General features: G+C 37.5%; 3 protein-coding genes across 4 annotated transcripts; 1 reads left to right on the forward strand and 2 right to left on the reverse strand.

Moving 5' to 3' along the window:
• Positions 1–20,142: 20,142 nt before the first annotated feature.
• LOC133865458 (uncharacterized) lies at positions 20,143–27,624 on the forward strand. Of its 2 annotated transcripts, XM_062301870.1 has the most exons (7): positions 20,143–20,463; positions 21,393–21,811; positions 23,777–23,896; positions 24,023–24,076; positions 25,134–25,297; positions 26,914–27,090; positions 27,180–27,624. In XM_062301870.1, exons 2-7 carry the CDS (start codon positions 21,428–21,430, stop codon positions 27,388–27,390), a joined length of 1,110 nt encoding a protein of 369 aa, XP_062157854.1. In that variant the 5' UTR covers positions 20,143–20,463; positions 21,393–21,427; the 3' UTR covers positions 27,391–27,624. The 2 variants fall into 2 exon arrangements, with proteins under 2 accessions (XP_062157854.1, XP_062157855.1); XM_062301871.1 differs by lacking the exon at positions 20,143–20,463 and having other exon boundaries at positions 21,589–21,811; positions 23,821–23,896.
• Positions 27,625–35,578: 7,954 nt separating this feature from the next.
• On the reverse strand, positions 35,579–36,832 carry LOC133867068 (probable aquaporin TIP3-2). The gene is made up of 3 exons (XM_062303746.1): positions 36,641–36,832; positions 36,290–36,540; positions 35,579–36,094 (listed from the first exon to the last, which is right to left on the reverse strand). Exons 1-3 carry the CDS (start codon positions 36,768–36,770, stop codon positions 35,708–35,710), a joined length of 768 nt encoding a protein of 255 aa, XP_062159730.1. The 5' UTR covers positions 36,771–36,832; the 3' UTR covers positions 35,579–35,707.
• A 31,149-nt stretch (positions 36,833–67,981) lies between these two features.
• LOC133867157 (probable leucine-rich repeat receptor-like protein kinase At1g68400) lies at positions 67,982–70,826 on the reverse strand. The gene is made up of 3 exons (XM_062303854.1): positions 69,768–70,826; positions 68,959–69,348; positions 67,982–68,844 (listed from the first exon to the last, which is right to left on the reverse strand). Exons 1-3 carry the CDS (start codon positions 70,582–70,584, stop codon positions 68,246–68,248), a joined length of 1,806 nt encoding a protein of 601 aa, XP_062159838.1. The 5' UTR covers positions 70,585–70,826; the 3' UTR covers positions 67,982–68,245.
• Between the last annotated feature and the right edge of the window lie 1,263 nt (positions 70,827–72,089).

Here is a 72,089-nt window from a genome sequence, read left to right on the forward strand (position 1 = left end):
GTCCAAAAACTAACATATACTCCCCATTTTTGTCTCAAAGGGACAAAGGGTAAACAGAGTATAGAAAGACCACAGTATTAAAATACTCCCCCTTGATATCTCAACAGAACAAGGGTAAACAGAGTATATAAAATCCATAAACAAAAACGTTCTAAAATCCAAAATAATAGGAAACTAGAGAAGAGTCTGCAAGTGGCCCAAAAGAAAGGAACAAAAATCCTCCAAGTACGAAATCTTGCTGATCCAATGAAATCAAGTAACGGAGAGAAAACCGTATAAAAAGCTGGATTTAAACTACTTTGGCTTCTAGCTCCTGAAACCGGGAAACCATAGACTGAAAAGTTTCAGTCACTTGAGTCTTTTTGCCTGAAACTAATCATCCGCAGAAAGAAATCCTCTAGACAAGTGGTCAGCAAGATGATAAAGAAGATTCACCCCTGAATCTCTAGCTGGTGCAGGTCTAGAGGAAAAGGTTACGGAAGACTCTGTATGAGCAGGGGGAATGAGCTCATCTAAAATTTGAGATCTCTGAAACATATGATTTCAACACTGGTATGTGTTCCAAAGAGCCCTCTGTCTAACACTATGCTGGAAGCCGCTGGACAACATATTCCTGAAAATATTTAAACATAAATCTATCCAAAAATAACGCCACAATGAAATATTAGATCATGTTAGTTTCAAAAATAATGTGGTATTATGATGGCTATCAATTGGATGCATAAAGAAATACAAAAGTAGATATAGCAATCCAAAAGACACAGATTAGAAAGAAAGAAAAAGATATTCATGCACAATCTCTCAAATCATAATCAATTTAAGATTTCAATATTCTCAAAAGAATCAAAGCTTAAAAGAATAAGGAAGGTCAAAGGAAATACCTGGGGATGAGAAAAGATGTGCAGAGAATGCCAAAATCTCAGGATCAGTCCAAGAAAAAACACACACAACACAACATGATAGAACAGACAAAAAGTAGTGTGTGTGTGTGTGTGTGTGTGTGTGTGTGTGTGTGTGTGTGTGTGTGTGTGTGTTTGGCAGAGAAAGCAAAAAGCTCGCGTCCGGACGTGATACATACTCGTCCGGACGGCATGCTGTTAGATAAATACAAGGTATTAGGCCGGGGTAACGCAACTTCAAAATTCTCTTCAACTCACCTTAGTACTCAATCGTCGACGTGTCATGCTCACCTTTTACTGCAACACCACAATTCTGGGTAGTAGGAGTCTGTGCACATTCTTTCATTTGGTACCTAACCCCATTCACAATGCAACTTATATACGATCTAACCTGCTGATCAGGCTCGTATGCAAGATGATATAATTGTTTTGAGACATTCTCTGCATTACACCTACAATTGTATAAATGCTTATGAAACCAACGTTCAAAGTTTGCCTCATGCTTTTTTCTAATGTCAGGGCCGCCTTCTCTTTCGATCATTTGATAATGTTCACTACATAAAAAAATTAATAAAATAAATGTATTGGTAATTATCCACACTATGAATAGGACATAACATAGAGGTAAAAAAAGAAGCTCAAAACTAAACTTACTTTATGTATGAAGCCGTATCATTATAGTTGCTAAGTACATACCATCGTGCCTTAGCAAACTCATTATGAACTAGTATTACAGTTGATGCTGCTCCAAATGGCCAAACTCGTTGAGAGAACACATCCAAGCGTTGTTCTGTTCCTTCGACCCCACTGTCAACATTTCTCTCTTCACGGTTCCATCTTGTCTCAATCCCCCTAAGATACATAGAGCAAAAGTTTGAGCACTCATCAGCTACGTAACCCTCTACAATGCACCCCTCCGGATGCGCTTTGTTCCTCACATACTTCTTATATTTTTCAAGTGTCCTTTCGATCGGATACATCCAACGAAATTGAACTGGACCAGCAAGCTCAGCCTCCCAAGGTAAATGAATTGCTAGATGGATCATAACATCAAAAAATGATGGCAGAAATATCTTTTCCAACTTGCATAGAATCATAATAATGTCTTCTTTCTCTTGTTTCAACACATCTACTTTCAATGTTCGTGCGCACAACTAGTTAAAAAAAGTACTCAACTCTGTCAAAGTTGTCTGTATTTCAAGTATTAAAAATTTTTGGATTGCAACAAGAAGTAAGCGTTGTAAGAAGACATGATAATCGTGACTTTTCATACCGAAAATTTTATCAGGCACCTTGTTCACACATCGACTGATGTTAGATGCATACCCATCGAGAAACTTAACAACTTTGACCCATTCACATAAACTTTTCCTCTCGTCTCTTGTCAAGGTGTACTTCGCAATTGGCATCAAATAAGTTGTACATTTTTTCTGCAAGTGCAATTCTTTACATATACCCATAAGCATTAAGTCTTTTCGTGTATTGGTTGTGTCCTTGGTCTTCCCATCAATATTTATCAGAGTACCTAAGACACTTTCACAAATATTCTTCTCAATATGCATGACATCTAAATTATATCGAAGTTTCAGTTTTGACCAGTAGGGCAACCCGAAAAAAAAACTCTTCTTCCTCCAATTCAACGGAATATCTGAGTCAGTTTCTTGTTCAAACTGCACTCTTGTAAAATCCATAACTTGTTGCAACAACTGATCTCCAGATAGTTCTTCAGGTTCTAATCTATGCTCCTCAGTACCGTCGAACAATTCTTTTCTTATGCGCCATACATGCCCCTGAGAAAGCCATCGACGATGACCCATGTAACACATCTTATGCCCATGCTTAAATCTCCTAAAATCTGCATCATTGTTACAGATTGGACACGCAAGCTTTCCCTTGGTAGACCACCCAGATAAGTTTGCATACGTAGGAAAATCGTTTATAGTCCATAGTAATGCCGCACGTAATTAAAATATCTCATTCGTCAATGCATCGTACGTGCTTACACCTTAATTCCACAATTCTTTCAAATCATCAACCAATAGCTACAAATACACATCAATCATGTTTCCGGGTGACGTAGGCCCAGGGATAAGTAGGGACAACAACAAATTTGGAGACTTCATACACTTCCATGGAGGTAAATTGTATACTGTTAATATTACTGGCTATATGCTGTATGTTGTACTCATATTACCAAATGGGTTGAAACCATCACTTTTTAAACCAAGTCGCACATTACGGGTCACTAGCAAACCGGTAATATCTTTTATCAAAATCTTTCCACACAATAGAATCTATTGGGTGTGTTAAAGTGTTGCCATCATCTTTTCGTTTATCTTTATGCCATCGCATTTCTTCGGCTATCTCTTTCATCATAAAAAACCGTTGTAGCTGTGGTTTTATTGGGAAGTATAGTAAGACTTTTTGAGGTATTTTCTTTTCTCCGCCTTTGGCACTACGCCATCTAGAAGTTTTGCATTTTGGGCATTCCACTGTATTTGCATGTTCCTTCCAAAAAAGCACACATTCATTCTTGCAAGCATGTATATTTTCGTAATTAAAGCCCAAGTCTCGCCTTAATCACATTGTCTATTTGTACGAGGTTGGCAATGTCTCTCCATCTAGGAGGGCCTTCTTTATCAAGTCAATCATCATATCAAACGCCTTGTTACTTATATTGTAGATCGCCTTTATATGAAACATCTTTAGTATGAAAGCAATTTTTGTGAATTTCTTACAGCCTGGATAAAGTTCACGAAGCCCATCTTCCAAACTTCGATAAAAGGAGTTGATATCTTCATTAGCGCCGGTTGTGGGACCTTGTGAAGTAGAGGATTCTCCTTTGTTAGCATCTAGAAATGTCCCCATACAAACATCGCCATACAATTCTTCAACCGCATCAAACTCCTCTATCATTTCACTTGCATCAGAGTGCACATTTGTATAAGTATTTACCCTAAACTAATCTTCACCGTGAAAAATCGATTGAGTGTATGTCGGATTAAATCCGTACATAAGCAAGTGACCCTTCACCAAGTTAATAGGACAATAGTATCGATTTGCACAATCTTTGCATGGACATAATATCATACCATATACATTAACACATTTAACTGTCATTCTCATGAATTCATGAACACCTTCTTGAAATCACTTTGAAAAATGGGTAGTATCCCGCATCCAACTCCTATCCATCTCAACTACTATCTCTTCATCATGTTAACAATACACAAGTTGTTAGTAAATGCATTTAATCAGGGTGAATTTTATATGGTTGACATTATATGTCTAGTCCCCATAATATTTACTAGATATTGATGTGGCAAGATGAGAGTGAGTCAGCTAATCATGATGTAAATTACGGTACTAAGTTCAGTTCTTGATATTACACTCTTTTTCCCTATAAAAAAAATTTAAAATATCCGTGTTTTATATAAGATGTTAATAATGACGGGACAAACTGTAACTTGAACTTGATTAAAAATTGAACAAATTCGAATGCTACAACCAAGGAAGTGATGCAATCATGTGTAATAGACTAATTATACTATATATATATATATATAAGAGTAGTCTACCAGAAATCTGATTCAAAATAATTCTATCAAAACCCATCTCAATATATATATATATATATATATATATATATATATATATATATATATATATATATATATATATATATATATATATATATATATAATAAGTGACTTGGCTTCTTATTGAGCATAGAAAACCGTAGAAATGTCCATATTTCAAATGTAATCTACATAGATATAATAAGTTGAAAAAAAAATTGTAGGAAGCTACACTTTTCCTTGGGGGTATCTGCAAAACAGCAAAAACAATCTTTCGAATAAGCTCAACATAAAAAGTAGTTTGAAAGTCATCCAAAAAAATAAATTAAATAGAAGTGGCAAATTAGTGGATGTAGCAATCTCATAACTGAATACGTAAAATCTTTTCCTAAGTAACTTAACACCCACAATCCTGTGTGATTCATGGAATTACTTAACCTACATTAATCTAGCAAAAAAATAATCAAATATAACTAAAAGCTTAAATGAATGCCACACGTATCAAATTATTTTCAAAATCCATTGTTAGATCCACATTTGAGAGGATGATATGCACATAAGAATGACAAACATTTCTATCAGAAAAATGATAACATGTTAACTACTAAGATTGAACTTCTTTATTCATGCTCTGAGGTGTAAACCTCAAAAGAATTTGAGCACATTTTGGCTCTTTCAAGAAAAAACCCATATTATAAAAACAAGAGCAACCTGTAAAATTAAGTCAATTTTTCTCCTCCCATTATCTTTTCCAACCAATCTGATTGTATCCAACCGATCTCATGTCTACGATTTCCACATATACTATGTTAAATCCTTCTTTATTTTCTTTTTGTCCCAAAAATCAATTTATTTTTTATTTTTAAAAAAACATACATATGTATGTGATGTTCTTTCTTGTGCAGTTTTTACTTGTAAATTGTAATAATCAAGAAATTAGAAAATTCGATTAAATAACATGTTGAAATGACATTTCTATAAGTGATGTAGGTCTATGTTGTCAGGGCTCTACTGCAATAATGATCAGATTATAATCTCAGAGTGACTTACCAGACAAGAAAAAGAAAAAAAACCAGCAGAAGAAGTTGAAATAAAAACTTGGGACCTTTTAAGGACATGATTTGTGATGTATTCATATATGATATAACCCTTATTTTGTTTAAGTTCTATCCAGAATCCAGTAGGTTGTTCAAGCTTTTAAGAGGCTTTACATGCTAATTAACACTTGAATGGACATAATTACTGTCACATTACATATTTTAGTAAATTGGTTGTTTTCATTTACCTATTTACAAAGTATTGTTCAAAGAGATGTTCTTTTACTCCTATTACATTTTCCCCCATTTGGTATATGTGCATGCGCAAACACTATTTTGCCCATATACATACTTAATATGTCCACATATATACATATATTGCATAATACTGAAGGTGGGCTCGTTTGATTAAGTTCTTTGGTGGTACTTTTTGCTTTTTAGTTGGATAAAATATTCTGATGTGACATAAAATAAAAATATTTTGAAATGTTTTGTGAGTATTTTATGTTTGAATTTGTTTGTTAATGTTTTTTGCTTTTTTATTATAAAGCAAAATGGCAAACCTAAAGAGCATTATCAAACTAAACAAATATAGTCTTGGAGATCGGGGGCAGTTTGCCTTCTTTAGGACCATAGCTGTATTGCACACTCAACATTCGATGCAAAGTCTAACAATAGATATCCAATCTTGAAAAGTGATGTAACTAGACCTTCCTATCCTGATTGTTGCATTCTACCCAAGTTGTAATCCTTATCTTCGTAGTATATATATATATATATATAAAATTGCTTCCCCTCTTGCTTCTTTTCATTTTTTATGCTTTTAGAATTGTAGAATTCCTATCATCATAACACAAAAAAAAAAAAAAAAAAAAAAAAAAAAAAAAAAAAAAAATCCTCCCAATTCTTAGTGTTGTAACTGAAACTTAGGGATTTTATTTTTGAGTTTTTATTTAAAAACTTAGGAAAACAAAGAAAAGATGTGGTTGTTTCACAACCACTACACCATTTCATCTTATCTTTGACCACGACACCACGTCTATACATTTTGTTTGAAATGAAACAACCCACTATCAAAAAATTCAAGCTCTTCACAGGATCGAAAACAAAGTGAAAAGATGTTAAAAAAAATAAATAAATAAAAAAATAAAAACTAGAGCTCAAACGGTGTTCAATACCTCACTTTAACTGGGTACGAGATTGCCAAATGGAGCAGTGGTCCTACGTCTCCTAGCTCCTACTTCTTGGTTGCCGGAGGAAATTTTTGGTAATTTGCTGACAGAGATTGTTTCGTATTTTTTTTTTCCAAAACAAATAAAAAGTCATATTTTCTTCTTCTATTGATTTTTCTATACGGGAGTTTTATAGTCTCAACTAGAGGGATAATGCAATGTTTTATTTTTATTTTTGCTTTTTTTTTTTTTTTTACAAAATTTTTGTGTTACTAGGCATTTGATGAAAAACTACACACAAACACAGACAGATAGAGACAATCAAATCAAACACCCAGCTAACCGAATCACCTCAAAGCCCACTCTGTCGCCTGCAGGACAAGTGGTCAACGAAGCTGGAAACGGCACCGGAGATCTGTGGTGAGGGGTAGTACAGCTGTTGAGGGGAAAAGAGAGAGCATAAGAGAGAGAGAGAGAGAGAGAGAGAGAGAGAGAGAGAGAGAGAGAGACATGAGAGAGAGCAACTTACCTGGGTTGCTGAACTGGCGCCGGAGACGAGTCGACACAGAGAGAGGGGGAGAGAGAGATAGTCGAGTGCGAGAATAAAGTAAGAGAAGTGAAGGGGGGGGGGGGAGAGAGAGAGAGAGAGAGAGATAGACCAGTGAGAGAACTAAGAGAAGTCTGACAAAATTTTAGTGAAAAATAAAGTAACGCCAATATTAATGGATCCCGCCTAAATATTTGGCAAAATGGAATGTTTTATCATTTATGTATTAGTTGATGTAAACTTATCAGCATCAACACATAAAAGTTGATGCTGATACTTGTACTATCAGTGTCAACAAGTACAAGTCGATGCTAATATTAATTTTTATATTTTTTAACTTATGTAATTTAATAATTGCTTAAACCTATTAATTTTTCTAAAAAAAAATAATAATACATATTTAAAAATAGAATTTTATTAACATTTTAGAAAATAAAACCTATAAAAAAAATCATATTTAATTAAAGAAATTAATCATATTTAATTGAAAATTATATTTAATTAATATTTCGATCGAACTCTATAGATCTTGCACTATCCTTGTGAACTAGTTTGATCGATCGAAAAATGCATTAGGATCAATCAAATGTTTAATCAAACCTTCAATTATGTCAAGTTTGATCGATCTATTGATCTTATCACGATCGATCAGATTAATGCATTAAAATCAATGAGATGTTCGAACAAATATTGAATTGTATAAAGTTATATCAATCATTGATTGTATTACAGTCAATCGGACTAATACACTAGGACAGTACAAATTCTTTAGAATTCAACCGGTCATACTAATACATTATGGTTGATAAGACATTTGATCAAACCTTCAACTGTATCAATTAAATCACATGTCTATAAAAGTGTATTTTGAGAAGCCATCGATTAGTCAGTGACTTGGGTAATTTGAGTATTGAGCACCTCTGTTGATGGATTATCATAAACCATATAGTTTAATCAAACTTGATATAATTCAAGATTCGATCGAACGTCTGATCGATCTTAGTGCATTAGTCTGATCGATCAAACTCTTTGGATTTTGTATTATCATTATGCATTAGTATGATTGATCATAATAATGTACTAGGATCGATCGGACGTTCGATCGAATCTTGAATTATGTCAAGTTCGATCGATGCTAAATAAGATCATAGTTTATTCGATCTTACAAGGATCGGATTAATGAATTAGTATCGATTGGATGTTCAATCAAACCTTTAATCGGGTCAAGTTTGATTGATCATTCAATTGGATCACGATCAATCAAATTCATCTTATAATGATTAATTGGACTAATACACAATGATAAATAATACAAAGTCCATAAAATTCGATCGATCAAATTAATGCACTATGATAGATAGGATGTTCGATCAAACTTTCAATTGTGTCAAGTTCGATCCATCAAACTGATGCATGAGAATCGATCGGATTGATCTTATCATTATTGATTGTACTAATACACAAGGATAAATTTTAACAAAAAAAAAAAAAAAAAGAAACAAATAGAAAATATTAATTCATAAGATTAGAAAATAGAAAAAAAAAATAAAACATAAACAAAAAAAACATAAAACTTTACTCATAATGTGAAAATCAAAATTAATTTTTTGTAGATTTTTTTTCCACCCCTTACTTATTTTTTAATTCCTTTGTGTGTGTGTATGTATATATATATATATATATATATATATATATATATATATATATATTTCTTTTTTCTTTTTTTCATTTTTCATTTTTATGTTTTTTTATGAGACATATGACCACGTTGTAGGTTTTGATTGGTTTGACATAAATTCTATTCATGATACAAAATAAAATCTAACAATTAAAAAAAAAAAAAGTTGTTAAAAACCTAGAGATTAAAATGACATTTAACACAAAAATTAAAAATTAAAAAAATAGAAAAACTTTAGTGAAAATATAAAAAGAAGAATTTTTTTCTATAGGTTTCAATTTTTTTTTGTTATACAGGCTCATTAATGTCCACATAGAGTGGATGCTGATAATAGGTTATCAGCGTCCACTCCTGCATGTCAACGCTGATAACCTATTATCAGCGTCAACTATAGTTCGACGTTGATACATTTTTTTTTTTTTTTAAAAAATAATTTTATTTTTTTTATACATGGGTCATTATCGTCAACCCCAGAGTCGACGCTGATAACCCATTATCAGCGTCGACATTTTGTGTCGACACTGATGTGGTTCTTAAGTTACCACACTGTTGACGCTGATAGTTATTTATTAGCATCAACTAAAGTGGACGCTAATACAAAAATGTCGTTGCTATTTCTCCACCCGCGCGAGGCAAAATTTCCCGCCACATTATTAGCAACGACACATTAGCGTCAACAACAACATCGACGCTAATAGTGCATTTTGTTGGACAATTAGCGTCGACTATGTTGTCGACGCTAATAGTTTCAAATGCCGACACTGATAGTCGACTTTGAAAGCCAACGCTGAAAGTCTACTATTAGCATCGACTTTTTGTCGACGCTAATAGTGTCTCCCCTGATGGGTGAATTTCTTGTAGTGATAAAAACATAGGTGAACAGAGTAGTAGGGTGCAAAGTGCAAAGGTCTCAAAATGTGAAAGACTCCTCTAAATCTTGTTAAATTTTGATTCAACTTTCTGCAAGGCTTTGCATGAACTAATTAGTCATAGATACATGTGTTTCAAATGTTGTATCTTGCCTAAACATTCCGACATAGCTATGTATATGTGTGTATGCTTCAAGGAAAATGTGCAAGTATACTTTCTCATTGATTCTATGAAGAAGCATGGATTTTTTATGTGCATTGTCAAGCAGAAACTTTCTTGTAGTGATTTAACTGTTAATGTCACATCTTAAACATTAATCCTGAAATTTCTTGAGTGGAAGAAAAGTGACCAATATAGCTAACCCCTAGTTGGGATCAAGGGCTGTGTTGAGTTGTGTAGGGAACTCTTTTTCTGGTAAAGAGTTGAGTCTTTGCTATGGTGTTGCAAGCATAAAATTTCCGGGAGTAGAGAAGGAAAGTAAGCAAAAGAAAGTAATGACAAAGCTGTATTTGGAAAGTAAGCAAAAGAAAGTAGAGAAGGTTTGAGATTTCAAAAGAATATTAACGACAAAGCTGGGCGTGTATGGAGGATGTCTCTGGGTTTTTATAATGCTTTCAACCCTGGTCTCCTCTTAAATTTCTTTCCTTCAAAGCTCTGCTCTGCCGTCCCCTTTTTCTTTCTTCTTTCTTCTTTCTTCTTTAAGTATTAATTAATGAGGACTATATATGATTGTGTTAATGCAATAGAGACATCCTCCAGAGATGCTGAAAGTGAGAGAGGTTAAAAGGGTGGAAGATGATAGGAGTAATAAAGAAGCAGTGAGAGGTGCATGGCAAATGTGGCATCTAAACGGGATACGGAGCAAAGAGGAACGCATTCGGAGACGGATCACCAGGTGCCTCCAGAGTCGGTGAGTATGGAGGCGTTCACGGGGAGGATGTAGGCTATGGTGAGGAGTGTGGTGGTGCCGGTTGAGAGCTTGGTTGTGAAGGTGGTGTTGCGCTCACCACTTTCGAAGTCCCTCTTTACGAATGACAGATTTGTAAATAAGGATTCATTTGGTCCCACCTTTTACTCAATACACGTGTATTTTTAACCAAGGGCATTGTCGGAATTTCAAACACAAGGAGATGGGCATTTCCAGGCTTTTGGGCTAAAAGAGTCACATGCTGTGCATGTGACTCGGTTTCCGTCCACTTAGATGGCACAATGTGACGGATGGGGCCAAAAAATAAGCAATTGGTAGTTTGGGGGCGGGACTGCAAGCACTGGTAGTTCGGGGGGCCATCCAGAGAACGGGTGGTGGTTTGGGAGGCTTTTTTGTATTTAACCCTATATATATATATATATATATATATTCAAAACAAAGGAAAAAAAATAGAAAAAGAAAGAGGTTGGTTGCCACCTATGGGAGGGGTGGTACGTAAGTGGCAACTCCAGACCCGTGGGAATGGTGGTGAGCCACCCCAGAGGTGGCCAGTGTCACCTCTAATGGTGACTTGTACGCCACCCCCTCCCCTAAGGGTGGCAGACACCCCATTTCTTTTCTTTTCTTTTTTTTAAAAAAATAATAATAATTTTTAGGTTTTATCTATTTATTTTTTTTAATATATTAATATATTTTTTTAATAACAGTGACATGTGTCATCATTCTATTGATCATGACATGGCACATTAACAAAATCCATCAAGTGTTTTGATGAAATTTGACTGAAGGGACTAAATTGTTATTTTGGTCTACTCTAAGAACCTTTGAATTATTTTTTATACCGTACAGAGCGATTTATAATTCAGGCCAACCATAGTAACTAATTTTGCATTTATCCCTAGTTTTATACCGTAACGAATGATCTGAAATTCAGGTCAACCACATAGATTGATTTTGCATGTATCAATCGATTTTTATTTTTATTTTTTGAAAAAAAGATTATTTTTTCTTTCATTTTTTTTTTTAAAAAAATAAAATAGTTTTTTATGGTAATTAATAAATACAAAGGGTAATTTTAGTTTTCAATTGTCAAAATAAAAAGGTATTTTTGGAATATTTTGGCCAAATTTGATTTTCCATCCAATATAACGGTCAACACTGACGGATGTGGCTAAATAATAACATATTGACATTTTGAAGGGCTACATCATGACACTTGTTAGTTCGTAGTACTTTATAAAAAATTACTGTTAGTTTAGAGAGCTAAATAATATTTAACCCTTAAATCAATTCAAAACATAAAATTTAAAAATTTAAAACAGTAAGGATTGGTAAGGACATACCAATAAAAGGTCACGGATTCACCCGTTGACTTAACCATGCTTTTAGCAAGCCCATACAACAAAGAAAAATCTAAAAACTAAGAAGAAAGCTTAAAAACTATTCTAGTACCATTGCTAAGATATGAAAATTTGGCCTAATGAAATCCTTAAATAGGTTTAGAAGCCGTAGTCCTCGTCAAACATGTGCTACATTACCACCTCATTCAACAAGTTTGCTCGAGCAATGATAGAATACTTTGTAGATGAGAGAACCTGTAACACTTCGGTCCCATATTGAGAAATGATGAATAGCTCGCATAAAGTGACTGGTTTATAAAGATACTCATTGGTGTTAAGTCCCACATTGCCTAGTTACTAGGTGAAACTATGATTTATAAGGGATTCTAGAAAAGTTCTAAATTGACTAGTCCTTTAGGGTGATAGCGAAGATGTGGCTTGTTGGTACAATTTTCGGTATGGTGACGTGTCAGCTCCTAATTGGTCGACCGAGCAGGGACTTGGAAAACAACTAAGGCGCGCTGGGGATTGGCTGATGGAGCCTCCTCCAATGGTTAAGTCGATGAGAGCTCTTTTCTGAATGAATAAGAGTGCAATCAGATCTCTCTCCTTTACCTACTCCTTTACCACACATATATATACCTCTCTTTGGATTTGCTGACGTATGAGGGGTTCTCCATTTTTCGGTATTGCCCATCATTCGGTACAAGATGTGCAGTGATTCAGTATAGCGCGAACAGTGACTGATCCTATCGCCCAGACTACCGGTATGGCATACAAAACTTGAATTAGGCGCACTATGCTGACGTCCAACCTACTCTTTGGCCAAGTCTAACCCTGTTGAGTACTTGGGTTAATAAATGCTAGAGATTCTATTCATTAAATCTCCACGACGGATGATGATATTCTTGGTCCGACCGCCAACCCTCAGCTACCAAGAATGCATTCCCGGTAGGATGATTGGTAGACCTCCCCAGATATAGAGTCTTGTATCCAAGCTATTATCCATCCGACGCCAAAGCGGGTCTAACCAGATTCAACTTGACCATAGCCCACTTAATTCCCCAACAGTTACCCCCCAATTCTCTTAGATTAGGTTTTGAGATGAAGAGAATTAAGTGCCAGATCCTTCTGAGGATTAATCTCTCGGCTGCAATTGTTTCTGAAACATTTGAAGCTGATGACGATCCGATTTTCGAATCGCTAGGCTCGAGGGCCCGTATTGATGTTGTGCACTTTTTTCGGCTACGCAAAGTGTGACGGCTGAAATACTGATAGGCACCCTTTTGATTCTTGTGCTCGCGTGATTGCTTGGCGTATCAATTGCTTCGTAATCCGCAAATGCATAAATGACTCTTCCATTATAAATACCCTTCCCTCCCGTCAGTTTTGTCAAACTCTTTCATAACAAGTTTCCTCTTAATATACTGCAAGTGGAGTATTCTACAACTTTTTCCTACCCAAGTCTCCTAATGCTTGGTACCCCATGCACGGAGACTTGGGTAGTAAAAGTTATTGTAAAATGCTCTTGCGTGCAATCGCAAGCCCGAATCGATTACTGAGAACAACTAAGTCTCCTACTCGATTTTTTTTCTTCTTCCCAAGTCTGGGTGTTCGATGATATGGCTTACCTTTCTACCGATGGATTCCATGCCGTTAATGGCTTGGTGAGGTCTCTGTGGTGCGGGGTCCATTGGTAGAGGCAAGACATATCTTGTGGACTAAGGCTTGGGAAAGCAAAAGTCGTGCATTAGACTATCTTCGCATCTTCGTAAGCCTGGACTTCCTACAACGGGGGTCGTCAAAAGTATTCGCCTCTCTTGTAATGTATTGTAGTTTTAATCCTGTTCATTATTGCCTTCTCAAGAATATCTGTGAAGAAGGGTACTCCGAATTCCAGGCGCTATCTTCATAGCAACCGGTCGCCTGCTTTTTTGAATGTCTTTGGTTGGAGTGAAAGTATTTCGTGCCCTTATTGTAATGCCGAGCTAACGTCATTCTTATCTTCCAAGTACGACCTCAACACCACATCCAAAGGAGTTGGTGAAGTTGTGGTCGCTGATTCTGGGTGCACCCACTAAAGATGGGACATCTTAGACTTTTGCTCTTTGTTTGCCTCGTAGAATCCTGTTTTGTACACTTTGCTGTTCTAAATTCCTTGTAATGAAAGTTACAATTTCATATAATGAAATAATGAAATTTTCTTTTGAATGAACCGTTGCCTTCTTTGTGTTTGGTGGGTGTGATGATACCGACCTACCCTTCAATAGCCAAATCCGGTTTCCAGGCTACCCCTCTGCTCCGAGGGAGGGTAGCTAAATCTGACTGTTCATGCAGACTTTCACAAGTTCCACGAGTTTGGTGTCTATGAATTTATTGATGAGGGACGTCGGTAATACCAAGCTACCCCTTAGTGATTTAGGAAACAAGAGTTTGCCTAGCTTACTTCCGAGGGAGGGTAGCTACTTCAATTGCTCATCTACCCGGATAGTCCTTGTTTGGTTTTCCGAGCACCCTCCTTATCCGAATGAGGGTATTCGATCAACCAATTCCTCATGACAAGATTCTCGAAACAAAGCAAAGTTTGTTGAGTTGTCATAATAAAATTTGTAAGCTACCATTATAACTTAGGCAAATTTTAATAAATTCATCATAATTATACTTGGGAGAGTGTTTGTCAGGGTTGCCCCCCTATCCGAGGGAGGGTAACCGCTTTTGATCCTCAAGCTGGGCCTTTTCCAATTTTGAGAAGTTGGTCCACGGGAAGCAGCTGCTTTGTCCGCCTTCTATCCGAGGAGGACCCCCATGTTGAGTGGGCGAGGGAGGAATTTTAGAGAAGTTGGTTTGTGGGAACAGCCGCTTTATCCACCTCTTATTCAAGGAGGACCCCCCCATTGAGTGAGTGAGGGAGAAATTTTACTACCCCCCATCCAACTTAGAGAAGTTGGTTCGCCGGAAGCAGCCGCTTTATCCACCTCCTATTCGAGAAGGACCCCCCTATTGAGTTAGGGGTGTAATTTCAGACCGGTGATAACCGGCCGGAAAACCGGCTCTGGCTAACCAAAAAATTGGGTACCCGAACTCAAAGCCGGGTATTAATTTTCTAGACACCCGGTTATAATCGAGTAATCGGCTCCAAGTGTATATATATTATATATTATTCTTGAATGGGCCTATAATATATATATTGTACATGAACTTTTTCTTTGGGCTAGGCAAAGGACCACACGGTTATTCAATTCTTTGGGCTTTTTATAGTTTACCATACCAATATCTGAAAGATTTAAGAAAACTTCATTTACTTGGTTTTTCTTCTTTGGGCTTTTTACAGTTTACCACACCAATATGGCAATATCTAGAAGATTCAAGAAAACTTCATTTACGGTTTTTCTTAAAGCTCTGATATTTGATATTCTATTCATCAAACCAACAAAAGAGTAAAAGACGGAGAGTCGAGACAGAGGGAGAAAGAGAAACACAAAGGAAGCCATAGACGATAGCTGCGCGGTGTGCGCGAAGTCCCTAGAATGGGCGGCCTACGGCGCCTGCAGCCACCAAGAGGTCTGCTCCATCGGCGTTGCTCGCTTCCGCTAAATATACGAAGATAGCAGTTGCTGCATCTACAAGACCCAGTCCGACATTGTTTTTGTCACCAAGGTTTCAACTTCCGCTCTTCCTTCATATTCTAATCTCATAATTTCTGCGATTTTTAGATTTTCAGATCATGGATTCTAGGGTTTTTTTTTTTTTTTTTTTCATTTTCTTTTCTTTTCTTTCTATAGATCCAAACATATGTTTGCATGTGTTGTTTAATTTGATCTGATTATATTTTTTTCTTTTTGTTTTCATTTGGTTCATTGGAAAATTCTCGATGATTTTTTTTTTTTTTTAATTCACTACTCGGTTCGGATAACCGGTTTCACCCGGGGTAACCAGGTAACCCCTGGTTCTGGAGCAGGTTATTGAATTTCGATAATCGGGGACCCCGGAGCCGATTTTCAGTTATTGGCCAAAAATCAGGAACTGGCTTCGGGTTTACACCCTATGTTGAGTGAGTGAGGGAAGAATTTTTCGACTACCCCCTATTCAACTTAGATAAGTTTGTCCGCGGGAAGCGGCTACTTTATCCACCTCCTATCCGAGGAGGACCCCCTTGTTGAGTGAGTGAGGGAGGAATTTTACGACTACCCCCCATCCAACGTAGAGAAGTTGGTCCACGGGAAGCAGTTACTTTATCCATCTTCTATCCGAGGAGGACACCCTGTTGAGTGAGTGAGTGAGGGAGGAATTTTACCACTAGCCCCCATCCAACTTAGAGAAGTTGGTCCGCGGGAAGCAGCCTCTTTATCTAGGCCTCCTTCCGAGCCACAAAATGTGGCGTTCTTGAGAATATCTTTAGAAGTTATCATCCAGGGGGGTGTGCATTGCAACAATCGATCAGCGAAAAAGTGGACCTACACTTTTATTCAAAACGCCTGCTCAAGTTAAAAGTACATAAGGATTACATGAAGTACTTCCTCAAGTGTTCTGCACTCCGTGCTCTAGGCATTGGCCTCCCGTTGGCAGATCCCACCAACCTGCTCCGTTTCTAGCTTCAAGGCGATCTCAGACCTTGCTTGAGATGGGACCTTCAACTTTGTAGCGCTAGTTCCTTGGACCACTCTGAATCCCGGTCGGGGGGCCAACACATCAGTCTTTTCTAGACTCGTGGAACCTCTATAGGTCTTTCTAGGGTCCTTAAGCTATTATGCAGATCCCTGGAGGTCTTCCCGACTTGCATGTCGTGTTTGACTTACAACTTCTTTCTTGCTTGTCTTGAGAGGACCTTTGATCCCCATGAACTTCCAGGTGCCTCGGGATTCGGTTGTGCTCTTCTCTATCTCGTAATTCCAAGTTGGTTCTTGCCATCCAAAAGGGTTTGCATGGAATCAATTCCTGGCCGGTGGAACCCCAAGTATTCCTCAAGGCTCCTCGCACAGCAACCTTGTCTTGGCCACTGAAAAGACCTCTTCAATTGGAGCCCTGTGGGTGATCCAATTACGATCTTGAAATTTGTTCTCCAATGGGTGCTCTGTACCACCCAGCTCTCATTGCAGATTATTCTTCTTCTTTACCTCGGAACCCGATGCTTGAGTTGGATCGGAACCTAAAAATGCTCGGAGCGTCTCCTCTTGATTCATGAACTCCTCGGCTCTTTCTATAAACTCATAAAGACTATAGGGTGGTTTCCGAGCCAGATCTGCCATCAACGCCCTGTCCCTCCTGATTCCCTAGAATAGGGCACAGTAAGCAAACTCCTTCATAGCGTCCTCGGTAGCTAGCCTCTCTTGGTTGAAGCGCATGAGAAAGCTCTTTAGTGACTACTCGGGGCTCTGTTGTAAAGACATCAAGGACCCTATAGGGTTCTTCCGCACTAATCCAGCCATAAACTGAGTCAGGAACATCTTTCCAAAGTCATCGAAGTTACTGATGGACTTCGGCGGAAGGTTCCTGAACCATTCTCGGGCGCTCCCTGATAATGTGAGAGGGAAGGCCCGACATGCCACCTCATCTGGTGCCTCGAGCAGGTCGAGGTGAGCTCGGAACTCATCCAAATGCTCAATTGGATCTCTGAGTCAGGTGTAAATCGGGACTCCCGAGACTTTGAATTTCTCTGGAAGGCGGTAGGCGGCTACCTCATCAGTAAACGGCGAGGCCGTTTTCTAGAATAGGCTATCTACTAGGGAAGCCTTCCCTTTATGTCGTTGTTGAACTGTGTCAGCCAAGAGATCATAGCGTTGCTCTAGTTTTGCGATCATTTCTTTTCGATTCTTTTTTTCTTGCCTCTTCTCCTTTTCGGAGGTTAGTGATTTACGGACCCTCTTCTTCATGCTCATTCCTTTCTCCAGTTCCTCCGTAATCATCCTGGTTCTCTTTTTCCTTGCATTGCCCACTAGCTTGGCTGTTGCATGCTCCTCCGTCATCTGGTATCGTTCGCACTACGTCCTCTTGCCTTTGCAAGGCAGCATTTCTATCTGCCAAATCCTTCTCCATTTGTGCGATCTTCTTATTTAGGAGGTCTATGGTGGCTTGGAGATTATTCAAGGTCCCTGCGTCATCGTGAGGGTTCTGGTTCATCCCATGGTTTGCTATATGTGTTCTTACCATCATGGATTTTTCTTTTTTGCAGAAAACGTTGAAAAGCTTCCCACAGACGGCGCTAAACTGTTGGTGTAGTTTCTAGTATGGTGACGAGTCAACTCTTGATTGGTCGACCGAACAGGGACTTGCAAAACAGCCGAGGAGCGCCGGGGGTTGGCCCGCTCCGATGGTTAAGTCAATGATAGCTCTTTTTCTGAATGAATAAGAGTACAATCAAATCTCTCTCCTTTACCTGCTCCTTTACCACGCATATATATACCTCTCTTTGGATTTGCTAACGTATGAGGGGTTCCCCATTTCCCGGGATTGCCCATCATTCAGTATGGGATGTGCAGTGATTCGATATATCGCGAACAATGACTAATCATGTTGCCCAGACTACCGGTATGGCGTACAAAGCTTGAATTAGGCGCACTGTGCTGACGTCCAACTTACTCTCTGGCTAAGTTTGACGCTGTTGAGTACTTGAGTTAATAAATGCTGGAGATTTTAATAAATGCTAGAGATTCTATCCATTAAATCTCCACATCCATCGGGGCATATGGCATTCCTGGTCCAACCGCTAACCCTTGGCTATCGAGAATGCATTCCCGGTAGGATGATTGGTAGACCTCCCCGGATAGAGAGTCTTGTATCTGAGCTATTATCCATCCGACCGCTCTGCTACGGCCAAAGCGGGTCTAACCGGATTCAACTCGACCATAGCCCACTTGGTTTGGGGAATAATAATTCCCGAACATGGCTAGCGTTTTTTTCTGGGTCGTTATAGAACCGATTTGTGCAAAGGAGATTACATCAAGGCTTATTACGCACTAGGTGCGTAAATTATCACATGACCCTAAACCATGATTATCATATCATGAATGCTTTTTAATCTATTTTTGTGACCCCTAATTTTCTAAGAATGATGATATGACTTTTACCTGTCCGGATTCTGCACTCACTAATGGTCATGACCTTAGCCAGATTTTGCCCCTGAAATCATGAGTGCAATGGTTATCCTCAATGCTAACATCCCGATATTCTTTTAATGCTTCTTTTGTTTCAGCGTAAAATGATTTCTAGAAAATGATTTCGGCATTTTTCGGTGTTTGGTTGGGGCGAAAATAACAGTCAACGAAAATCATTTTCGGTTTGACCGTAAAAGCTTCTTTAATTTTTGGAAAACGATTTACGATTTTTAAAACCGTAAATCGTTTTCCGAAATTAAGCTCTTCGTCCTTACACGCATGTTTGATATCCGATTGTTAAAATTTAGCAATTGTTGATCATCGGGATCCAGTCGGCGCCGGAGTCCCACAACATCCAGTCGCCGGAAACCTGCTGGCGCCGGAATCAGGCCACCGAAATTCTGCCGGTGCAGGAATCAGGCGGCCGGAATTCTGCCGGTATCGGAATCCGGCACTGGCAGACCAAATTCCGGCCGGGATATCGCCGGATTCCGGCCAAGCCGGTCGGATCTGGCCAAAACGGCCCGATCCAGCCGGATCTGGACGGATCCGGGTATTGATCCGGCCGATCTGGCCAAAACGGCCGAGATCCGGCCGGATCTTGACGGATCCGGCTATTGATCCAGCCGGATCTGGCCAAAACGGCCGGGATCCGGCCGGATCCGGAAGATTCCGGCCTGAATCCGGCCATTTTGGCTGGATCCGGTCAAACTTTCTTGCCGGAATCCGGCAACGGCGACTGGACGTTGCCGGATTCCGGCAACAATTACTAAACTCTTATTTTTGTATTTCGTAATTTTTTCGTGCGAACCAAACACCGAAAAATATTTTCGAGAAAATCATTTTTTCTGAAAATGATTTCATCGAAATTATTTTACGTCGAAACAAACGGAGCATAAGTAACTATTACACTCACGAAACAGGCCGAACTATTTATTTATTTTTGTAATTTAGTTTTATTGTCTATTCTCTGTTGTGTTCTCTTACGCTGACCTTTGTGGTCCGGTCGGGAGTTGCTGTATGAGGCCTATTATCCTGGCCGGAATTGTAGGCTCCCAGGTCCACTTACTTGGATTGACCGGGTGTGTATAGGGCCCATCAGCCACCTAATCAAACGATTTCTCCTTTCTTTTCGGAGCTACGAGATCTCTTCTTGAAACTCCTATCGGCATCCGTTTTGCCGTGTACAATCTCCACGTATATGAAGGCCCATAGAAAATTAAAGAAAAACTCTGTTGATGCTCATGCAAAAAACCAAAACAGCTCTTCAACGCTGCATCTTGTGAAGAGGGTCCAAAAGATTGGGAGATATACTCTCCAAAGGTACTGATTTTTCACTCTCCTTTATTACTCATAGTTACGTTCAAGTTTAGAGTTCTTTAATTTTGATTATATATTTTCTGATTGCAAATCGGTTCGGTGGGTAATTGCCCTAAGCTGTCAAGTGTTAGATATCAGTCGTTGTAGGTTTATGTTTGGTCTTGCAAGTTTTTTCCTTCAAGTTTCGGTTCAAATTTATAGGAAACAAAATGGGTATAATTACATTGATCCAAATTCACAGGCACAGATAATACCCACCAAAAGTTTGTCATTGGCTCAGTTCTGAAGCACAATGGCCTCAAGCTTCTGATAAGTAGTAGTCGATTACCTTAATCCAGATATAATTGAAGTTACTTAGTTTCAAACAAGAAAGAATTTAAGCCGAGGAAAAAATATGTGTGGAAAACAAAAGTATATCAAATTAAAATTATCTGAATTATCCATGAACCTGTTTGTGATTTGTATATATCATGTAATTGGTGACAAAAACCCCTACTTTCTTCTCCCAATAGAAAAACTAGGACATATATGAGCTAGTTGGGATATACATGCATACATACGTATATGTATGGACACAAATGTAGGCCCATACATACATATACATAGGTACATATGTACACACATTTATGTATATACTTGCTGCATATGTACTTATGTATAGGTAGCGGTATAAACTTAGCTAGCACAAAACCTAATGGTCAACCAACTAGTTTAATTCATTCACTACTGCTTTTTCTTCTTTACTTTCTGTTTTTCTCTCTTTAAGCCTTTTTTTTTTCTTTCTTTTTTCTTTTTCTTTTTTTAATTTATAAAAGTAACTAACTTAATTTTTAGTCCTATTCATGCATTGTTTGGAAAGCTGATGATTAGTTATTTGTTTGTCAGTTGGTGCCTTTGAATATAATATATATATGTACAATTGCATATTGTAGATCGAAGGCATTTGGTCGGTTCTCACACTTCACACATGTTAGTGGGGTTCATCCCTTCTTGCCTGAGTGTATCTCAGAAACCCCTGCGTTTGAACTCTCTCTCCAATCACAAATACGAAAGAGGAATAAGGTGTTGCATCAAACGTCCTCAAATACTACCTTCTACTTCTGGAGATGCTGTTGGCTTGCGTGTCTTTGTGCTCTCTGACTTGCACACAGACTATGCAGAGAACATGAAATGGGTGAAGTCCATATCAACCGTGAGACACAAGAAAGATGTTCTTCTCGTTGCAGGTGATGTTGCAGAAACATACGAGAACTTTGTTTTGACTATGTCTCTCCTGAAGGATGGATTTGAGCATGTTTTCTACGTACCAGGAAACCATGATCTTTGGTGTCGTCGGGATGGAGAAGATAATGTAAGAAACATAATTTCTTTGCTAGGACTTTGCGTCCTCTATACTTTGCCAGATCTGTTATATTTTATGTATTTGATAGCTGAGAATGTACTAGGTTTATATATTTCGTCCTTTGTGTGTGTCTCTATGCATGTACACATGAATACTTCTTAGCAATTTCTCTGGTTATCAATGTTTGTATTATTTATTAACCTTATTTTGAATGAGTTACCGAGCTGAGCCAAATGGGGTCAAATGTTGGGATACTCTAGCTCAGTTTGGTTGACATTGAATCCAGTTGCTTGAATTAAGCTTTATAAACCCTGTTGAAGTCTGGTGGAGTTTGACAATGTTTAAGCTTGATTATCAGTGTGTAATGGTGTAGCTTAGTGTTTCATTTATATGTTATTATTTGATAGCTGTGCCATCATTGACTAATTTTTATTTATTTATTTTTTATTTTAATCTTGACTAAAATTTAAAGGGATACTTTATTTGTTATAAATTATTTCAAATTCTTGTGAATCCCATATTGAAAGGAGAGAAACAAGGAGGTGCAATAGCTCCTATGTAAGGGTGGTAATGCCATATTAGTAGGAAGAGAGTATTGAACTATCGTTGGAGTTCTATCTATAGGTATTGGTACTGAAGGTTTGGTGGCTTTGATGCAGAGTTCCAGTGGAAGTGGAGACTTTGGCCCAAGTGGTGGGGGTAAGGGGTTTGGGCCCAAGTTGGTCCTCCTATATAGGGAGTATTTTGGTGGATTTTCAGTTTGAAATTCCTCTGCGTGTATGAGTAGTGTGGTGGCTTTTGGGATTGAAATGTCATGTGATTGAGAGTTTGTTCATTGTTTGTGTGAGAGCACTGCTGGGTCTATTGAGGTTTTGAGTTTGTGAGAGTTAGTCAAGTGTTTTTAATCAGTAAAAATAATTGATTTTAGTTGGCATTTCCCATAGATGTAGGTTTGGAGTTGACAAAATCACATTAAATCTTATTGTCTTGTGTGGACGTTTCTTTTTAATTGTTTATGTGATGTGCTTCCGTTAGTCCCATATTCCAACAATTGGTATAAAGCTTCTGCTACCACACACACACACGCACGCGCACACACAAAAAAAAAAAAAAAAAAAAAACTTGTATCATATCTAGGTTGTTGTTCAACAATATTGATGAAGCTATTTCAACTGTGTATCGTATGTAATTAGCTCTAAACTACTTGTCAACTTTCTGCTGCAAAGTGTCTCATCTCATATGTATTTTCGTCTTGAGAAGTAACATTACTATACCATCCTTTTCTCGTCTATTCTGTCAGCCTCGTGCTGCTCTAGCTTGGCTTGTCAACTGATTGAAATAGACACTAAAAGCTTGAGTTTTGCTTCTTTAGGCTTGTGAAATACAGAGAGAGCTTAGTAACTATCCTAGCTTGAGCAAAATGCTTTTGTTTTACATTCTTATTACTAAAAGCTCTAATTTCTCCAATGTGTATCTTACTTGGTGGAGCGCCTAAGAAAGCTAACACTCATGCAGTTAAGGTTCAGTTCGATCTAAAAATCAGCTCTTTCAAAACTTACTCCCATTCCTTAATTATTAATTAACTCTGGAGGAGAATCTTAACAATCTGGACCCGATGCTTTAGACAAGCTGCTTGTTTTGTTTAGAAGCCTTGATTTATTTATAAACATCCCACATACACCCCTCTCCCTCTTTCTGTTAGTTTTCTCGTTGAACCTTATATATAAGCCTTTTGGCTCAGATTATGTGGTGTCATCTGATGTGTATTTCTGTAATGAGATAGTGAAAATTGATCTCTTTAGTGCTGGGATTTTCTTGTATTTAGCTTTGAATGCTTAGTAATGACATTAACCACATCTGTTTCACAATGTGGTTCCTGTTTATACTCACTCTTCAATTTCTTTTTATGATACTTCACTGCTTACTTTCTACTTATGCAAAAAATTGTCTCAGCATGTAGAGTTGTGTTTTCAGGATGATTCTCTTGAAAAGCTAAATAAATTGCTTGATGCATGTAGAGGACTTGGAGTTGAGACCAATCCCGTGGTTATAGATGGCTTGGGAATTATTCCATTATTCTCCTGGTACCATGAGGTGATTGGTTTACTGGTGTTCATTATGCATCATTTTTATCAGTTTTTAGCTACTACAGCATTCATGACGCATTCCGTCGGTGCTTAATTATGCATTTATTTGTGGACACACCCTCTTGTATTGCAGAGCTTTGATCGAGAGAAGGATATAACTGGCTTTTACATTCCGTCTTTGGAGATGGTGATTCACTTTCTTTCTTACTAGTAAGGGTTTTCATGTGCATTTTGCATCCTTTTTGCAGTTTTAGCTCCTATATCATTGATGTTTAATAGGATAAACGGCAGACCTAATTTTTTCATTGAAAAGAATAATCATCTACTGCATAATAATTAAACAGAACAAGCAATGTGCCAAACATTTTGATGATGCCTAACTAGTTGCTTTGGAATGAAGGTTCCATTCCTAGATTATTTGGGTTCTCAAAGAAAATCTTTTTGCATCCAACAAGCTCCATAGTGACTTACCAAAAAATAAAAAAATGGTGTCATTGCACCCTTTCTTTTTCGTTTTTATTAATAATAAAGGATGAGTTGGACATCGAACAAATTGTTTAGTTCGCACATTTGGAAAAAATTAGACTTGTGTTTGTTTATGGTGAATGTCATCATTCTAAGTGCGTTATAGGTATTCTTCTTGTTTGATTCTGTTTTATTTGTTGATTTACTTGCCATATAGGCTGTGATTTGTACGACACTTAATCCCATTTGAAATTGGTGTGCTGGACACTTGAGTACACGACAACTATGTCAGACCCCTGTTTGGAGAGTAGTTAAAAAAAGGTTTACCTTAATTAACCAAAACTTGACTTATATGAGTGTTTTGCACTTTTGTTGATAAATTTATATATTTTTGACGTTTTCCTAAAATTTTATGTTTCTTCTCTATGCCAGCACCCAAACATCCATAAACATAAATGTTATATCATTTATTCATGATGCAATATAGCAGCATCCCATATAGAAATCTTGGACCTGCTGCATCCAGCACCCATTTCTGTGTCAAAAGATGGCCCTCATGTCCATCTCCACAAACCATTGCATATAAGCTGGATATAGATAATGTTGTTTGAATTTATTTTTGTGGGCTGTTTTCACTTTCTGTATCGGTCTATTTATCTATTATATTTGTTGGTTACTTGGTTAACATCATTGCGGTTTTCATTTTGACTGCTTTATAACAGTAGGTCCTCTGATCATGAAATGGCTATCTGCCTATATTTTTTATTTTTTCTGTGTAGGCATGTAAGGACTTTCATGCATGTAAGTGGCCTGGGGAAATTTCAAATGGCGATACCTCCCTTGCTTTGTACTTTGATGCAATTAACGAAAAAAATATGAATGAGATCAAGGAAATCCAGAGGACTTGTAGCCGAATAATTACATTTTCTCACTTCGTTCCTAGGTCAGTAAATCACTCTTCTGAACATCTAATTTTCTTTGACTAGGTTCCTTCTCATTTAAAATTGGATAGTTGGATAATTTGCTGATTGTAGTTATGGTCAGGTTCTAAGAATCTTATATTATTAGCTGTTTAGCAAAATTATCAGAATCGATGTTTATGATCTTAGTCATTTTGGATTCAGTACTCCCCACTAATCACTCTTTTGTACTGGAAAAGACCCTCTTCATGGCCTTATTTTGATTGCCCAAAACTAGAGTTTTAAGGTGTGTGATTGAAAGTAAGCAAGAAAATGGCGGCACTGAAATGTGCAATGGCTTTCCCGCTAGGGTGATCGGCCATTGCTTGTTCTGCAGCTTGTTCCCTTTCTTGGTTACATGTAGGGGAGTAGGTCCATATTCATTGTGAGACGTGTTAAAATTCTAGCTATTACAATCCGTTTTTCGGTTTGGTATTTCTTTAGTTGTGTTGTATTGCTGAAATAGGATTTGATATTGAGGCCCCTCTTTTTCATTTTAGGGCACAACAAATTTTAAGCCTTCATGTCAGTCTATTACTCTACAACATTTCAGTTATGGCTAATTTTTAGGTTTGGAGGCATTTGTGGTTCCATATGAATTGCTGGACCATGCTTGTGTATGCTTTGCTCAATGTATGGTCTTATTCATGTTTATTAGATTTTCCATGACCACTTAATGATATAAATTTTTAAACCTTGGGCCTTGGCTTAGGTACTAAAGAGGTTAAGTGGGGGTGGGGTAGGTTTTAGGTTCAAATTTTATCAATTTAATACATATGTATTTAGGTTTTTCGATATATATATATATCGGTTTATTTATTTATTTATTAATTATGTTATTAATAGTTTAAATTTTGGAAGGTTTGTTTAAACTATACCATGAAAAAAATGTCCAACTTGCCACTGGTTGGCTGAAAATTCAGAACTCTTGCTTTAAAAGGGACCCCCATTGTCCCAGAGTTGAAAATTCTGAGAGGATCTGATGAAGGATGGATATGCATTTCCAGTGAAAGCAATGCAGGATGTTTGTAGGTTTAATTAGTGGTAAAGTTTGGGGAAAAGATTGTATCTTTTCAAGTTCCAAGGTATGGGAAAGGGGATTTGGGTTTAAAAATGGCTCAAAAGGATTCAACCTTGATGGCATTTTAATTGCTACAAACCAAATTGAAGTTGCAGGATTATTGTAATCGGTGAATCTGAGTATAGCAGTTTTGGGGTGTTATGGCGGTTATCTTTCAGGTTGAGTTAGAGAGAAAGAGATAAATATATGTGGTCCATATGGATTTTAGGTTGGTTTATGATGTCTCAGCAAGAATGAAAATTAATGGAAAGAAGAAAAGACAAGAAGATAAACCTATCAAGCACACTTTCTTATAGCTTCAAAAGCTACTGGAAAACCTCTCTAATCTTTGTCCCAATTGACAGAATATGTATGTGATATCCTGTCTTGTAAAAGTTAAGTCTCACGTAGGTGGTCTATTAAGGCCTGCATGTGCCAAGTTTTCCATTCGATCACTTATTTTGTTTTGTGAGTAGAGTGTCCTATTAGTCTCTATGGTAGGCATAGATCTCATAACTGATTACTACCATGTTTCAAAAGGCAAGAGCTATGTCCAGAGAAGAGGATGCTATTCTATCCCAAGCTCCCAAAAATTATCGGCTCTGATTATCTCGAGGTTCGCATAAGGTCTATACATGGAATCCAGGGGAGTGCATATGCATGTCATGTGTTTGGTCATACCCATTTTTGCTGGGATGCTGTGGTTGATGGTATCAGGTATTGTTTGTCACCCACTTTCATCTCCACCATGTCATTTGTTTGGTCATGTATACCCGATTCATGTGTTTTTGCTTGATGAAATGCAGGTATGTGCAGGCACCATTGGCTTACCCAAGGGAACGGAAGAGAAGAATGAATGGGGGTGAAAATTGGCTACCATTTTGCCTCTATATTGATGGGAAATTTTCTGATACACTCTCTCCCTGTTATTGGTCCGACTATTACTCTGCCAACCAAAGAACACCTAACAACACCGAACTTGCTCCTTGGGTTGCCAGATTCTATAACCAAACATAACACAGTACTAATAGTGTATACCCCGTTCGTTTATCTTAGGAATCCTAAGATTTTTATTTCCTTAACAAGCTGTATCTGCATATTTTGATTCTATTTCCTTATTAGGCCATTTCCCTAGCAAGCTAAACCCAAAAATTTCTTACCTAAATAAGTCTTGATTTATTCTATAAGTTCAGTGTAGATGCCGTATGGCAATTCAATCACAATAAAAACATCAATTGCTTTTTGCAAGAATTGGAGGATCGATCCTCTCGAAGTGATCAATTGGAGGTTCGATTTCTAGAACTAGTCGATTTACCTTTTTAGTTCTAAATTTTCTTATTTTCAATCGTAGAAACTCTGGGTTCTTATCATTTGGTATCAGTTCGATTTTTCTGTTTTTCCGTTTAGCCCATTTTTTCTTTTTCTTTTTTAAAAAAACCTCAACCAAATTTGATCATGTTAGAACGTGGGGGGGTAGTTGTGTGTCGTGTGTAGTGTAAGGACGAACCAGCGTGGTCATGTGGTGGTTCGCGTAAGGTGATGGACCACTCGTGTTGATTGTGGTCGTCGTGTGAGGTGGGTGAGTGGCGTTGTTCCGGTGGTTGAAGGTGGATTTGCGTGCACGCCTAGAGTAGTGTTTGGGGTCCATTTGTGAGAGTTTAACCACGGTGGTGAGAGGGTTGGCCGATATGTGGCATCCATGATTATGAGTGCTAGGTGGGTTGATGGTGACCAAGTGTAGATGGTGGTATGGTGGTGGTTGTACACTTGTACGAAGAGGTGGACTTTGCGGCGGTTGTGCAAAGTATTGATGCTTTGTGGTGGTGGTTGTGCAAAGGTGACTGACGCGGTGGAAGGCTGTGGGAGGCAGTATGTTGTGCATGAAGGTGCTGGAAATTGGGAAAGGAGTTGGGAGATGGGAGTGTTTGGCTTCACATTTAAGTTCATCCAGGTTTGAGTTTTATTCTTATTCCAATTCAAGGGTAGACATATTCCAGTTTATAGTTTAGGAGTATATTATACTAGTGTGGGTGTTAGAGCTAGAACTGTTTGTCTGTGGGATTTGAACAGCCCTCATCCCAGCTTTACTGCAATTTGAGAATATCCCATTCCTTGTATGTGCAGCAAAAAAAAAAAAAAAATGGCTTCATCCGAGTGACGATTTAGCTCTAAATTTATTGAGCAACTAAAGGAATTGATTGATGACTCTATCACACAAGCCATTGACCCATGCATCCTTAGACCGTTGAGGGATGTGAGAATCAGACATCAAGTTTTACAGAGATTCACGTGTAAAAGTGAAGTTCACTTGTTGGGATGGTGGAGATTCTCCTGGCTGGGTACTACGAGCAAAATATTATTTTCAATTTCATCGGACACCAGAAAATATTAAAGGTGGAGATAGTATCTGATAATTTCGAAAGGAAGGCATTACATTGGTTTGATTTGTTGGTAGTATACTGTGGAGAGCCAACTTCCAAGGAATTTTTGGAAGGACTCCTAGCTCGATTTGGTTCTTCAGCATACGAAAATATAGATGGGGAGCAAGCAAACATCAACAGTTGATGAATGCATATACTGTTTTGAGCAGTTATCTTATCAAACTTATACTTGGTCCGAAGTACTGTTAGTGGAGACATTTATTGAAGGACTCTGGTCGGAAATCCGACGAGAAGTCAAGGCTCGACGACCCCAAACCATAATAACTGTAATTTCGCTTGCAAGGAGAACCCAAGTGGTAGATAAACCGACCGGCAAAGGTAGTTCATCTTCTGCCCTAACTTGCAAAACTTCTACCATGCAAGAGGAGTCAATTGAGACAAAGTCAATATCTATGGATTTGGAATTCATTTGATTAGAATTTTTAGATTTTCTGGTATTGATAATTGTTCTAATATTGAGGAGAACATGAATCTCGTGATGGATGAGGAGGATAAATTGTTGTCCTCAGTGAATGCGGGTGCACATGGATAAAAAACTAGTTGAGATACCATCTCTACAATTTTTTTTGGGGGGGATAAGCTTGTGAAGAAGCGAGCTTACCCTCGCCCCGACCGGCAACTGCTGGTTCTCCCCATCTCTCCTAAACTTTCCCCGGTCTTTGACTCGAGCTGTATGTGGCAGAAACTCATCTCATATACGGCTCGGAGGCCAAGCCCCACCCTAGCAATAATGGTGCGGCTTAGGTCAACTAACACAAAGAAGATACAGATCACTCAACAATAGCCTTTGAGTTCCGAACTCCATATGGGGAAGGAGCATTGTTATTTGTGAGGTCTCGATCATTTACATGGACCCAATTTTCATTCCATTTGTGGCAATTTGATGATCTATAAACCGTCCCTAACGAACAATCGGCTCATATTTGAGCATGACGAATCACTTCTTGCCGATCTGTTGCTAGATAAATTGTTATCCTCAGTGAATGCTGGTGCACATAGATAAAAAAAATAGTTGAGATACCATCTCTACAATCTGATGTAGAAGCATGTTATATGATCAGATTTGGCAAGGCTTTATTGGAGAGAAATTGATACAACAAAGTCCAATAAGTACAAAGAAGTTCTTGCTCCAAATTGTGAGCACTACATGTCTCAAAAGAGTGATGTTAATTGATTCAAAAAATTTCTAGTGATGTTGATTCAAAATTTTGCTGCGGTTATCCTAGTCAAATGAGCCAAAAAAAAAAAAAAACAAAAAAAAAAAATCCTTTTGTTCCCCTTCTATCGTGCATCATTCATGAGACACTACAATATTTAATGAAGACATGGTGGCCGCCATAGGGTCCATGACGGGATTGGAGACATGTTTCATTAATAATGTCAGGAACCCTAGATTTTTATTTTCTTAATAAGTTGTATCAACATATTTTTATTCTATTTCCCTAGTAAGTAAGCTAAACCTATGTTTTCATATTTAAGTAAATCCTGCTTTATTCTACAAATTTAGTGTAGATGTTGTATGGCAATTCAATCATATGGAAACATCAATTTCTTTTTGCAAGAATTAGAGGTTGATTCCCTCAAAGTGATCAATTTGAGGTTCGATCCTCTAATACTCGTTGATTTATCCCTTTAGTTATATATTTTCTTATTTTTAATGAACCCAAGTTTCCTTCTATTATAAAGCATTCTCACATCCCTTTAGTCGTGAAATGAAGTAATTTGCTCACCCTTTTTTATAAAGCCTCTACATCTGTGGTGGCAACCACCTATGCTCAAGTACAATGGAGGACTTTTAGCTGGATAATGATTTGAGCCAATGCTTCGCCGCATAAGAGCTATTAATTAGATTGTAAGTCATGTATTTGGTTAACATGTATCTCATTTTATCATTCAAATTGACTTGAATTTCGCCTTGTGACTCTTTCTTTTTATGTTATTTGTGTCCCGGGACTACTGCAAATGTCAGGTTTAACATTTAAGCTTTTGTGATAAGTGGTGATTTAACATGGTATTCGAACCGTAACTTTTTCATTTACCTCATATTTTAATTAAATATTTTACATGTTAAGGGGGAGTTTTGGATAAGTGATGTTTTATCGAAAAATAGGTTTATTATTATTGAATTGTGAGTCAAAATTAATGCAATTGAATTGTGAGTCAAAATTAATGCAATCACAATTTTTGAGAACTTTGTGTTGCATTAGATTTCACTGCTACTGCATGCATCAGATCCTCTAGGCCGGTGTACGTGCCTAGAGATTTATCCTAATCAAAACTAAGGGCTTACAAACAGTGGTACGTCAGCCAATTAAAAAGTTCCCAAATAGAAGAACGTACGTACACCTGTTATAATTAATGGTTGTTAGCTGAATATTTCACAACCGCACGTTAATAGTTGAATATAATGGCCTAACTAGTAGATCCTCAATTTACAGACATCTTGGGTTCGGGTTGCAGGTCGGTTTTCAAGTTGGTTCGCTTGACGTATTAACCCGTCAAAAATTAATCTAGACTTGATCCGTTTAGTTAAAGGGGTCAAATACTTCAACATTGGCATGACTCGCTTGACCCCGTATTAAACATATCACAACCGGGTGGACCCGTTTGGCATGTTTCAACTCATGGCTCAACCCAATACGACCCATTTCAACCCGAAACATGACATGTTTAACCTGTTTCAAACATAATTTTATAAACGAGTAACCGGTGGGTCAAGTGGGGTGACCCATTTAACAAACGAGTAACGTGAGTGCACTCATTTGTAACTTGAATCCGTCTATGCCAAACTCTTATCCTCTAATTTTATGTCGGTTTCATGAGTCCCGTAAAAATTACAAGCCCTAATCTATTAAAATGCAAGGGAACAAACTCTACTTGGTCTATGCAGCACTGTCTGGGCAACTGGTTTAAAGCAGCTTTTATTAAATACAAATATGGCATGGATATTTGTTTGTCACTGATAAAGCAACTTCCTTTTATTACTGGGATTATGCGATATGAACCTATAATCGTCATAACCTAATTTTCCACTGGTTTTCAAGTCTATTCTCATCAGAGCAGCCATTGTTAAACACTTCATACTATATTGATATCTGCATGGCCTTCCAATAGATGGCTTTTTGTGGGAAAGATGACCTAGCTACAAACAAATTTGACAACTGTGAAATTCGATCAGGTAAAAAGTATCAAAAATACAAAAGAAGTATTTATGGAAAATGATTAAAAAAGCATTGGATATCACATGAGATGAGCATAAAATATTGGACAGTTGGCAGGCATCACAGTCTCAAAGTATTTACAGTTGGGAAGAGAAGCTCTACTATTTGGACACATATATGAAGGTGAAGGAGGAAAAGTAAAATCTGGAAAAATCAAGATTGAAGAAGGTGGGTTTGTGGGAAGTAGAGTTGTGTCCATGTTTGGGGTGAGAGTGGAGGATAGTGGTCTCTCCCTTGCCATGTATGTATGGCTGATCCTTTCAATAAATTACCAACGCTAGAAGATTTAAAAGATTAGAAATCCCCCCCCCACCCCCCCCCCCCCCCCCTCTCTCTCTCTCTCTCTCTTGTTGGGCTTGCAATCAATCCTCACAAATATTTGATTTAAAAATCTGAATCTCTCTTTATTTTTGTTTAATATCCATGCCATATTCATATTTAATTTGTCAAGTTTAATGCTCGATCATCTCAACATAGTGCTTCTTATCATGGAAACTATGTAGAATATATTAACTTAAGCAGGGAAACAAATTTTAAATGTTTCATGCTTCCATTTCTTAGCTTCTGCTGTACGATTTTATCTTCTCTAGCCAATATGCCACATGTATATACGAAATATTAGAGGAAGCACGAGAGTTGATTGAAGTTCATTCACATGAGGACGTTTGATTGTACTTATGGAAAGTCAAATTAATTGCACTGAGCTACAATCGGTTTTAGAATTTGTTGTCAACTCAGGAAGAACAGGTTCACTATGAATCTACTCAGGCTTTATAAAATGCAGAGAAAGTAGAATTAAGAAGATCCTCTAGAATAAGGAGACTAGCAATCTCTAGTGATTATGTTGTATACCTCAAAAGTCTGATTTTAACATCGGACCTAGAGATGATCCAAAATTGTTTTCACAAGCCATGAGTGGAGATAACTCCACATTATGGTTCAATGCCATGAAGGAAGATATCAAATCCATGACTAAAAATCAAGTCTAGGATCTCGTTGACTTACCCAAAAGAGCAATAGCCATAGGCTGCAAATGAATTTATAAAACCAAAATGGATGTTTCCAGTAATGTTGAATGATATAAAGCTAAACTTGCAGCCAATGGTTATTTAAAATGAAGGCATTGATTATCACGAAACATTCTCTCTAGTATCTAAGAAGGATTCATTTGAGATAATCATGGCATTAGTATCTCATTTGACCTATAGCTACATCAAATGGATGTGAAAACAATTTTTCTCAATAAGGATCTTAAATAGGAGGTTTACATGAGACAACGTACGTAAAGGTTTTATGAATAATAGTCAGAATGTTTGCAAATTAAATAAATCTATTTGTTATGAGCTAAAACTAGTCTCTCGTCGGTGGTATACAAAATCTTTACAAGGTTAGTATATATATCATAGGGCCAACGGAAGTAAAGAAACATTTCTAATCCTATATGTAAATATTATTTTGCAAGTAGTAATTTAGGTTTACTACATATTGTTCATCTCAAAAAACTTTGAAATGAAAATTTTTGGTGAAACATCTTACGTCTTTAACATAGAGATTCACAGAGACATAAATTAAAGAATATTAAAACTCTCTAGGAAGGCCTGCATTAATTTTTTTTTTTTTTTTTTTTTTGAGATTTAGAATGAAGTATTGTGCACCATTAGTAGCACTTATTATTAAAAATGATAAATTTAATAAAGATTAATGTCCCCAAAATGTATTGGAACAAAAGTGAAAAGTCTTTGGTAAGCATCTGCAATATGCAGCCTAATGCATGCACAGGTCTGCACTAGACCTAACAATTGGACTGACAGTTTGACTACTAGGTCTATAGAAAGGTACAAATAAAATCTTGCGGTATAAGCAATGAACCAATAATTATAACTTAACCTAAAGATACACTTACCATTTAGAGGTGATTGATTATTCAGATTTGAATTTTGTTGAATGTGTAGATAGTAGAAAATCTACTTCATGATATATTATTGTTAAAAGGGTATATTCTAGATATACAGTAATTAAACAGACTATAGTTGTTATGTCTACCATGAAAGTTATAATTATTGCATGCTATGAATTTATTACACAGGCATGATGGTTGAGATATTTTGTTAAAGGTCTCTAAATTGTCGATTTTATAGTTACACCCATAAAGATCTTTTGCGATAATTCTGCTACAATTTTTTATTTTTTTTTAGAATAATGGGAGTAGAAGCAGAAGTAAGTGTACTGACATAAAGTATCTCAGTACGAAAGAGGACATTTAGAGACAAGTCTATTGAGCATATAAGTACTAAATTATTAATTGCAGATCGTATGACTAAAAGTTTATCAGTAAAGAAAGTATAAAGTCATGTAGAGTATAAGAAACTCATTAATTCATTTTGTTCTTAGTTTCTCTGTATTTGGTCTATAGTTATAAAGTTATTATTATAAAGTTTTTGTGCACGTTTATTGTTTTTATCCTTGATAATAAATAAAGTTGGACTCGAATGACTTATAAGAAGTTCATTCATAAAGCTTGACTGCCCATAAAATTCTCATATAAAGAGTATTACACATCATAATACATAAAATGGATCACCTATTATATAATGGTAAAACCGTCATATTTTATGTGAAACATTTCTTATCTGACTGGGAGTATTCCATAAGTAGTTGGCCATACTAAAAAACCTAACACCATGAAGACGTGTCATAAAGGCTTAGTGGGAGAATGTAAGATTCTATCTTCTATATGTGGCCTATATGCACATGTATATATGATCTATTATATTTATTAATAAATCATATATACGGTGTACGGTATGATAATTTAATTGTATTAAATTACCTAATAGAATCAAATCAAATGAATTCTATTTGGCATTAATTTGCAAAATTGATATCAAATCAATTTAATTAATTAATTATTCCTTGATGAGAGAAACAATTAGGATGTATACCATTTTAAAGGTCCCTGACCTAGCCTTTATTTAAATAAAGAGCATATGTACTCTATCAGTATGACATTCAGTAACCATAGATCAAAAGATACATTTACTATAATATTGCTTGAGCAATGGGAATCCTTTTTAAGATTCCTTTTTACTTTTCATACGCAGAGGCATACAAAGAGACTATGGATCCGTTTGAGTTTGCAATTTCAAAAAATATGATTTAAAATAACGATTTTAAAATGTGATGATTTTTAAAAACGCAGTTAAGCGTTTGACAAAATAACATTTTAGCTTTTAAAATCTCAAATTATTCTTTAAAATTCTGCGTTATAAAAAAAAAACACATTCTTACCTACGATTTGAAAAAGTAAATTTTTTACGTTTTCAAATCGCAATTTTTAAAAATGCAATTCTCAAACAATTTATGTCATGTGATTTGGTTTAAAATCATACTTATTGTCTACGACGTTGCAATCTCAAATTCACTTGTAAGCACTCTACAAGGAGGAAACAAAAGCAGCACTAATAGCTGGAGCATAATGTTTAGTGAAGGCTAGGTAACAAGGTTGGCATTTTATTAACAAGTAAACTAAGTACAACACTTGTAGACAATGCACAAACTCAGAAGGTTCCAACCCAAAACATATAAAAAAGCAAACATAGATGTGAGATAGCAATTAAACTAAAGCAAAGGCCAAACCACATGCAATTTTATTACAAACAACAGGGAATTAAACTAGTAATCTTCAGGAGCCAAGGGCTGGTGGGTGTGATGAGGAACCTCCGTGGGTATCACCATGTACTCATATACTAGTCCTGCAAGCCCTCCTCCTATAAGCGGACCAACCCAGTAGATCCAGTGGTTCCTCCATCTCCACCCGACCAAAGCCGGCCCAAAAGCTCTGGCAGGGTTCATGCATGCTCCGTCAAACGGCCCACCCGCCAGGATGTTCGCTCCGACGATGAAACCGATTGCCAGCGGCGCAATCGTACCCAAACTTCCCCGTTTGGGATCAATGGCAGTCGCAAAAACCGTGTAAACCAGGGTGAATGTCATCACGATCTCAAATATAAGTCCATGCCACTCCCCAACCCCAGACGTTACGTAGAACCCCACTGGTCTCTGAAATATTTAACAACATAAACATCATATATAACAGTAATAACAATAAATTCAGCAAGCAACCCCAAAAGAGTTGACTTGATTGGTAAGTCAAGTAGCGCTGGTGCTTGTTAGGAGGCATCAGGTCTAAGATTCTATTCCTTTGACTGGAAAGAATTTCTTGAAAAAAAGAAAAATTAAGTGGTCATGTTGTACCATGTTGTTGGTGACAAGCCTCAGCAAGAGCGCTGCCACAACAGCACCCAAAAGCTGGGCAATCCAGTAGAAGATGGCACGGAGAACGGAGATCCTTCCGCCTAGTAGGGTGCCGAAGGTGACGGCCGGATTCACATGGCCACCGGATATATTCAAGCTGACTGCCACGGCTGCAAAGAGGGAGAATGCATGCGCGAGTGCGATGGCCACTAGCTCCGACGGAGTACTGCCTGTATCCTTGTAGATCTTCCCTGACAAAACAGAAATCGATCGCATGCACCATCACTAATTAACTACAAATACCATAAATTCTAGGCTTGCATATAAAGGATTAAAACAACTGAAGATTACCGAGAGCTAGTAAAGAGCCTTCGCCAGCAAAGACAAAGATGAAAGTGGCAATGAATTCTGATAAGGTGGCTCTCATGGAGTCAGGGTGGGTGGCATCATCAGCCCTCCCGAACGCATATCTCCGGGGCATGGTGACAAGAAATATATACTTGTGTTGTTTCTTCTCTTTTTTTGCAGTTTTTGAAACCTTTTCAGGACCAACCCCACTACTTTCGCAGCAATATCCTGATGATTTAGTTTTTGTTAGTGTTGGTGCGCGCTTGTTTACAAAATGAAAATGGTGAGGAGAAGGATATGATATTAGGAAAGCAAGGTGGATGAGATTGTTTGCATGGCTGAAAGGTGGAGGTTATTGAATAAATGGGCCAAATAGGGGATGGAGTTAAACGGACACTTGGCGACACGGCATGCACAAAGGCTGGCACGTAGATGTGTTAACTATTGATACCAATTCCAGCTGGAACGTACAGTCTCTATCTTTTTCTTCGTTTGAAAGTATTCTGCACACCCGACTTTATCATCAAGTGGATACGTTTGGACACAAGATTAACTTCATCCTGGACTGAATATGGATTTTACTTTATAGTACTTCCATGTTATTGTGTTTTTGCGTTATCTTGTGTAATCGGTAGTCATTTGTTAAAGCATTATCAAATATATTTATATTGTGGTTTAGGGTTGTTTTAATCAGAATGTATGAAGGAGCATTGAATGAAGAAAATCCCACATAGAAAAAAAAGAAAGTGTAGTTGGCATTTGTAAGACACAAGACAACTTAAGCTTTTAAAGTAATGTTTTGGTGTATACACTTATGTGTATACTCTAGTACGGTGTGAAGTACTGGACGCACATGTCTGCGCTCGTGTGGGATGTAGGGCGCTTCTGTTTCACTCTTATACCCTTCTATACTTTAAATTTCGAGTCTATCTCTTCCTATAATAGAAAAATTGAGGATATTCGGGTTTGGTTTTGTTTATGCAAAACACAACTAAACAAGATAGGATTTATGGACTTCATTGTATCATAAGAAAATATTTGTTGTAATCCTTTGCATATCATTTCTAATGGGAGCAAATAATTTCTTAAAGAAATCGAAGTAATAACATACTTTAGGAGTATTTTGTTTTTATGCTTTCTAGTACTTTTCTAATAGCCATGGCCCAACCCCCTTAAAGGTACGTAATTTATGGACTCCACCTCTGTTGAGCTTGGTGGTGAAGGCCATTTCTACGCTACCTAAAATCTTGCCCTAGCATCAAAGGAAGCTTTTGGTTCGGCACATTTCCTTCTTTAGGGATATACAAGCGGTTATGGTTACAGTAATTATCTCTTAATCGCAACCGTCTTAAGCAGGTATCACTTTTAAGTAACCACATCTGTCCTGCTAGGGCCGGTTAGCAGTTAACCGCTAACCGACGGTTATGGCAGTTATTGAAGGCCAAACCATAACCGCTAATCATCTATCAAGTAATAAGTCTTTTAGGCCTCTTTTAGATTATATTTGGTACGCGGAATAACTATTATATTAAGAAAATTAATAATTTTTATTGAAAATAAAAGAATGTGGAATGAAATAACCATTCTCAAGGCCCATGACGGAATGCCTATTCCTTAAATTTAGTTATTCCTCTCAATTTAAGGAATAATCATTCCCTCATGGGCCATGACCAATTGGAATGGTTATTTCAAGTGTCAGATCTTTATCATATACTCTAACACTAAGGCTATTATATTCTACATTCTTTCATTCATAATAAAAGTTATTCATTTTTTTCTAATAGAATAAGCATTTAGCGTATCAAACGTAACCTTAGTGTTTTTGGCATCTTTTTAGGACATGTTTTAGACTGTTCATTACTTGACACAAGAAATTTTTTATTTTAAAATCGTAAATCAAAACGAACCCTAAAACCGTCGGTTTTTGGCAAATTAGTAGAAGTGTAGTCAGTATTCATCTTAGCAACAATTATCTATAACATATATTAGAGACAACAAATTGCAAATTTCAAACAAACAGTTCAACCGGAAAAGTGTGTTTTACCTTCCATGGAAGAGGAACACACGACCAATAGCGGCGGCTGTAATACTCCAGATTTTAAGACAGGACGCCTTAAATAGAATTTAAAACCCGAGGTGATCAATGTCTCGATCGACCACTTCTGCCGATCGATCGACTTATTTCTGTATCATCGCTCGATCGATAATATCTATCGCTCGATCAACTTGTCAATTGATAATCGCTCGATCGACTTTAAAATCGCTCGATCGACATTTTTCTAATAATTGTATCTTTATATGCCATTTGTTCCAAAACCTAAATATTTAGTAAATTAATTGGAATAATAATATTCCTAATATTATTATATTTTGTGATAATATTATTGACATATAATATTATTTTGGCCTAATATTATTTAGTATAATAATATCATTAGTGTAATAATGTTATTCAAAAATTAGCATTATTTATGAAACGAACTGGACTCAAAATGGATTTAAAATTACACCCTAGTGAGTCATTAATGTAAAAAAGATTTTATATAAAGATACTCATGATTATTAATGATTAGTTTTTATTAAAAAGTAACTCTAGTTAATTTAACTAGATAAAAATTAACCAAAGGTTAACTATATATATATATATATATATATATATATTAAAGATTAACTCAAGTTAACCTAACTAGATAAAAGTTAACCATGGGTTTACTAGATATTTTTAAAAGTTAACTAAGGTTAGTTTAACTAAGGTAAATTTAACCATGAGTTAATCCGATATTTTACTTTTAACTCATGTTAATTTAACTGAGGTAAAAATTAACCATAGTTTACTACCTCTATAAATTAAACCTCCAACTCCTCTAAATTCTCGCACCATTCAATTATAGACTTATAGTTACTGAGATTCTTTCTCCATGTCTATTTGTTCTTCTTTTTTCCTCCTCTTTTCTCTTTTCTTCCTCTTGCTCTTTCTCTTACCTTTTCCATCCGAGTCTCTCAGTAAGAGATGATCGTGGGAGAAGGGAGAGCTAGAAAGTGAGGGAGACAGAGAGGAGAGCCAAAGAGAGAAGAAACCCGATCCTTTTTCCTTTTATTGTTCTTTCTTCTTTCCCTTCTTTCTTCTTCTTTTCTATTCTTCTTTCTTCTCCTTCTGTTCTGTTCTTCTTTTCTGAGACCGAGAGACCAGAGAGAGAGAGAAGCCGACTGAGACAGAGAGATAAGAGAAGAGAGGGAGAGATCGTGAGAGAGAGAATAAGAGATTGAGAGATTGAGAGAGCGTTAGAGGGAGGAGCAAGAGTGAAACCCAGAACCCGAAAGAAACCCGACCCTTCGACGAACCCAGACCCGATTTTCGGCAAGCAGAGGCGCGACTTCCGATGGATCATTGGCCGGTTGTGCTAGGGGCGATTTCCGGCAGTTCTGTCCAGAAATCCGGCGACTTCCAGTGGCGATTTCCGGCTTCGCATTCCATGACCCATTTCAACGTTTTCCCGGTGGATTTTTCTGAAAAATCCCTAAAGGTAAATTCCAGTCATTTCATGTAATTTAGTGAAATTGAAAGATAAATTGGAAGTTGATGATTTATGGACTTTTGTCAAGTTGAGCTAATTCCCCTATTTTTCCTTTATCGGCCGAATACTGTGATGTTGGGGAGGTTGGCCATGTGATGTGGTGTTTTTGGTTGTTAATCTTTGAGTATTCCGGTGGTGATGGGTTTAGGAATTGATTTTGGGTATTTACGGATTTGTGGTTGGATGTTGACTAAGTTGTAGCTTTGAAGTTGGCTGGATGGGATATTTTATGGAGCATTGAGATTGAATTTCTGTTTTGAACTGATTGTGGCTGTGTGTTTGTGATTTTGGGTCTTGACTGGTCTGTTACAATGGTATTGTGAATATTGGGTGATTTGGTTAAGTCTAGAATTGGGTATTTTGGTAATTGTCTTATTAAAGTATATTATGTTTATAATTTTAACCGATATTGGGTGTTTAAATAATATGTGAAATGATATGGAAAATTGATTATTTCTTAAGCAAGAGTTTGGATATTGGGAATTAACGTCAAGACAAACATATTATGTTAAGTGGCTTTCCAAACTAAAAAGATTAGGTACGAAGATAAGCCTATAATTAATATTTACAAGTAATGATGTTAACACTTTGTATATAAATATATATTTATTGTAGAGAATAAGCTATTATGAGAACTGCACCAAAAGGCTGTAAGTATCTCTATACTTACTGAGGACGAAGCTGGTTGACTTTCCTATAATATTATGTTTACAGTTTTATTTATTTGTTTGCGCATGTGGTTTTGCATATTTTATTATTTTTAATAATCTGTCTAATAACAAGCTGTTGGATCAAGATCCACAGTGGGTACGCGAGGCTTCACATGAGTTCCAAGGTTCTCAGTGAATAAGGAGGTACCTGAAAAGAATAATAAATACAAAAACTGGTGTACCAAGGTCACCAGGGAAACCAAGGTTTCCAGGAGCCAAGGCTCCCAAAGATTATAATTAAAAGTTAAAGTGAGGAAACCAAGGTTTCAAATAACACGTTAACCGTGCCAAGGCCGACAGAGTAGTGGAAAAAGGGAAATACCTAAAACTCTACATTTAAAACTATCATTGCTTTATGGTTACATTTATATTTGATATATGACTATGATTAGCTACCATGGTTCATATATTGCGTATACATGTGTATATAAAGCCATTGCATTATGTTGCATTTATTAAATAAATCAACACTCATATTATTATTGGAAACAATGGACTTACTTTAGTGTTTTGTGTTTTTGTTTCTATATATATATATGTATATTGGTGCAGGTTTATAGACAAGGAATAGAGCTCAAGAGGTCTTAAAGCTAAGGACGTATAGTTTGCATTTTGTTTATAGTTTTCTATGTTTATAATGTTTACATGTATTTGTCTAAACATTTTCTTTATGAACGTCTAGAAGTATTTCAGTTAAAAGCTCTGTCGTGTTATTCATTCCAAACCAGTTGGATACCCTTTTTATTCCGCTGCCAAATCTTAACTCTGAAGAGGTTGTAGTAATGTCACGTGAAAATTCAAAAATTTTCACTTATGCCTTTTTGTAAAAGGCGGGGCATTACAGCGGCGGCGGCAAAGGAGGCAAAATTGACACAATAGTATATAACACGGAAGTTGCTAAGATAGAGGGGGTCTTTACGCTCATATGCAACCATGTCAAGGTGACTGTTTCATCTATTATAGCTGAGACATTGTAGCTTTGGCCAGTAGGCGTGAATAGAAAGCCTCAAACCCTAGACTAAATCAACATTGTTTTGCTATATTATTTTTTAAAATTATATTTATACTATATATAATAATATATATTTATACTATATATAGTGATTATTAATTACCTCCACCTACCCCTAAACCTACCAACACGGTTAGCGGTTTTTGCTAACTGCCCACAAAAGCAATTGTTAGTTGTTAGTGGTTAATAATTGTCCCGCTTGTACGCTCTTCTTTATAAAAATGCTAGAAGAGTTAAGTGAAAAACAAAGATCAAGTTTATCATAAGCATTAATTATGCTAAAGTCTATCATTATCCCTCTCTTAAACTACGCTTGAAGAAGAAACAACTATTCTGTCCATTTCCTAATTTCACCACAATATTCTAACATTAACACTTGATAGATTCATGGCTGTTCAAATAAAGGACGAAACCCAAATGGCCAACACTGTTTTACTTTGTTGATATATATGACCCCACACCGAGACTCTAACTGAGAATGCCTGCAACATAGGTGAAAGTAAACAGGGAAGCTTGTTGAATGTGCCAACGGAAAATGTCTCTGATGCTTAAGTTAGCCGGGTGATTTTTTTTTGGAGAAATAAGGTTGTAAAATGATAGTATCAATATGCTATGGAGAATAAATCCTTACCTACAATGGTTGTCAGTATCTTATAATGCACACTACCTATAACTATCGGGCCAGAAGTCCCAATTTCATTGGAGGTGCTCAGATTATTTTGGTATCCTAGCCTTGTCGTATAGTGATGTTCCCCCATTGGGTGTTGTAGGCCAACTAGGTGCATTCATGGGTGAGCAACGAAATTATCACGCCCCCTGCATGCTCCTACTATCCCTAAATTCCCTGATGAGAATATGTGTAGGGAAAAATACAATTAACCCCCTAAAGTTTGACCACTTTTTTAATTTTGTCTCCAATGTTTAAAAGTTTGCAATGTGCCCCCAACGAAGTTTTTCAATTTGTTAATGTGGCCAATCCGTTAGTAACTTCCATCTACTCTAATGAAAAGGACCTCACATGCTCCGCACATGATTTTTTCGATGCAAATGTCTTCATTTTACCCTCATTTAGACGTGGTCAATTACCGAATTGACCTTCAAAGTCATTGGTAGAAAACCAAACCAAAAGCAAGAAACAATGTTGTATTTCTCTCGTGGTGGTGAAGATGTTGTTGACGACTTTGACGTGTACGATCCGACACCGTATGGTGGTGGTTACGACATTGCGCTCACCTACGGCCAGCTCTGAGCCCTTGGCCTACACCAACGAGGCCCTCGACACCAAGTACAACAGCTACTTCCGATTCCAGCCTCGACCCGGACACCCAGTGCCTGGAGAGGGTGGCTACGAAGCGAGGCCGGAATCAGTCTGGGTTTCCTTCGGCTTCTGGAGTGAACAGGCCCAGGTATGGTGGAGCTCAGTATGGATCAGAGAGACCCAGTTCTAAATACGGATCTAGGTATGGCCGACAAAGTGAGCATGAACAACAACCCAAATCAGAGTACGGATCTAGGTGTGTGTGTGTGTGTCTGGAGAGGGTGGCTACGAAGCGAGGCTGGAATCAGTCTGGGTTTCCTTCGGCTTCTGGAGTGAACAGGCCCAGGTATGGTGGAGCTCAGTAAGGATCAGAGAGACCCGGTTCTAAATACGGATCTAGGTATGGCCGACAAAGTGAGCATGAACAACAACCCAAATCAGAGTACGGATCTAGGTGTGTGTGTGTGTGTGTGTGTGTGTGTGTGTGTGTGTGTGTGTGTGTGTGTGTGTGTGTGTGTGTGTGTGTGTGTGTGTGTGTGTGTGTGTGTGTGTGTGTGTGTGTGTGTGTGTGTGTGTGTGTGTGTGTGTGTGTGTGTGTGTGTGTGTGTGTGTGTGTGTGTGTGTGTGTGTGTGTGTGTGTGTGTGTGTGTGTGTGTGTGTGTGTGTGTGTGTGTGTGTGTGTGTGTGTGTGTGTGTGTGTGTGAGACATGTGGGGAGTAATCTCATGTTGTGCGACTTCGGGTGGCTCATGTATGGCTTATGGACCGAAGCTCAGTCATACAAGCCAGGGGTTTTGGGCTTTGCCCTTCAGTCTAATGGTGGTCTGATGGGTCTTTGGTAACTAGGTACACCAATTGCCCCCCAATCCCATGGCCAACAATGCACATGCCTTTTCTGTGACTTGCCATTCGTCCAAGTGGCTAAATTCGGTTTGACGACAAAGCATTTTTTGAATTTCTAAAGACAGTTCTCAAGTCTTTAAAAGGGCATTTGAGAGGGATTCTTCATCTCTACCACCTACCTTCTTCGTGTATTCCTTATCTCTTGCTTTTTCTAATATGTTTGCTTTGTTTGGATTATATCCAATACCTGCTGCACATTCTCCCTTTTCCCTTCATTAAGGTCTATCGTGTCTGTACCTATGTCATTGCCTTCCTGGCCTTAAACCGTTCATTGGCACTGATTCGCCTATCTCGGTGGCATTGTTTATTCTCCTTCCCTCTCTTGAACTTGCCATCCCTCACCTTCATTTGGCAATCCCATTTTTTTATGGCATGTGGTAATGTCCAAAGTATGGAGCAACCTTAGAATCCCGGCAGGCTCATTGTAACACCCACAAAATTAATTAACTCGGAGTGTCACCGTAACATCCCCGAGTTTATTTGACAAGTAAGTAACTTGAAGAGTTACATAAATCCCTTAATCAAAGAACAATGCAGCGAAAGATGTATATCTTTTTTTTTTTCCCCACAAGATAGCCATAGAACTAGGTCACATGAATAAATAGCCAAAGCAAGATAACTAAAAGCATCATAACATACTTAGCGAAAGAAGGCTAACATCAAGTGTTTCGGTCATAGACCAAACATCAAATCTAGGTCTTCCAAATATTACATATCAATTCTAATAGTCAGAGTAAATACATCAGAATTTTTAATAACTAAGGTCCAACAAAGTAAGATTCATGAGTCCCGAACAAAGCTTATGTACCACCACCACACAAGCGCTAAAAATGAAAAGCCTTCTTCTAGCTCATGGGCGCACATATAGTCCACCATTTTAGGGTTGTCCACAAAAATCAACCTAGTTAAGTCATCCATTGAAATCCTACTGTGGGGGGCCCAATGAACTATCTTCTAAAGACTGACCAACTGTAAAAACAAAATTTTTTTATATGTGGAAAAGCTAAAGTGTATATCTGAGACTTAACGAGTTAAGCACACTAGTACACTCAATCTTTTATTAAAATATGATAAATCACACATAACATCATGCAATAGAGTTTCTAACAAGTAACTAAAGTATAAAATCATGGTGATGCATTATAAATATAATATATAATATTGCATGTGTCACAAGTCATAACCATGCTCCATATGACCTATCTGTACCTATGACCTTCTTACGGTGAGGTTTACGCATCCCATGGAACTTCTAGTACCTCACTAGTGTCTCGGTGAGGTACAATAGCCAACCACCAATAATCGTCTGACCAAGTCAAACCTAAGGTGATCCGCACAACTAGCGATGCCATAAGGAGTAACCGTCATCTGTACATGGTTGCGTCGATCACTTTAGCCCTGGGATTCGAAGCAGAGAACATTAAAAATAAGCGTAGGCCACAGGGTCAAGCTAATCTACATAATATGAACATGCTCTAGACTCTTCACTCACTTTTCCAATGGTAGCCATGTTATGTAGAGATGTTTTCTCATTTTCTTTAACAATGTATGAATTTACAAATCACACAGTCATTTTTTTTCTTTTCAAATGTCCCATTTTTGCACAAGATGTAGAGTTCATAACATCAATAACAAAGCATTTCACACCGATACAAAATATTCAAGTTTGAATGTATAACATAGACATGAAAAAATGTCGGTAAGTAGTTTCCACGTGAGTTTGACTCACCTTTGTCATAAAGATCCTCTTGGAATTCTTCCTCGTACACTCTGACACCTTCGTCTACGAAATATCCTATCATTAAAAGGGTCACTAGCTTAAAAACCTAACCTTAGTCCTTAAAATACCCTAATTTCACATTATGGTCTATGGATGATCGATCACCCCTACTGGGTTGATTGATCATTGCCCCAATCAACACTGTTCACGCAAAACAATGCATAACTTCTGATCAATCATTGATGAATAGTGATCGATTAGAGACATTTTTCATTGTCTTTAACCTCTAAAAAATCACATTTTTAGCTTCGGGGACGCCTCTAGAGGCCTAAGACTTGAAAATGTGTCTTCTTTAACACTCCTAACACCATTAAATACCTAAAGTCCGAACATTTTCTCATTAAAAAAAAAAAAAAGTCACCAACTTTACAGAGCCTTAAGCTTGTATTTAAACCTATTAGTCTGATTAACACAAGAACAACATAAAGGTAGGGTCTTTCTCAAACCAAGCTTAGAACACCCAAAAAGAACCTAACACAAACTCACACAATACCATTATGGAAAGGACAATAAACAACAAATAAAATACAAGCTAGAAGAAGATTCTCACCTCATGGGGCCTTGATCTTCTAAAACCCTTAAGAAAGAAGCCTCATTTCCTTATCCCTCTCTTCTTTTTCTCTCTCCTTCTCTTCTGAGTGCTTTAGCTTCCCTTGCCAGCCAATTGGTCGCTAGGGTTGGCCTAAAGGATCTTAAATAGTGTAACCACCACGTCTGTAAGTCTTGGGCGTATTCAAATCGTAAACTGACTAACACCGATCAATCACTAAAAGAGGCTTGATTATCACTAGGGTTTTTGGCACTAAGCGATTGATCACAGCATTGGGGGTGAACGATCACTCAGGCAAAAAAAATAAATGTCCCAAGTGTCATTCCATGCCCATCTTTCCTAATTTTGATGTAAATATCATTGGTTTCCCATACCGCTTTGCAGTCTACACTATTTGCTTCCCCTCCCTTGGGCCATGATTGGTTCTCTCTTGATGTGACGTGACAATTCCAGGTTCTGCACCGGAGTTGTTGCATCACCTCATGATTCTACAGCATGATGATGTTCATATTCTGGTAGAGTTGTAGTACCTGCACTTCTAGAATTGTAAGTCATTGTTCTTGGGGGTTTGGTTGGTCAGAGGTGCACGCGTTGTTGCCTCGGGCACTTATCAACCTAGTGTTCTGCATATGATCTTTGTCTAAGAGATTTATGAATCTATTCCCCAGATGACCGCACATTGAAACTCTAACCGAGAATGCCTGCAACAGGGGTGAAACTAACCAAGGAAACTTGTCAGATTTGTCATCGGGGATGCGTCTCATACTTAAGTCAGCGAGTATTTTTGGAGGAATAAGGTTGTAAAATGAGAGTATCAATATGCTATGGAGAATGATCCTCCTTACCTATAATGGCTGCCCGTCTCTTGTAATGGGTCGTTGATGAGTGCCAAATATTGTATATTTGAATCACGTAATTTGCATATGCTAAACCTTTAGTTTTATTATTTTCTGATTTTTTTTTTTTTGTTAGTTTTGGTGTTTTCGTGTTTTGCAGATCATTGAGAGAAAATGGCGGTTTTTATGTGGAATTGCAAAGAAGCAGGAAAAGAATTTTCTCCTCCTTTGCTGTATTAGACTGTTTAATTCTTTCCAAACCAAGGCAGCTTCGTTCTATATTTGGAACAAGTGAAGACGTGTTTGTGCGGCGCATGGTGTGCATTATTTTTTAAACCTAGAGCCATGCATGAGTGAGATACACACGTTTCTTTCCATAACTATCAGAGCACTAGGGCGTGTGAAAGCATAGAACCCATGCACGTTTCCTCCATGATCACAGCAGCTCAATATACACGAGTTCCTTCCAAAACTAGCATCACTGAACTGAAGACACACGTGGAGGAGGCACTAGTTAGTGCATTTATTTTTCAGACCTGTTGCAGCCATGCGTCATTGCTTATACACATTTCCTTAATAAGGAAAAGGGCAGCACCAAAAAATATGCATGTTTTCTTAAAGAAAGAATAGCACCGACACACATGATTTCTTCAGACCTGGTAGCCGAAACTAGTAGTATATATATGTGTTTCTTTTCTTTTCTTAAAAAAACGAACGTGTAGATGTGGAAGGCATAATTTCAGAGTTTTTCTTAGAACAATTCTTGATATTTTCATTTACTGGCTTTCTTCTAGCACGTTCTCTTTTGTAAGTTATTCTTAGTTTTATGCTTTCAATTCAATTTAGGATGTTGAATTTAGTCATGAAAGGCTAAAATCTTCAACTAAGGTTGAAGATGAAACTTCGCCATTGATTACACTCACATTTTTGTTATTTTATTTTAGACAATTCCGATGTTTATCAAAATATTGTTCAAGTCCAATTCAATTAATTGATTTATGCCTTTTGATTGAATGTTGTAATGATTATTTGTTAAAAGTTTGATATTCGATGTGTTTCAACTGATGGATACATTGAATCATTCGATTGAAAGAGGATATCCATTATGATTTGTTTATCAAACGGATACATTGGATGATTTAATTTCAATTGGGTATTCGTTGTGATTTGTTTAATTGTTAGATTCATTGAATGATTTAATATGCATTTTTATGGAACCTTGAACAATGTACAAGGCTTATTTATTTATCGGTTGTATGAGTAAAATACAAGAATCTGTTGTTTGATTTGGCGAAGTGGATTCTGAAAACCTTAGTGCTTTCCATTAATTGTTTTCATTCAGTTTTATTTAGTTTATTATTTTGCACACAAAATCCCAAAAAATTTAGAATTAGGTTAAAATAGAATTAGTTTAAATAGAAATAAATTTTCACAACGCAATTCCCTGTGGAATCATTTCGCACTTGCACACACTATATTGCATACGATTCATGCGCTTACGAGTACTTTAAAACTAATAGCAGTCGTGCCTATGATTGTTTGGCCAGATGTCGCGATTCTATTGGGGGGTGTTTGGATTACATTGGTGTCCTAGCCTCATAGTGTAATGACATACCCTCATTATAAGTCGTAGGCCACCTGGGTGTAATGACATCCCCTCAACCATTAAGCCAATTAAACGGCCACTTATGGCCCCTAATATAATAAGACCTTCAATTAATAATTAATAATAAAGATTTAGCCCATAAAAAACAATAAAAAAAAAATTTGAGGCACCAATAGTGGTTAATACTCCTTAACTAAGGCCCCCAACTATGATAAACAAGTAATTAGAGATTAAAAAAAATTAATGTCTAAGATATTAATATTATGCCCAACATTCCTAAGAAAAATTCATTTAGTTGTGATTTTCTTGGAATAACCCATAACTGCTTGAAAATTGATAGCAAAAAACAATAATTAATTCAATAGCATTATGAATCAATTCAATATCATTACTGCCTGGCCTGGTGCTATGAAAGAACCAAAAAAAAAAAAAAAAAAAAAAAAAAAAAAATGACAGCATTAATATTGTTTGATTCTTTAAATGGCTTAAAAAAAAATCGATAGCATTCAATTCACCAGTAATGTAACGATTAAAACTGATTTTAATTCTATTCATCTACATTCTCTCTACCCATATATTCTCCCTATTAAATAACCCCTTTAATGTATCACTAGAATACTTTTATATATTTATGTATCCCTAGAGTACTTATATGATATATAATATATAAGCATATTATAAATCTAAATCAAATAGGAATTTTTTGGTATCCTAATATGAATAGGTCAAGTGTTATTAACTTGCAAATCAAATAAGAAAATAAATAAATAGAAATCAAATCATATTGAGGAACTATATAAATAAAAGTAGAAGCTTCAAGAGAATAGCTTAGAATTGCAACAAGTGACAGTCTAAAATGTTGACAAGTGTCCCTTTAATGTATCCCTAGAATGCTTTTATAATATATAATATCTAAGTATAAATCAAAATATATTAGAAATCTATATCAAATGTGATTTCTTTAGTATCCTAATATAATAGGTCAAGTGTTATTAATGTCCAAATCAAATGAGAAAAATAAATAAATACAAATCAAATCATATTTAGGAATTTAGAACAAATAAAAATTTGAATCATATTTAAAATTTTGACAAGTGGCATATGTAAAATTGAATTGGGCCTTTAACTTGTGTCGCATATATTTAAATTTGAATTGGAACTTATATATAATCATATATTATATATTATACATAATAGAAGAAGCCTTCAAGAGCATAGCTTAGAATAACGGCAAGTGACATATTTAAAATTGAATCAGACCTTTAATTTGGTCACATATTTTTAAGGGTTAAATACAAAATTGGTCCATGTGCTTTTTGTGTGTATAAAAGTCCATGGGTTTTCAAAAGTGATAAAAATTAGTCCTTGAGTTTTAGGACAATGTAAAATCAATTATTCTGTCTACTTCTGTTAACAAACTATTTTTTCTTGGGCGATTTCCAGCTATAAGTAAAGAAGGGCGATATAGGGGCAACGACGATGGGTTAGGCGTGGAAGAAATCGATTTGATGATAGGCTACGTGTGATTTTGTTTTTAATGATGCGGTGGGGCTAACATGGAGCAATGGGATAAATGGAGAATTGATTTGGCAATATATAATGATTGCCAATGTAATACCCGGAAAAAAAAAATACTACGCTTAGAGTGATAATGCATAGGTGCATATGCATGCATTAATATAAGACTTAATAATTGTTATTGCTAGTTTAAATAGAATTGTATTTATATAAGTAAGGAAATCGGATTAGTAAATAAATTACTAACCAAAGTTGATCCAGCGACTTTATGGCCGATCGAGCGACTTTGGGGACGAGGTCGAGCGATGCTGGGCCGAAGTCAATCGAGCGACTGATTAGTCGATCGAGCGACTTTGCCCAGTGCAGCGCAGTTTCCGTTGAACAGCAAGGATCAATTTTCAACCATTGATTTTTGGACCCACACCTTGCTCTTAGGACCACACGATCATATCTCCTTTTAGTTAGCTAGTTAGCCCAATTTGGTTCAAAGCTAACAAGATTTCTATAGATATTATATAATCATTACCTAAGATGTGAAATAGTAGCCTAGAGGATTTGGGCTACGATTTTGGGAGAGTATTTGGCTCAAATCCGGCCATTGAAGTGTTTCCTTGATGGCTTGATCTCAGCCCTTCAAGACCATTATATATAGGATGCATGGGAAGTTCATTTTCATGAAGAAGAAACCAAGTTCTAGCTCAAACTCTCTCTTGTTTTAGTGCAGTAGCTATAGCACGAAAATCCTCTTGTTTTACTATATTTTCAAGCTCCTTATAAGACAAAACTAAGCCTTAGATTACTCCTTTTTTACCCCAAAACAGTAGAAATTAAGTTAGGACAAACTCCTACCTCTAGATCCAAAAATCATCAAGCACAACTCACTTGGACAGCAACTCTTCCTTCCTCCTTTAATCCACTTTGTTCAAAATTTAGTAAGTAAACCTTTTGCTATTTTAAAACTATGATTTGCTCTTGTTTTGGTGAAGTAATGATTATGTACTTATATATGTATATGGCGTAAGAGTTGTTGATTTATATTTGGAATATATGTGCTAGAATTATTTACTTAAAATGGATGTGTTTTAAGTATAAAGCTAATAAGGGGGCTTTCGGAAGTAAGCTAGTTGGAAAGGAAGTGTGTGTGAGTTATTGATGATATATATATATACACACACACACACATAGAATTACGAGATTCTGATGAAAGTGTGCTATAATTTAGAAGGCTTAAAGAAGACGTATGTGTGTGGAATTGTGGAAATATATATATACTAGTCAAGTATATGTTAGTTGAAGTTAATGATTAATAAAGAAAGATATTTAAAATGGTGTTCAATATTTTAATTAAGAGAACAAAAATGTTACTAGGTCATCCAAATTATAAATGGGAGTATTAGAATAATTGTTAGAATAACATCTTGGGAATAAGTAATGAATGTAATTGTACCACTTTATCACTAATTTAGTATTATTATATGATTGTAATTATGCAGTTGTGGAGGAAAAACTTTTGGAGCAGAAACTAGTAAGTATCTCTATACTTACTGAGGACGACGCTGGTTGACTTTCCTATAATATTATGTTTACTATTTCATTTACTTGTTTGCACATGTGGCTTTACATGTTTTATTATTTTTAATAATCTATCTAATAACAAGTTGTTGGATCAAGATCCACAGTGGGCACATAAGGCTTCACTAGAGTTCTAAGGTTCTCGGTGAATGAGGAAGTACCTGAAAAGAGAATAATAAATACAAAAACTGGTGTACCAAGGTCACCAGGGAAACCAAGGCTTTCAGGAGCCAAGGTTCCCAAAGAATAAAATTAAAAGTTAAGTGAGGAAACCAAGGTTTCAAATAACACGCTAATCGTTCCAAGGCCAACAGAGTAGTGGAAAAAGGGAAATACCTAAAACTCTTCACTTAAAACTTTCATTGCTTTATGATTATGTTTATGTTCATTTTATGTCTATGATTCGCGGTCATAGATTATATTTTGTATAGACATGTGATTATAAGGTCATTGTATTGTGTTGCACTAATTAAATAAATCAGCACTCATATTATTATTGAAAACAGTGGACTCACTTTAGTGTTTTATGTTGCTATCTTCTCTCTGTAATATGTAATGATTCAGGCTATGAAGAAGAGGAATATCAGGACTATCCCGACTCATAGATGGTTCCTGATTCAGTTTTTTGTAAGACTGGACAACCTTCCTTTTTGGGACTACCCTGCTGTAGTTCACCCTACTTAGCTTAAGACAGTATTTATAATTCTCCAGTTATATGTAGATATTTTGGCTTGTATGACTATCTTGCCCTGTGAGGCATAACTGTTATTACTATTTGTATAATTATACTGACTAGCTTATTATATATTTCGAGATATTTCAATAGAAGCTCTGAGGTGTTAATCTGTTTCCAAATCTATATTACATTTACATATATTCCGTTGCCAATAATTACCTCTGATAAGTTAGTAATGTCACATGAAAGTTCGAAAATTTTCACTTACGCTTTTTGTAAAAGCGGGGCGTTACAGTTTGGTATCAGAGCGGTTTGCTCTGAGGACTTTAGACTTAACTTTAGCATAGGATCGAGACACACAGAACTATAGGGATATAAAAGTATTTTTGTTTGTATATATATAAATATATGCTAGACATTAATTTGAATTTTGTAAGTTAGAATAAGAATAAAATCTTTTAACTTGATAGATGTATATGTGCACTTAAAATTTTACTGTTTATAATCATTGTTTACTTGAGTGATTTTGAGTGTTATAATTGTTCATAACGTGATTTGTTTATTAATGAAATCTTTATTCGTGATTGATTATTAATGAGTAGTTTGTTAGCTTTATTGATTGGTTTTAAATGGTCATTTAAAGGAAAATGTTTGTATTCTACAAAATGTGGAATAACTGTCCTTTAAAACACAGAGTCATGCCTCCTAGACACCGTCCTCTCTATGACTCTAACCGTGTCCCTCGTCTTGAAGTAAATGGTGAGGAAGATCTGCTACCTCCACCTCCACCGCCACCATTCAATGATGGCATACACCCAGCTCTAATACAACTTATAGCTGACACCACTAGGCATCTTGCCGAAACAGTATCACGAATTTCGTGACCTAATGAACGAACCGAACCCGTAGGTTGCTCATTACGTGATTTTGCTAGCTATCATTTTCGAACTTTTGAAGGAACTGAAGGGCCGAATGCTGCAGAAGCATGGCTCACAAACATAGATATGTTGTACACTACTCTCGGCTGTACAGACGAACAGAAAGTTCAGTACATTGTACTGCAGCTGACAGGTGAAGCAAGGAGATGGTGGACTGAAAGGAAGGTGCTGCTTGGAGAAGGAATTGTGATCACTTGGGAGATGTTCAAGGTAGAGTACAATCGACGCTTTTTCCCTAGATCCCAAAGGCAATTGCGGGCGATAGAATTCCAGAATCTTGTTCAAGGTGACATGACTGTGGAACAATATTCCGCTAGATTTCTAGAGCTAGCTCGATTCGTGGCCAACCTCATCCCTGATGAAGAGATGAAGGCAGAACAATTTGAGAATGGCCTCAACCCTAGAATCAGGGAGAGAGTAATTTGTCTGGAAATAAAGGAATATGCCAGATTGGTGGAAGTTGCATCACTAGCTGAAAGAGGAATACGAGAATCAGCAGCAGCGTATGAATTGAAGAAACGTTCGAAGCAACCGATGACACGCCCAGTCAAGAGGCAGGATATTGGAAGTGGCTCCAAGCCTACCTTGGGAAAGGATTTTTCGAATCAGAAGACTGTCTGCAGCAAATGCGCAAGGACACATAAAGGGGATTGTAAGCAGGGAACATCCGCATGCTTTAGATGTGGTAAGCCTGGGCATTTTCTGAAGGACTGTCCTATGAATACTGCGACAGGAATGAAATCTCAAGGAAGCGGAACTCAGGCACGGGTATATTCTCTTATTCCCGGTGGAGAAGAAGAAGAAGGAGTCGAAGGTGATGAAGAAGATGCGGATGTAGTAACAGGTACCATCCCTCTATTTGGTAAAGTAGCAAGCACTCTTTTTGATTCAGGTGTAACGCATTCCTTCATATCATCTACATATGTTCAATTATGTAGCATGACCACTCAACCCTTGAATCAAAACATAACTATATCCACACCTACTGGGAATGTAGTTACTTGTAGAAAATTCATTGAGAACTGCCCTATTGTTATAGGAGATAGAGTCCTATCGGCAAATCTAGCAGTGTTTCAAATGTTAGGTTTTGATATAATTTTAGGAATGGACTGGTTGTCAAAAAACTATGCCAATATCGACTGTAGAAAGAAATGAGTCATCTTTCGCTCACCAAGCGAAGAAGAATTTAAATTTTGTGGATCTCGGGTACGAGCCACACCACCTCTTCTTTCTGCAATTCAAGCAAGATGAAGCATTAGTTGTGGTGCGCAAGCATTTTTAGCTTATGTCAAGGCTGAGCCGGAAGGAGAACGTAAGCTGGAAGATATACCGATAGTGCGCGATTATCCTGACGTTTTCGCCGAAGTCACCACTGGATTGCCGCCTGATCGAGAGATCGAGTTCACTATCGATCTGATGCCAGGAACTCAACCAGGTGACGATTAAGAACAAGTACCTGTTACCAAGGATTGACAATCTCTTTGACCAATTGAAGGAAGCTACGGTATTCTCCAAGATCGACCTTCAATCGGGGTATCATTAGCTCAAGGTAAAGGAAGCAGACATACCAAAAACGGCAATACCTACGCGCCATGGACATTACGAATTCTTAGTCATGCCATTTGGAGCGACTAATGCACCTTCTGTATTCATGGATCTAATGAATCGGGTGTTTCACAAGTACCTTGATCAGTTCGTGGTGGTGTTCATAAACGACATCTTAGTTTATTCTGCCACTAGCGAAGATCACGAAGAACACTTGAAGACAGTGTTGAGCATCTTGACGGAGAATAAGCTTTTTGCTAAGTTCAAGAAGTATGAGTTTTGGCTAAAGGAAGTCTCATTCTTAGGTCACGTAATTTCAAAAGATGGGGTAGCTGTCGACCCAAGAAAGATTGAAGCAGTGACGAGTTGGGAACGACCATCGAATGTGAATGAGATACGGAGTTTCATAGGGTTTGTAGGATACTACCGAAGATTTGTTGAAGGTTTTTCCAAGCTTTCAGGACCTTTAACTGCTTTAACAAAGAATAATGCTCGTTTCATCTGGAGTGATGAATGTGAAAAATGCTTTCAAGAGCTAAAGCAAAGGTTAGTATTTGCACCTGTCCTGACCCTTCCCAAGGAGTCGGAGAAATTCGTTATCTTTAGCGATGCATCTCTTCAAGGTCTAGGTTGCATGCTCATGCAGCAAGGCAAGGTGATCGCTTACGCATCAAGACAACTGAAGGACCAAGAAAGAAACTATCTTGTGCATGATTTGGAACTTGCAGCCATCGTCTATGCATTGAAGATTCGGAGACATTACTTACTTCAAGAGAGAGTTGAAATCTACACTGACCACAAGAGCCTTAAGTATATCTTCACGCAAAAGGAATTGAATATGAGGCAGCGAAGGTGGCTTGAGTTAATCAAGGATTACGATTGCCATATTATGTACCATCCGGGGAAAGCAAACGTGGTAGCGGATGCATTAAGCAGGAAGCCGTGCAGCAGAATTTTAAATTTTATCACCACCCCAGATCAACTGGCTCAACATGTAGAGGTGATCCAATTGAACGTTGCAAGCGGTTTTAGCGACTCTGATCATTCATCCTCTAACTTCTGATAGAATCAAATTGGCCCAGGAAAATGATCTTGAAATGCAAGGATTGATGGAGAAGGCTAATCACAACAACGCTTCTGGATTTCATTTCACCAGTGACGGATTACTGAGAATGGGAAATGCTAGGATTGTCATACCTAACGATGTGGAGCTGAGAAGAGAAATCTTAGATGAAGCTCACGAGATGCGATATACGGTTCATCCAGGAAGCACTAAGATGTATCAAGATTTGAAGAAGAAATTCTGGTGGCGTGGCATGAAGCGAGACGTTGCTGAATATGTGGCTCAATGTCATGTTTGTCAACAAGTGAAAGCTGAACATCAAAAACCTGCAGGACCTCTTCAACCTTTAAGTATTCCGGAATGGAAGTGGGATCAAATTGCCATGGATTTTGTGGTAGGTTTGCCCAAGGCACCCGGTGGCCAAGATTCCATTTGGGTTGTGATTGACAGGCTTACCAAAAATGCTCATTTCCTTCCATTCCACATCACCGACCCTGTGCCCAAGCTAGCTAAAATGTACATTAGAGACATCGTCAGATTACATGGAGTGCCTGTCTCTATTGTATCTGAAAGAGATTCCCGATTTACTTCTAGGTTCTGGAAATGCTTACAAAATGCATTGGGAACTAAGCTAAACATTAGCACTGCCTATCATCCTCAAACCGACGGACAATCAGAGAGAACTATCCAGATTTTGGAGGACATGTTGAGATTGTGCGTGCTTGACTTTAAAGGTAAGTGGATTAAATATTTACCTTTAGTCGAATTTGCCTACAACAATAGCTTCCAGGCGACTATAGGAATGGCACCTTATGAAGCGCTGTATGGACGGAAATGTAGATCCCCACTATATTGGGATGAAGTGGGTGACAAATATCTCATCGGGCCGGAAATGGTACAAGACATGAAGGACAAGATTGCTATTATTCGGAAAGGATGTTGACGACACAAAGCCGACAAAAGAGTTACGCAGATAAACACCGCCGTCAATTTGGAATTCAAAGTAGGTGACCTCGTGTACCTAAAGGTCTCGCCGATGAAAGGAGTAGTGAGATTTGGCAAGAAAGGGATGCTGAGCCCAAGATTTGTAGGACCCTTCGAAGTTAAGGAAGTGGTTGGCCCCGTGGCGTACAAAGTCGAGCTACCACCAACTTTATCTGAAATTCATAACGTCTTCCATGTTTCGACCTTGAGAAGGCATGTTCATGACCCACGTCATATCGTAGATTTTGAACCTCTACAAGTGCAAGAAGATCTTAAGTATGAAGAATTGCCAATTCAAATTCTTGATCGCAAGGAGCAGCGATTAAGGACCAAAACTATTCCTTTAGTTAAAATCCTTTGGAGAAACCACGATGTTGAGGAAGCATCTTGGGAACTTGAACATGAAATGAGGAACAAATATACACATTTGTTTTGAGGTTTGAAAACTCTTTGCGGTATTTGATTGAAATACTTGCTATGTTTTTAAATGTCATACATTTGTGTTATATTCTTGTCTTGGTTTTCAAGCATGGATCCAGAAGGGAATCCTATGCCACCTGGTTTTCCATTAGCACCTCCTGATGTTCCAGAGGACCCACTAGCGCCTGCTGATAATCCTTTGGAGCAGCCAGCAGCCCCAGACTTGTTTATGATAGGACCTATTCCTTTGGGTGTGTTCGACCCCGTAGGAGAGTTCATGTTACTGCAGCAGACTTACTTTAATAATCAGGCTCTTAACGAAGTGATACTCGATAGGATGGCACAGATACATCATGATATGGGATGGGATATTCCGATGGAAAACTTTGACCCAGAAGATGAAAACCAGCCGGAGGCAGAAGCCCCTAATGACCAAGCAGAAGAGATCCCTGCAACACCACCCATGGATATCTTCATTGATGATGATGATGACTAGGTAATAAAAAAGAAATTATAGCTTCTTGATTGCCATTAGATTGCATTTTAGTTATTAGAATTCCAAATTTCGAGGACGAAATTTTTGTAAGAGGGGTGGGATGTAATACCCGAAAAAAAATACTACACTTAGACTGATAATGCATAGGTGCATATGCATGCATTAATATAAGGCTTAATAATTGTTATTGCTAGTTTAAATAGAATTGTATTTATATAAGTAAGGAAATCGGATTAGTAAAGAAATTACTAACCAAAGTCGATCGACCGACTTTATGGCCGATCGAACGACTTTGGGGGCGAGGTCGATCAATCGAGTGATAAATCGATCGAGTGATGATGGGCCGAAGTCGATCGAGCGACCGATTAGTCGATCGAGCGGCTTTGCCCAGTGCAGCGCAGTTCCGTTGAACAGTGAGGATCAATTTTCAACCATTGATTTTTTGACCAACACCTTGCTCTTAGGACCACACGATCATACTTCCTTTTAGTTAGCTAGTTAGCCCAATTTGGTTCAAAGCTAACAAGATTTCTATAGATATTATATAATCATTACCTAAGATGTGAAATAGTAGCCTAGAGGATTTGGGCTACGATTTTGGGAGAGTATTTGGCTCAAATCCGGCCATTGAAGTGTTTCCTTGATGGCTTGATCTCAGCCCTTCAAGACCATTATATATAGGATGCATGGGAAGTTCATTTTCATGAAGAAGAAACCAAGTTCTAGCTCAAACTCTCTCTTATTTTAGTGCAATAGCTATAGCACCAAAATCCTCTTGATTTACCATATTTTCAAGCTCCTTATAAGACAAAACTAAGCCTTAGATTACTCCCTTTTTACCCCAAAACAGTAGAAATTAAGTTAGGACAATCTCCTACCTCTAGATCCAAAAATCAGCAAGCACAACTCACTTGAACAGCAACTCTTCCTTCCTCCTTTAATCCACTTTGTTCAAAATTTGGTAAGTAATCCTTTTGCTATTTTAAAACTATGATTTGCTCTTGTTTTGGTGAAGTAATGATTATGTACTTATATATGTATATGGCGTAAGAGTTGTTGATTTATATTTGGAATATATGTGCTAGAATTATTTACTTAAAATGGGTGTGTTTTAAGAATAAAGCTAATAAGGAGGCTTTTGGAAGTAAGCTAGTTGGAAAGGAAGTGTCTGTGTGAGTTATTGATGATATATATATATATATACATAGAATTACGAGATTCTGATGAAAGTGTGTTATAATTTAGAAGGCTTAAAGAAGACGTATGTGTGTGGAATTGTGGAAATATATATATACTAGTCAAGTATATGTTAGTTGAAGTTAATGATTAATAAAGAAAGATATTTAAAATGGTGTTCAATATTTTAATTAAGAGAACAAAAATGTTACTAGGTCATCCAAATTATAAATGGGAGTATTAGAATAATTGTTAGAATAACATCTTAGGAATAAGTAATGAATGTAATTGTACCACTTTATCACTAATTTAGTATTATTATATGATTGTAATTATGCAGTTGTGGAGGAAAAACTTTTGGAGCAGAAACTAGTAAGTAACTCTATACTTACTGAGGACGAAGCTGGTTGACTTTCCTATAATATTATGTTTACTGTTTCATTTACTTGTTTGCGCATGTGGCTTTGTATGTTTTATTATTTTTAATAATCTGTCTAATAACAAGCTGTTGGATTAAGATCCACAGTGGGTACATGAGGCTTCACTAGAGTTCCAAGGTTCTCAGGGAATGAGGAAGTACCTGAAAATAGAATAATAAATACAAAAACTGGTGTACCAAGGTCACCAGGGAAACCAAGGCTTCCAGGAGCCAAGGCTCCCAAAGAATATAATTAAAAGTTAAGTGAGGAAACCAAGGTTTCAAATAACATGTTAATCGTGCCAAGGCCAACAGAGTAGTGGAAAAAGGAAAATACCTAAAACTTTTCACTTAAAACTGTCATTGCTTTATGATTATGTTTATGTTCATTTTATGTCTATGATTCGCAGTCATAGATTATATTTTGTATATACATGTGATTATAAGGTCATTGCATTGTGTTGCACTAATTAAATAAATCAGCACTCATATTATTATTGGAAACAGTGGACTCACTTTAGTGTTTTATGTTGCTCTCTTCTCTCTGTACTATGTAATGATTCAGGCTATGAAGAAGAGGAATATCAGGACTATCCCGACTCATAGATGGTTCCTGATTCAGTTTTTTGTAAGGCTGGACAGCTGATGAGTGCCAAATATTGTATATTTGGACCCCTTAATTTGCATTAGTTAGACCTTTAGTTTTGTAATTTTCTAATATTTTTTGTTAGTTTTTGTATTTTGGTATTTTGCAGATCCTGGAGAGAAAACCGTAGTTTTAAAGTGAAAAAAATGTAAATTTTGGAAGTCAAAATCGGATTGGATTAAATTTCAAGTTCTGCATAAGTCATTGTATTTTGATCATAACTTTCAGCTCAAGTATCGGATTGAAGTGAAATCAGCGGCGTTGGAAAGATAATTCAAAATTATACAAATCATTATGAAATATAATTTTTCTAATTCGAATGTCTGCCACGTCGTAAATTCCCCTCAATATAAGAGCGCGAATTTCCTTGTTCCTGGGGACTGCAGACACTCCAAACCCTAACATTCTTTTATCTTATTAGGGTTTTTGAGGGGTAGAGGTGTCATTTTGAAAATATGACCCTAAACTCTAGCGTTCTTTTCACCTATTAGGGTTTAGAGGGGTAGAGGTGCCATTTTGTAAAAGATTGGTTTAACCTAATCTTCTGCTATAAATACCCCCTGCTAGGTACCACTTAGGGCATCAATTTTTCTCTTCAGAGAATTTGTCTTAGCTCTTGTCTTTTCTTTTGTAAGTCATTACTTTGTCATATTTCTTTTAATTTAAAGTTATTAAATTTTCAAGTCTTTTGTTTATTTTAGTTTCTTGCTATTTAATTTTCAATTGATTCTTCTTTCTTTTAATTGTTTTGTTGCTTATTTTTTTTTGTTTATTGTTATTTAATTTTTGTTCTTCTTTCTTTTCCATTGTTTTAATTTATTATTTTCTTTTATTAAAGTTTTGTTCTTCCTTTTTTTTTTCACTTTTATTGTCTTATGATTTTCATTCCAAGAGTTTTGGTGTTTTCAATCGTTAGAGGCTAAAATCCTCAACTAAGGTTGAGGATGAAATCTCGTCAATGATAGCACCTCTACTCTTGTCATGATATTCATAGGTTCAATGTTCTAATATATATTCAAATTTTATGTCAATTTATTGAATTTTATTCTTAGATTGATGATCTTTATTTGATGTTTGTTGTAATTCAATCGATGGATACATCGATTGATTTCTTTAAGATTGAGATATCTATTTTGATTTCCGGATACAATAGATGATTTCGATTAAAAAGAGATAATCGTTGTGATTTGTTGAGTTGAATTCTTCAAATATTTTCATGCTTTGTTACTCAAGAATTTGAATATCGGGCTTATTGAATTAAATCTATGAATAGAGTGCAAGAGTAGGGTGTTTGATTTAATTTGGTGAATTCCGATACCTTAGTGTCTTTCTTTAATTGTTCTTATATAGTTTTATTTTCGTTTGTTATTTTATTTGACAAATTCCAAATTTTTGGCTCTAGGTTAAAATAAAGTTAATCTAAATAAAAATTGATTTTTCTTCTCTACACACACCTCCCTGTGGATACGATCTCGTACTTGCGCATGCACTATGCTACATATGACTCGTGCGCTCACGAGTATTAAAATTTGCACATCAACAGCCTTTCTTTTTGGGACTACCCTGTTGTAGTTCACCCTACCTAGCTTAAGACAGTATTTATAATTTTCCAGTTATATGTAGATATTTTGGCTTGTATGACTATTTTGCCCTGTGAGGCATAATTGTTATTACTATTTGTATAATTATACTGACTGGGTTATTATATATTTCGAGATATTTCAATAGAAACTCTGAGGTGTCAATCTGTTTCCAAATCTGTATTACATTTACATATATTCTGTTGCCAATAGTTACCTCTGATAAGTTAGTAATGTCATGTGAAAGTTCAAAAAATTTCACTTACACTTTTTGTAAAAGTGGGGCGTTACAGCCAAGCAATGATTATGTGGAGATGGTACATGTGGCGCGTGATTGGACACCAATTAGCTTCTTTTATATATATATATTGATTATGTGGAGATGGTACATGTGGCGCGTGATTGGACCAATTAGCTTCTTTTATATATATATATGTGGCAAATGACTCACTAACATAAATAAATAGAAGAAGAGTAGTTAAGTTGTAAGTTAATGAAACTTTCTTAAGTCCAAATATTTCAATGACAATAATACGCATTAGCACTGAAGAAAAAATTGTTAAATAATTAAACATAATAATATTATCTCGTCAATAACCAAAATTTAACATTTTAAATGGTTTTCTAGTGGCTAAAATTGTTAAATAGGCCAAAACTTTAAGCAGTTTCATACTTGGGTGTATATACGTTCAATATTTGGGAAAAACTTTCATCATAAATGGTTAATAAAAAATAGGTTGAAAAAGAACCAAAATTTAGTATGTAAAATGGTTTTAGGGTGTATAAATCTGTGACAAGTAGCATTTTATGACTTTATTTTGTTGTTGTTTAGTATTGATTTAATTCAATCCACCTAACCGTCACCATATGGGAGAAATCAACAGTTGTTTGAATCTCAATAACCTTTATTTTCTTTCTTTCATTATTATTATTTATATTTTTTGCTATTCTTTTCTAAAACCTTTTCGCAAAATAAATAAATTAATTAATTAATTAATTAAATTATAATCAAAAACTCGCGCATAGTGTGGGTTATAGGATAGCTTAATTAATATTTAAATACAAAAACATGGTCTCACTTAAACTTGTCATCGTAGGCCTAAAAGTATATCGAGTCGGCCCTTCCCGCTGGCCATGGGTTTTGAGCTTCGCCCTTTAGTCCGATTGTGATCGATGGGGGACTATGGTAATTGGGTACACTATAGTTCTCATAGCTTGCCATGATTGACACTAGCATTTTGTTATGGGTATAATTTGGAGATGCTTCGATTAGGGCTGCTGCAACGGGGAAGAAGGGTAGTTCAGGAATTAAGGTAGAGTTGTTAGCCTGAAGAATCTCTCCAGCGTTGACGTGGTAGAGTGGGTTCTAGAAGCCTGCGTTTTGTAGATATGGGTGTCGTTTTATCCTTTCCTTGATTCCCGCAATTTTGTTTATTTGTTGCTTTACGTGTATTGTTTTAAGGGAATATCCTAGCGGTTTAGGGTTTAGAAGAGTAGTTAAGTTGTAAGTTAATGAAACTTTCTTGATTCCCGCAATTCTATTTATAGCCTTTCCATTCTGGTAGTAGATCCAACAGAATGGCCAGCTCAGCTTTTCTTCGAATGCTAAATCCAGTTACTCTGGCTGCTGCTTTTGGCCTCGCAAAACTCCAGGAGGAATACATTATGAGCACTCGATGTTCTATACGTCCTACTTCCGCCTCTAATAACTTCAGCAAGTCCCTGTCATGGAGTTCCCCTAGCGGTGCTTCATCCCCAGGCGGTGCTTTCTCCCTGCCTTTGCAACGGTCTTCTTCGTCTATTTCTGTTCAGAAGCTCTCCCCAACTCAAATGAAAGAATGACGGGACAAGGGGCTTTGTTATAATTGCGACGAGAAGTGGAATCTCGCCCATAAGTGTAAGTCCCCAAAATTGTATCTCATGTATGGCTGTGAGTCTTTTGCTGATGAAAAATTGGAGGAACTTTCTTGTGATGATTCCATGGATGGGGGTGAACTTCAAGCTGATCCCATTGTCACGGAGGCCGGGGACCCCGAGATCTCTCTCCATGCAATCGCAGGCTCGGTTTCGGGTGGCTTCGGCAACATCCTATTGTGGTTCTCTTGGACTCTGGTAGCAACCACAACTTCCTTGATCCAACTATTCTTTGCATGGTGTTCTTGCCTGTCAATTCCCATGTTCAGCTACAAGTCCGTGTGGCCAATGGTGCTCGGGTGCTGAGTAAAGGTCTTTGTCACTCTGTTTCTCTAAAACTGCAGGGCCATCTTTTTACAACTGATTTCTATCTCCTTCCTTTGGGGGGGATGCAATGTAGTCTTGGGCGTAGACTAGTTGCGTACTTTGGGCCCTATCCTTTAGGACTTTCACTCGATGACCATGGAGTTTGGTCCAGCTTCCCATCGCATGACTTTGCAAAGTTTGACACCCTTAGGTTTCACCTTGGAGGACGGTGATCATTTTCTCATACCCTCTTCCTCCAGCAACAAGGGTTTTTTTTTTTCTGCAACTTGGGCCTCCGCAACCTTCCAGTGATGCAGCTACCTTCCTGGCTCCGGTTTCCACACCATTGCTCAAACCGCTCCAGGCTCTTTTGACAGACTTTGTTTCTGTTTTTGCGGATCCTAAAGGCCTGCCTCCTCCTCGGTCGCAGGCCCACCAGATTATTCTTCATGATTCTAAACCGGTGAATGTTCGACCTTATCGGTATCCTTATTTCCAGAAGACGGAGATCGAAAAAATGTTAAGGACCTGCTGGATTTCGGTGTTATTGGGTTGAGTCTCAACCCTTTTTTTTCATTCGTTCTTCTTGTCCGGAAGGTTGATGACAGCTGGTGCTTATGTGTGGATTACCGGGCTTTAAATCAAGCCACGGTTAAAGATAAATACTCCATTTCGGTTATTGACGAGCTCCTCAACGAGCTGTTTGGTGCTCAGATTTTCTCCAAGTTGGATTTACAATCTGGTTACCACCATATTTGTGTTCGTTCTGACGACGTGCCGAAGACAGCCTTTGGCACACATGAGAGCCATTACAAATTTCTCGTAATGCCCTTTAGCTTGATAAATGCCCCGTCTACCTTCCAGGGGCTAATGAACAACATCTTCAAGCCTTTCTTATGTCGTTTTGTGCTGGTTTTCTTTGACGACAGCTTGGTTTATAGCACCAATTTGTCCGACCATCTTTTACATTTGCACCAGGTTTTGGAAGTCCTTCACTCCAATCAGCTCTATGCCAAGTGTTCAAAGTGCTGCTTTGGAGTTTCGGAAATTGAGGGCCTCGGCCACCTTATCTCCAGCCAAGGGGTGCACACCGATCCTTCCAAATTAGAGTCTATGACTAACTGGCCGCTTCCCCGCACCATCAAATCATTAAGGGGGTTCTTGGGTCTTACCATTATTATCGGAAATTTATCTGGGGTTACGGCACACTTGTTGCTCCCTTAACAGCTCTTCTATGGAAGAACGCCTTCCATTGGACGGATGCTGCCACGAAGGTTTTCCTTCGCCTCAAGTCTGTTGTGGCTACACCTCCGGTGTTGCGTCTTCTTGACTTTTCTCAGGCTTTCACGATCGAATGCGACGCAAGTGGTACTGGTTTGGAGGCCGTCTTAATGCAGGAAGGGCGTCCAATTGCCTTCTTTAGCCGGGCTTTGAAAGGCCAGGCCCTATTGCGCTCAACTTATGAGAAGGAGCTCCTCTCCCTTGTCTCGGCAGTCCGAAAATGGCGGCGCTATTTCGTCCATTTAAGGTGAAGACTGACCAATAGTCTTTTAAGTATCTTTTGGAACAGCAGGCAGCCACGATTCCTCAACAACGTTGGATCTCCAAACTTATGGGGTTTGATTTCACGATCGAATACAAAAAGGGCAAAGAAAACCAAGTGGCTGACGCCTTATCTCGGCAATTTGAGGCTTCTTTTGACTCTGCCGTGCTGTCCTTGTCCCTGATTTCTTTTCCCACCCCGACTTGGGTGGATGAGCTCAAGGCCTCTTATGCACAAGACCCTGCCACTCAATCGATCCTTCTTTCCCTCCAACAAAACCAACCTGCTCCTAAGGGGTTTTCTCTCCAGCAAGGGTTACTACTGAAGACGGGCCGCATTTAGGTTGTGAGGCATTCTCCTTTTTAGCTCCGGCTTTTGGACTTCATCCATTCCAATCTAACAGCTGGTCATTCCGATTTCATAAGACGATTCACAGGGATAAGGCAGACTTCTATTGGAAAGGCATGCGTACAAATATTAAAAAATTTATTCTAGAATGCCCTGTTTGTCAGGTTAGCAAGCCTGAAACTCTCCACCTTCCGGGTTTGTTGCAACCTCTGCCGGTTCCTAGTCGGGTGTGGTCTGACATTTCGATGGATTTCATCAAAGGTTTACCCTTGTCTCATGGGTTCTCGGTCATTCTTGTTGTGGTGGATCGATTCACCAAATACGGGCATTTCATCGCCCTGTCTCATCCTTATACCACCTCTAAGGTAGCCCAAATTCTTTTAGCTAATGTGCTTAAGCTTCATGGTATGCCCAATAATATTGTTTCGGACAGGGATTCGGTGTTTACTTGTTCTTTTTGGCGGGAGCTTTTTCGTCTCCAAGGCATCGCTCTTGCCTTTAGCTCAGCCTATCATCCTCAGTCGAATGGACAAACTGAGGCTCTCAACAAGTGTGTTGAGACTTATTTGTGGTGTTTCTTGTCGGCCAAACCTCCGGAATGGCATTCTTGGCTTCCCTTGGCTGAATGGTGGTACAATACCAACCACCATTCTTCCACCGGTCTTACCCCCTTTGAGGCAGTGTACGGGTATTCACCTCCAGCCCTTCTCTCTTATGTTCCCAGGACGTCTGCTAATTTGGCAGTCGATGACCTACTCAAGGATCGTAATTCCACTATTAATCTTTTAAAGGAACATCTACACAAGGCACAACACCGCATGAAATTTCAGGCAGACAAGAAGTGTACTGAGCGGGTCTTTCAGGTGGGGGATTAGGTGTATCTCCTCCTCCAGCCCTACCGCCACAAGACTCTGGCTACCAGGAAAAACTTGAAGCTTTCTCCTCGATTCTTTGGCCCTTTTAAGGTGGTCCAGAAAATTGGATCCGTTGCTTATAAATTGGACTTACCCCCGGATGTTCGGCTTCACCCCGTGTTCCATGTGTCTTGCCTGAAACCCAAATTGGACCAGTCCGCTGTCCCACTTCCCACCCTTCCACCGGTGGATGCAAATGGTGAGCTCCAGCCCGAACCTGAGTCGATCATTGATCGTCGCACTGCGAAGAACCGCGGCTTCTCCATCACTGAGCTTTTGGTTCACTGGAAGGGCACCGCACCAGAGGATGACAATTGGGAGAAGGCTTGAAGGCTTCAGGCTCAGTTTCTGCCCCTTGTGGGCAAGGTGCTCTGAGAGGGAAGCCTTGTTATGGGTATAATTTGAAGATGCTTCGGTTTAGGTCTACTGCAGTGGGGAAGAAGGGTAGTTCGGGAATTAAGGCAGAGTTGTTAGCCTGAAGAATCTCTCCAACGTTGACGTGGCAGAGTGGGTTCTAGAAGCCTGCGTTTTGTAGATATGGGTGTCGTTATTCCCGCAATTCTGTTAATTTGTTGCTTTATGTGTATTGTTTTAAGGGAATGAAAAATGCTAGAAACTTGGGTCCTAGCTTAACGTGTCTTGGGGTAGTGTACAAGTTGTGCACTAATAGTACACCAATCATCCCCTATAGAAATATCCTAAGCGGTCAGAAGAAAAGCTAAGCTGGCCATTCTGTTGGATCTACTACCAGAATGTAAAGGCTATAAATAGTGGGGTCAGTAGGTAGGTGAGGCATTATCTGTCTCTCTCAAGAGTAAAAACCATGAAGGGAGAATTCTGTGCATTTGCTTCAATATAAGTAGTTGTTACAGTAATAAGCACAACATACTTTCTAGATGGTCAAAAGTCGAGTAATTAAAAAAACAGAAGCAAATAAGCTCTCTGTAATGCTTGGCATTCACAATTATAAGGCAAAGGAGTGCCTCAGCATGATCATACCTGTGGTTACCAAAACAAAGCAAACTACTGCTTGAAATAAATTGACCTTCTTGCATGAATAAACAGTAGTGGCTACATTCAAATAAATGTCACAAGCTCTTTCCAAGAATAGTTGGAGGCCTATCTAAGGCTTTCTGTATTGTTACCCCATGTCTACCTACTCAATGAACAGATTTTTGTAGAATAACTGAAGGGTGTAAGTAAGAACTCTTGAGTTTCTCGACATTCTTATGAGTTACGAGCATTCCTATAGTAATCTTCATGCTATGCAAAATATATATAGGGGAGTTTGAATATCACAAGCTTCAAGTCATTTCCCGTAGTCATTTTTCTTTGTTTCCTTGCTCGATTGCTTCTATCCTTCTCAACACTTCACTCATATTTGGACGCTTCTCTGGTACCATATCTGTACACTCGAGAGCAATCTCTGTGAGCTCCAACATGTCATCATGCCCTTCTGCTGCTGCCACTATCTCTCCATCAAATATGTCCGTTGACCAATCGGTGTTCACTACCGTTCGGACCCATTCCGAAAGATCATCAATTTTCCTCTCATCTTCCCATGAAATACTATCACCAGGCACCCTGCCGGTTATGATCTCTAGTAAAACTAGTCCAAAGCAATAGACATCAGTTTTGTGTGTCAGCTTCTTTCCTTGAGAAAACTCTGGTGACTTGCTGATGGCCAGCCTTTCGGAGGATTTCCTAGAAGGCAGGAGGGGTAAAATGCCAAAATCTGTTAGCTTAGGATGGTAACTTTGGCTGCTGTGATGTATAAGAATATTTGATGATTTAAGGTTGGCATGGGGAACCTTGTGAGAAGGAAATGACCGATGAAGGAAACAAAGACCCTTTGCTGTGCCTTTTATGATTGCCAGTCTTGTAGACCAGTTCAAAGGTATTCTTCCAACTCCTCTATTTTCTAGCAACCACATATTTTGGATGTTAATTAACACCTTGATTATATATGATTATGTTATAACTTTCATGAGATTATAATAATGAAAATCAGTGGAAATTAAAAACTCAAACTCACCATGTAAAAGGTCGAACAAGTTGCCATTTGGGACAAACTCGTATATAACCAACTTCTCCTCCCTTGAATAGTAGGAAGAGAGAATCTCCACAAGATTTTCATGCCTCAATTTTCCTAGCAACTGCATTTGCTGGACAAATTCCTTCTTGCTCAACTCATTCGTGATTTTGAGTCTCTTCACTGCAATCACAGGACCCGTTTCCATTGTTGCTTTATATGTAGCCCCTAGTTTCCCCTGCCCTAACAATTCCGCCGCTGCCCTTAGTAAATCATCCATGTCAAAGCTTGGTACTCCCTTGCAGAAGAATTGCAACTCTGCTGTCCTATCAGGATCCTCTGTTCTCTCTCCATGCGGCATTTCCTTTTCCCCCCACTCCATAGAACCATCACCTATTGGAAAAAGGATGAAAAGACAAAAAACTTTGAGTGGCATATGATATTGAGACAAGAGAGTTACAAGCACTCAAGAGACAAGAGTTACAAGATAATAAATTATATTTATTATTGTTAATGTAAAAGTAGTAGAAAAGACATATAACGTTCAGACTCTTTCTCTATAAATAGAGTCTTCTATACAATCAATTAATTAAATTAAGGAAAGATATAGCCAACAAAACGCTTTGACGTGTGGATGTAGGTCATATGTCGAATCACCTTAATTATGTCTCTCTTTCTTATTTTCAACTCTTCCCTAAATTATGTGTTCTTACATGGTATCAGAGATTTGTATTATTACATATGAAAGTTCAAAGTTTTGTTTCTGTTTCAGACTTTATTGGCAAGGTTAACATGTGTTTGATATATCATACCTGCTTGCTTCCTTGTTGTTTTTTCTTTTCCAAGCACCCTTTTGTAATAACAGAAGAAAAGCAGCATGACAAGTAAAAGAACCAGGACTGCTGCCGTCACAATCAAAGCAATACTCCATACTTTGAGACTGTTCTTCTTCTTGTCCAGCGTTGGAATGACAGAAGCAGGACATAATGTTTCCGAAGGACTTCCACAGAGATCCATGTTATGATCAAAGGAGCTTGTAGGGAATCTTTGCAGCACACCATTTTGAGGAATCGGGCCTCCAAGATGATTATAAGACACATTGAAAGCCGTCAGTGATGGTTGATCAAAAGGAGGAATCTGCCCATCTACATAATTCTCTTGCAGCTCGAGCTGTTTTAGTTCAGGCAACTTAATGTAATCCAAAGGAATTGACCCAGAGAAGCGGTTAAGTGACAGGAACACATACTCCAAGTGCATGAGCTTTGTGAGATTTGGAAGGAGGCCATTGATTGAATTATTCTTAAAGCTGAGTTTGGTCAAGAAAGTTATGTTTTGTAGGAATGTAGGCGGGAGGGAACCTGTGAGCTCAATTCCTTCAAGTAGAAGGTGGACTACATGCCAGTTGGAGCAAACGATGCCAAACCATTGGCTCTTACTGTTGAAACAAGGTGGTCCGGTCCAATTATGATGCAAATTTGCATTGGAAGTGACAGAATCCCTCAGTTGCAGCAAACCACCTCTTTCTTCCGGATAGTACTGCTCAGCCTGAATGAATATGGTGATGCTGGGCAACTGAATCAATGAAACTACGCAAACCATCTCTAGAATTATGTTTAGAGCCAAATTCATTTTGATAGATGGAGTAGATCAGAAGAACAAGGGAACTGGTTTTCTGGGATGAAGATTAATGTAGTGCATAAAGTCATACCATGTTTGACGATGCGTGCGAGGAAAAGCTTGCAAAGATACTCGATGCTTGTGTTGAAGACACAAGAAAACGAAGCAACAAAGAAGAAAAAAACATGAGAAATTTGGACAAAAGCAATGATCTTGCACAATGCGAATGCCAGCTCAAACCAAGCAGGAGGGTGCCAAAATAGATATTGTAATCAATTGGAATCAAACAGCCAGAATTCTCGGTTCCATATGTTGCCACTTTTTTTCACGGATGAACTAATAATCATATAGTTTAATTTTTATTACATTTCTTTAATGAGCATGTCTGCTCATGTGTGCTGACCAAAAGTCAAATCATAATTAACATGTTGATGGTGAGTGTAGTTGAAATGCTCGAGTTGTCTAAAATGGTCTAAACCATGTGTAATGATGCCATGGAGACCAATGATTGTGTCAATTAGAAAACAAAAATAACAAATAACAAAAACTAAAACTAAAACACACAAAAAAAAAAAGAAAAAAAAGAAAAAAACCAACAACAACAACAACAAAACAAAACAAAAAAAAAAAAAACTAAACCACAAAACCGCTAGTAATTGTTTAAGGCCACAAAGATAGGAATTGCAAATGGGTTTGGGACGCTTTGTGACAGAGAAGCCTTTCTAACCCAAATTTAACGTAGCAGAAAACTAAGGTAACTGATCAAATACCAACGTCTTTGATTCTGCAAAGAGAAGAGTCTTCGTCTTCGTCTTCGTTTTCGTCTTCTGCCCTAAAAGATAAAAACAAGTCCGCGGGCTAAAAGATAGATAAAACTCCGCAGAGTATTTGAGAGAGAATTCTTTAATTTTATAACAATTCAATTGAGTCTTTTACATATATAATAAGCAAGCCTATTTATAGAAGAGAAATACTTGTAAAGAAAATAATCATAATCCTAATAGTAATAGTAAACTTTATTCTAGTAACAATATAAACCTTATTTTAGTAGTAAAAGTAAATCTAATCCTAATAAGGAAAATAAATAAATAAAGCAAATCTAATCCTAGTAAGTAAAGAAAATAAAGTCTTAATTCTAAAATAAGGAAATAAAATAAAATAAAATCATGGCTTTATATTGTCTGTGAACAGGTAAACTTCTAATTAAACGGTATTGCTTCAATATTCTTTTCTTTTGTACTTCTATTGTCTGTGAACAGGTAAACTTCTAATTAAACGGTATTGCTTCAATATTATTTTTAACATCTTTTATATTTTCATTTTCACTGAAAATATCAGTAAATTCTGTCATACATCAAAATCTCATATAAAACATTAAAGAGAAATGATATACATAGCTCTCTTATATATATTTTGCACATTTTCATACGGGATGTGTTATTCTTACATCACATTACTCTATATCAGTCCTACACCAAGACACATTAGGTGTGAGACCCATGTATATGAGACTCACA

This window comes from Alnus glutinosa, chromosome 4 (assembly GCF_958979055.1).
Source record: "Alnus glutinosa chromosome 4, dhAlnGlut1.1, whole genome shotgun sequence".
NCBI lineage: Eukaryota > Viridiplantae > Streptophyta > Magnoliopsida > Fagales > Betulaceae > Alnus > Alnus glutinosa.

Excerpts from the sequence above, each read along its gene's own strand:
- LOC133865458 (XM_062301870.1), top strand. The coding sequence starts at position 21,428 with ATGTTAGTGGGGTTCATCCCTTCTTGCCTGAGTGTATCTCAGAAACCC. Across the intron at positions 23,897-24,022 it reads TATTCTCCTGGTACCATGAG|AGCTTTGATCGAGAGAAGGA; the intron begins GTGATTGGTTTA and ends CTTGTATTGCAG. Across the intron at positions 25,298-26,913 it reads TTTTCTCACTTCGTTCCTAG|GCAAGAGCTATGTCCAGAGA; the intron begins GTCAGTAAATCA and ends ATGTTTCAAAAG.
- LOC133867068 (XM_062303746.1), bottom strand. The coding sequence starts at position 36,770 with ATGCCCCGGAGATATGCGTTCGGGAGGGCTGATGATGCCACCCACCCT. Across the intron at positions 36,541-36,640 it reads AGGCTCTTTACTAGCTCTCG|GGAAGATCTACAAGGATACA; the intron begins GTAATCTTCAGT and ends CTGTTTTGTCAG. Across the intron at positions 36,095-36,289 it reads GGCTTGTCACCAACAACATG|AGACCAGTGGGGTTCTACGT; the intron begins GTACAACATGAC and ends TAAATATTTCAG.
- LOC133867157 (XM_062303854.1), bottom strand. The coding sequence starts at position 70,584 with ATGAATTTGGCTCTAAACATAATTCTAGAGATGGTTTGCGTAGTTTCA. Across the intron at positions 69,349-69,767 it reads AACAACAAGGAAGCAAGCAG|GTGATGGTTCTATGGAGTGG; the intron begins GTATGATATATC and ends TTTTTCCAATAG. Across the intron at positions 68,845-68,958 it reads CTTGTTCGACCTTTTACATG|AAAATAGAGGAGTTGGAAGA; the intron begins GTGAGTTTGAGT and ends TGTGGTTGCTAG.